The 72,089-nt window shown below is 39.6% G+C and overlaps 1 protein-coding gene across 2 annotated transcripts; it reads left to right on the top strand.

Annotated features, from left to right (window-relative positions):
- The first annotated feature begins 39,668 nt into the window (after positions 1 to 39,668).
- On the top strand, positions 39,669 to 51,346 carry LOC122027587 (disease resistance protein RPM1-like). 2 transcript variants are annotated; one of them, XM_042586572.1, is made up of 3 exons: positions 39,669 to 39,945; positions 40,041 to 40,186; positions 47,899 to 51,346. In XM_042586572.1, the coding sequence occupies exon 3, from the start codon at positions 48,218 to 48,220 to the stop codon at positions 50,975 to 50,977; it is 2,760 nt and encodes a 919-aa protein (XP_042442506.1). In that variant the 5' UTR covers positions 39,669 to 39,945; positions 40,041 to 40,186; positions 47,899 to 48,217; the 3' UTR covers positions 50,978 to 51,346. The 2 variants fall into 2 exon arrangements, with proteins under 2 accessions (XP_042442506.1, XP_042442508.1); XM_042586574.1 differs by lacking the exon at positions 39,669 to 39,945 and having other exon boundaries at positions 39,954 to 40,186.
- Positions 51,347 to 72,089: the final 20,743 nt, after the last annotated feature.

Below are 72,089 nucleotides of genomic sequence, written 5' to 3'. Positions count from 1 at the left end.
AACCATAATAGCCAATAATCAGATCCACTAAATTAGGTTAGACAAAGAAAGAGATGTAGATCGAAAGCTTGCATGCCGTAAACAAAAGGCAAAATATTCTAATAATAAAATTAACTTAAATGCTTTCATGACATAAATGTAACAGTTCTAGTAGAGTTCAGTTCAATAAAAGTGGCCACGTAACATAACTATTTGATCAAACATTTATCCTAGCGCTAGGTTGATAGGGATCCGAACCTCGGAACGAAACCACTATTCATAATGTGGCAAGCTCACCATGCGTAGGTCCCCGGTTCCTAACTTGACCCATACATAATCTGGCAAACTACCGGGCTTAGGTCCTCGGTTCATAATTTGACCCATACTCCCCGGGCTTAGGTCCCCGGTTCATAATTTGACCCATACATAATTTGGCAAGCTCCCCGGGCTTAAGTCCCCGATTCATAACTCGATCCATACATAATTTGATAAATTCCCCGGGCTTAAATCCCCGGTTCATAACTTTCCTCATACATAAACATAAGCCACAGATAAATCACATTCCTCATAAAAAGATATGTTTTTAACCTCATACATATATGCATGCCACATTTTCAAAATTCCATAACATTCTTGATTATTATAAACATGGTTACCCACTTCCAGATAATTAATGTGTTAAAATTTATAAACAAGAATTTAATCGTGCATGTCATCGGTGAATTTTCTGGTTAGTGCTAAAGTAGAAAATAAGTGGGCTGACTAATTTCCATTACAAGAATAGTTATAAAGTATTCCTTAAACAAAAGACTCCCTCATGAATGGGGTCAACTACTAGAGATAAATCCGAAGACTTGATGTTGATAGATAACGTATTAAGATAGATAATAATGAAGTTGAGAATTGGTGTTGACAGATGAAGCAATCATACTATACCAGTTATTTTACTTTTACAAAATAATACATTATATTCTAATCACCATTATCTTAAGTACTCCATGTGGTAGGGGCTCTTTGAATCAAGGGCAAACGTAAACAATTCTTGTTAATAATTCCTATTTGGACATTAAATACTCAACTTTATCACTTCTCAGGAAAGACACTTGAATTCAAAAAGAGACTAAAATCATAAGAAAAAAAATACGGAAGATTAAAGGCACTCCAAATCAATATACTAAACATCATAAATTAATTACAGAAAATTAAAGGAACTCGAAATTAAAATTTTAAAAAAACAAAATATATGTTTTGGTTAAAGTATCAAGGAAAAATAATAAAAATAATAAAAAGATATTGAACTTGCTCTGACTAAGGCATAAACAACATGAAAGGAAAATAATACATACACATACTATAATATGAATTCGGCATAATCCGTAATCTATTTGGTGCATAAAAAGAAACGATCAATCGCGGAGAAGAAACAAAGCATAACCCTTCTTTTCAAACTAGTATCGAACCACCCTAACCTATATCTTCATCCAACAATCAATCAATCTAGAACTCTCTTTTGAACAACCTATTTTAATAGATTAATTGTTGAACTAAGTGGTAGGAACGTACCCCTTTCTTTTGTGACTAAACTCCACGACACCCGGCGGCTCTTCTCTCCCAACGACGACTATCTCACCCTCTTCCTCTGTCAGGTTCTTTCTTTTATAATTGTTACCTATGACTTGGTCCAACCACTAAACCATTTATTTCCAAATCAACTAATTCATTACCATACTTATTAAATATATTTATGGCTCAAAATATTCGTCAATTAATTCTACTTTTTATTTATCTCATGAATCAATTAATCCATTACCATATTTATTAAATCTATTTATGGTTCAAAATATTTATTCACAAATTAAATATTTTATCATCATATGTATACTAATTCTAATCCGTGCACTTCCTTAGCCATGTCATGTATATAATTAAATTGATTGCACATGCATATATTAATTAAATTTTATTCATGAAATTAATTTATCATGATATGAGTGTATTCAATTTAATTAATTTTTTTATTTACTACCCTACCTTAACTGAATTATTAATCCCTTCCTTATCTATGTCATTAATTATTTTTACTTATAAATAGTGGATGAATTTTAGGTGCTACACTCTCTTTGGGTAATCTTATCCCTACGGATAAAAGTATTAAGGTCAAGGTGAAAGCTAGATATTTTTTTAGTATGTGAGACTCTTGAGATTATAAGTTAATCTTAAGTTTACGCTAAGTGACTATTTAGTTATCTATTTCAAGTTTTAATCTATGTCTGCTACTTTAGTATGTATCCTATCGGCTATGGATGATTCATTCTATAGAGTATAATTAGGAAAGTGACTGATTATAATGAATAGATTCTAGCTAAAAAGGTAGATTAAAATTGATTTACATCTTTACCATTTATTCACTCGTCGACCAGTTATATATTTTTTTGTTGAATACTTAAAATATGATTGTGAATAATTATATTAATTGGAGATGTTGAAAATACTCTCGATATAATAGTCATTATGAGGGATTAGCGATATTCATATGGATGTAAATAATTTAATATGGGATAAAGGTAAGATATTGATGTCTCTAATTCGTTCGATAGAGTAGCTAAGTTAAATGTAACAACTTTCTTGGCAGTAATTTGTCAGTGTGCTTGTTGTCGTATGAAACATTTTTTCTGAAGTATGAATTGAATGTTCTTACATGATCTTTGTAACTATATGACCTTTATGGATTGACTTGGACGAGTGAGAGATGTTGGACATGTGCAGTACCTGCACACATTGAGAAGAAGAAAGGGCGCCCATTCCCATTCCTCTTCTTGCCCATTCATCTTTCTCTTCTCCTCCTATATATGCATCTAAGGCAATCAGAATAAGGTGTTGGAAGAGAACATCAAGAAGATAAGAGGAATTTGGTTCGTGGATGACGAAGGGTTGTTCGTTAATTCGTGATCGCTCTTCCGACGCAAGTTCTTCTCTGATTTCTTCTCCAAGTGCACTATAAGTTTTTGTTTCGTATAAATTTCTTACAGCAATAGAGATTACCTTTGAGACTTTTTTATATCAAGTCTGATCGACCTTAACCTAGCGACACTTGTCATATCTACCAAGAGACTCACCTCTAGGTCTTCCTGATCTGCATGGTATAAATCTACCTTAACCTACTAAAACTTTTTATTTACCAAAAGGCCTCACTTTTGAATCTTCCTTATTTGCAAGTGCCAAACTATCTTGATTTACCAAGACCTACGAGACTTCTTCTTTATTAAGTGTTCAGTTAACTTCAACCTATTTGGACTTCTTCCATTACTTTGCAATGTAAATGTCAAGTGTCGTACACCTATAGACTTGACATACATATGCGGGATCACAATATCTCCTAACTTAAACTTTTGTTCAAATATCAAAAGCACATGTTGAAAGAACTTGTAAAATCTAAGCCACATATATAGATTCTAAGAATTATAAGAATTTGCATATAGAAAATACAAGAACATATAAGCATGGATCTAGTTTCAACAATTAATCATGACACAATAACATAAAGAATAACCAAAGATAAAGAAATCTAATTGAAGAGATATCCTTGTCTTTTGTGTCGTCCAGAAATAAACCCTAAGGAAGAAGAAGAAGAAGAAGAAGAAGAAGAAGAGAAGTGGAAGCAAAAGGAGGGCCAAAGGGTTTAGAGTTGACGACGCCGAAAAACTCTAGGTCTAATGGGGAACCATGAGTTGTGTCAAAATGATACCCTAAACCTTGGGGACTAATCCTATATATAGTGGGCATCTATTATCAGTTCATACATGATAATAGACACTGGACTATAGGTTCTACACATACAAGGCCTACATTCAATAATCAAAATCAAATAAGCCTTAGTTAGATCACTTGAATAGATTTGGTTTGTACTCATATGCACAACTTACAATTAAGCCCACCAATTAGAAATAATAACCAACAATCTTCCACTTGGGCTACTTGTGAGTTATATATGAAATACAAGAAAAATTTTAGTTGATATCAAACTTTATGGGTACAAAATACCCTTGTAAACAATCTGGTCAATTAACTTCATTGGTATAGGACAAAAAAAGTCATAACTACTATATATGATTGTAACAAGCCCTAATAGTAATCAAATATCAATGTCATTAATGACATAGATCAAGATGTAGATGTGTAGAATGAAAATTACATGAAATATAATCAGTATATTTCAATTTTCAACTAGTCCTAAGATGACCTCAAAAGAGGTTAGATCATATTTGCCAAATACTTTATGCCAAACTATAATAGCAAATCATAATTAACTTTACGATTCCAAAAGGAATCTGTTTCAAATACTAAACAGCAGTAGTAAATAATGATATCATAGTCAGAGTGTCAAACAAACATAAATTTTCATTAATGTTTTAAGCTTTAAGTATGTACAATAATCAAAACAAATGTTTGCCTTTATTATCAAATATAGAGTAATAAATGCAGACTCCCACTAAATGAGTTATTCTTCCATAATAAAGACTCTCATATCCACAACATGCGCAAGAAACACGTTAGATACTAAGCCTTTGGTGAGTGGATCCACCAACATAGGATATGTGCTGATGTGCTCTACTATGATCTGACAACTCTGAAATCTTTCTTTAACCGTTAGAAACTTGATGTCGATGTACTTAGACGTCGATGAACTGCAGTTGTTCTTGACATAAAATTCTATGACTTTATTATCACAGTAGATCCTCAGTGGCTTGTCAGTGCCATCAATGATCTATAGTGTTGTGATGAAATTTCACAGCTAAATTCCATGATTGGATGCTTCATAGCATGCTACCAACTCTGCCTCCATAGTAGAAGTGGCTACTAGTGTCTGCTTGACGCTCTTTCAAGATATAATCCCTCTAGAAAGTATGAAGATATAGCCCAAAATAGATCTCCTGCTATCCAAGCATCCAACAAAATTGGAGTCTGAATATCCAATCACCTCAAGGTGATCTGATCTCCATTACGTGAGAGCATATGTCCTTTAGTTCTTTACAAATACTGAATCACTCTCTTAACCGCTTTCCAATGTGATGGTCCTGTGTTACTAATATATCTGTCTAACATCCCCACTATAAATATTATATCTGGTCGAGTACAAACTTGTGCATATATGAGACTTCCCATTGCTAACGCATATGAGAATTATTCCATCTCCTTTATTTCAAACTCAAGCTGTAGACACTGCTGCAGGCTAAACTTATCATCTCTTAACACAGGTGTGTCACCAGATATATAGTTTTACATACCATATCTTATAAGCACCTTTTCAATATAAGCTTGTTGTGAAAGTCCAAGAATCCCTCTTGAACGATCATGACAGATCTGTATGTATAAAACAAAGGATGCTTCACCAAGATCTTTCATTTCAAAATTATTAGATAGAAATAACTTGGTTTGATGCAACATACCTTATTATTGCTCATAAGTAATATATCGTCCATGTACAAAATAAGTATAATGAACTTGCTCCCACTAAACTTGACATATATGCACTAATCAGCAGGGTTCTCTTTAAATCTTAATGAGATAATTACTTGATCAAATTTTTAGTACCACTGATGAGACGCTTGTTTTAAATCATAAATGGACTTCTTTAATCTACATACTAGGTGCTTTGAGTTCTTAGACTTAAAGTTATCTGGTTGCACCATATATATAGACTCTTGTATATCTCCATCGAGGAATGCAATTTTTACGTCTATTTGATGTAGCTCCAAATCATAATGAGTTACAAGTGTCATGATTACCCTAAGGGAGTCTTTTGTCAACACAGGTGAGAAAGTCTCCTTGTAATCAATGTCTCCTTTTTAAGTGAATCCCTTCGCAACAAGATGAGCCTTATACTTTTTAGCGTTGCCTCTTGAATCCTGTTTGGTTTTAAATATCCATTTACAACCAACAGGTTTCTTACCTTCAGGCAATTTGACAAGTTTCTAAACTTCATTGTTTGCCATAGATTTCAACTCTTCTTGCATGACATTAATCCACCTTTTAGGGTTAGAGCATTGTTTAACTTCTTGAAAAGATATAGGATCACTTTCCAACCCTATGTCAAAATCATGCTCGTGGAAATAAACATAATCATGAGAATTCGTTGTTCTCCATTCCTTTGTGGATCACCTTAAAGGCACTTGTGTTTGAGGTGGTTGGGATACTTGCTCATCAATTTGAGGCAATACTTCAATTTTAGTTGTAGACTCCTCCAATTACATTGGAGATGTCATGGGAATATCTTAGTTCACTACACTCACTAGATGTGTGATACTCATAATGTATGGTATAGTAACCATACCGTTACTAATCGCACTAGTAGTGACCACAAGAGGATCACCAACATATTCCTCAAAAGATACTTCCCTGCCCTTATCACTCTCACTGTCCTTAATGAACTTAGCATTTCCTGTTTCGAAGAAGGATCTATTAGAGAGATCATAAAATTTATACCCTCTTGAGTTCTCAGAGTAACCTACAAAATTACAGCTAACTAATCTTAAGTTTAATTTCCTTTCATTAGGCCTATAAGGCCTAGCTTCAGCTGGACAACCATAGACGTGTAAATATCTGATGATAGGCTTCCTACCCATCCAAATCTTTAATGGAGTTTTAGTTACTAATTTACTAGATACTTTATTGAGTAGGTAAACTGCAGTCTTTAGTGCTTCACCCTATAAAGACTCTGGTAGAGAAGTGAAAGTCGTCATACTTCTTACCATGTCTTTTAGAGTACAATTGCGACGTTCAGCTACACTATTCTGACTGGGAGTACCAGGCATAGTATACTGAGGCAAAATCCTATACTCAGTAAGGTAATTCACAAAAGGTCCTGGACATTGTTCTCCTGATTCATCATATCGACCGTAATATTCACCTCCACGGTCCGATCGGACGACTTTAATTTTCTTACCTCATTGAAGTTTAACTTCGACTTTGAAAATTTTAAACATGTCTAAAGATTGCGACTTCTCATAATAAGATACAGATAGCTAAATCTGAAATAGTCATCTATGAAGCTAATAAAATATATGTGTCCGTTCTAAGATGCTTTAGAGAATGATCCATAAATGTCCATACGTATTAGCTCCAAAATGTCACTACAACGGCTAGCCCCTTGTTCCTTTTGTTAGCGGTCTTCCCCTTAACACACTCTATGCAGACATCGAAGTCTGACGTGTCAAGGGAATCGAGAATTCCATATGACATTAACCTTTCTAGGCATTATTTGGATATATGTCCCAAACGCCTATGCCACAACATGGAAGAATTCTCGTTGGTCAATTTGTGTTTCATACCTACAATATGTATTATTTCGTTGTCAACTGTAGGAGTAAAAGTATTTAATTTATAAAACTTATCAACCAAGGAACCATTGTCCACCAATACTAAATTAAAGAAATACTAAAAATTATATTTCTAAATTAACAAGAATAACCTGATTTGTTCCTAAACAAAGCCTAAAAACACCAATCGACTCTACTTTAGCCTTCTTTTTATTTCCTATATAGATGTATTTTCCACCATTAAGAAGAAGTCATCTTCTGAAACAAGCCTATATAGTGACACTTATGTGAGTAGCTACACAGATATCTATCCACCAAGTGTCAATGGGTACAATAGCTAAATTGAGTTTCGAACTAACAAAGTTGAGAAGTTTACCCTTCTTTACACACCAATTGGCGTACTTGAGGTAGTCTATCTTCATATGACCTTTCTTCTTGCAAAAGAAACAAGTGAATTCCTTATCCTACTTCTTGTGCTCCTTATAGCCATTACCTCTAGAATCTGTAGCTTGTTTTCCTTTTCCTTTGTTATTGATCCTCTTTTGCTTCTTGCTCACACTTTGAGAACTAGATACTAAGTGAGCACTCTCAGATGTTTCAATCTTTAGTCTCCCCTCCTCTTGCACACATTGAGCAATGAGCTCATTTAATGTCCACTTTTCTTTTGAGTATTATACGATATCTTAAAAGGAGTGAATCGTGCAGGCAGAGACATCAAGATGAAATGTACTAACATACCCTCAGACATATCAAGTTTTAGTCCTTTCAAACTTATCGCTATATTTGATATCTCCATAATGTACTCTCTTATGTTTTATTTACTATTGTACCACATAGTTACTAACTTCATAAGAAGTGTGGTAGTCTCGACCTTTTCATTTGAGGTGAATCGGTTTGCTAGTTGGTCCAGGGAACTCCTAGCATCTCCTCCCTCTATTATTGAGCTCTTTATTGGTGTCGGTATAGAAAGTCTTATGATACTTAGACACATGCGATTTTGATTTTTCCCACAATTGAAATTCATCCTTCTGCTCTATAGTGCTAGCACTGGTTAGAGGTGAGGGACAATTATTTCTTAATGCATAGTCTAAGTCCATGCAACCTAAGATTACGATCACATATTTTTTTCATTCAGCAAAATTTGAACTAGTTAATATTGGGATATTATTAATACTGGCAGTTACAGATTATACTAAAATTAAAGAGAGAAGTTTATTTAAGTTCACGATTTAACTAAAGTCAAGAACATGTATAATATAAAAATTATGCAAATAAAATAAAATTTTAAATGCATATAAATGGGCTCTTTATGAGATACCAAATACAACATTGTATTTTACTGTATGGATTAAATATAATTTGTTAGTGGTACTCTCTGGTATAACTCAAACTTTAATTGGCCACGCAATGTGTCTTCCTTTGGGCCGACTCATTATGTGCATAATATGATAATTTATATGAGTTATATTTTAGTCCATAACTCACAACAACCTTAATCTCACATAATATGTCTTCCTTTAGGTTGACATATTTTGTGCATAATCTGAACAAAATAATATTTTATTCCATAGTTGTAAGCTACCTTGTGTATATATCTGGCATAAAAGTAATATTCCTTTGGGCAGATTACTTTTAGCATAGATATATATCTACCAACAAAAATACACTAAACCTACCTAAGGTGCTTTCCTTTGGGCTGACACATTAGTTCAACTTAGTAGCACGTTATGTAGATACACTCAAAAAAATCCTAAGGGTGTGTTTGGTTCAAGTTATCATGTATAACCTTAGTTATGTGATTATCATGTAATCACATAACCAAGGTTATGAGGAATAAAATATAACCAAATGTTGTTTGGTTCAACCTAGCTAATGTAACAAAAACTTGTTTGTTTGAAGGTTTTAATGAATAACCTAGTTTAATATTTTACTATATTACTCTTAGTTACAAAACCAACCATTATTATTATTATTATTATTATTATTATTCTATATTTTTTATTTTTCACATTTTTCTTTATTTTTATGTATAATTTTTAAAGTTTTTTTAACGTTTTTTTAATTTTTTTGTTTTTTAAATGTTTTTTTAATGTTTTTTTATTTTTTTAATTTATATATATATATTTTTTTAATTTTTTAATGTCTTTTTATTTTTTTAAAATTTTTTATTATTTTTTACTTTTAAAAAAAAAATTATGTTTTTTCTCTTTTAAATTTTTTTTTAATGTTTTTTACATTTTTTTTAAAGTTTTTTATTTTATTTTATTTTTTTTACATTTTTCTTTTTTATCATATTTTTATCTTATTCGAGGATATTTTGGATAAAAAAATTTCGTTAACTCCGGAATTAAGAAAAACCTCAGTTTTTCGAGGTTTTCTGATTCCGGGTTGCATGCCCCTTTTGCTGACGTGTCGGATATTGAACATTACTCGAGAATCATTGATTATCTAAACCAAACATGGTTTTCATTGATAACCTTGGATGGATAACCAAGGTTATCAAGGATAACCCCCAACCAAACACATCCTGAGAACTTAATTCAAACAGAAATTACTTAATCAATCTTAACAATATGAAATTAGACTTATTAATTGATTGATACCTTATGATAATTGATTGGTATAATCTAATTAATTATCTCAATTGATCTAAAAGTCTAATATATGTGACTATATGTATTATATATTGAATTGTCCGCTAAAAGTTTACTTAAGTTCTATAATTGAAACGATTTGAGCCATTGTAAATCCATTGAGGCTACATTAAATCAATTGCTTGCATACATGCATGTATGGTAATCGATTTGGCTAGCGCATGAGGTGTTGTCACAATGAGGTCTGGAGTTCAAATCTTGGCAAAGTTGAGATAAATACTTCCCTTATGTGCTAGTCATTATTCCAAAGGCTAGTAGTCGTCCGTGATTTACCTTCTCCATGTTGACCTTGGGACAGGTTGCCGGGAGCGCTGGGTGAGCGTATTCATCTTTTTTTTGCCACAATGTATGGTAATCGATTTAAGTCTATTCGAAAACGATTCATGTTATGCAAGTAATTGATTAACATGCATGCATTATTTAATCAATTCACAAAATCCATGAATCGATTCACATGCACGCCATTGCCACTGTTGCACATAAAATAATGGCATTTAATCGATTCAGAAAATCCATGAATCGATTCAGATGCACGCCATTGCCACTGTAGCACATAAAACAATGACATTTAATCGATTCAGAAAATCCATGAATAGATTCATGCATGTATTTCACATAGAAAAGTCAATTTAATCGATTAAGAAATGTCTTTAATCAATTGAATTCGTTTTAATAAAAGCATTTTAATCGATTGAAAATTGATAGTTTAAGATCATTAATTGATCATTCGATTGATTGATCGATTTCAATAAAGTCCGCCATGATTTCAACTATTAATTGATTGACACAATCAATTAGTAGTATTGAATCAATTGATTTGATCGATTAAAATCGATCCCACATTTGATTCGTCGTCCCAATGGATTACCAAACTAACGGAATCGATTAGGGCTAACTAATCAATTGTGTCAATCGATTAAAGATGATTTTATTCGTAATTTTAGGCTTGGTAATCGATTGGCTGATAAAGTCAATCGATTAAGCCATCACGATTTAACCTAAAATTAGATCAAACGCGGCGATTTTTGACGAAGAAGTGGCAGTTCACTTGCTGTTCTTCATGTTCTTCACGAAAATGCAAAAAACTCAAAACCCAAGCCTTTCCTAGATTTTTTTATAGTAAATCGATGATCAAATTACTAAAACAAAAGATTTATAAAAAAAACCTAACCCTAATTTTAATCCAGGAAATTCGAAGAAACAGAGTCGTGACTCTGATACTAATTGAAAGAATTTGTAAAACCTAAGCCACATGGATTCTCAAAATCGTATAAGAATTCACATGTAGAAAATACAAGAACATATGAGCATAGATCTAGTTTCAACAATTAATCATGATATAATAACATAAAGAATAACTAAAGACAGAGAAACGAAACCTAATTGAAAAAATAATTGGAAACAAGAATTATGGGAGAAGAAAAAAGAGTTATGAGAGAAAAATACACTCTATGTGGAAGAGAATGAGAATCTCTATGTGGAAGAGGAGGAGAATAAAAAATAACAACTCAACTTGCTTCATTCATTGAAAAAATATACATATTTATATGCTTATTGGATAAGCACTAATTTCAGATATATTGAATCTGGTTTTTTTTTCCCCTTTATTCTATCTCCACGAAACTCTTATTCTTATCATGATTGTCACCTCATCCATTCTATCTCTATCCATGATATTTTATCTTTATCCACTGCCACCTCATTTATTCTATTTCTATCCACTAACTCCATATTAATTTATTTTTATCCAAAATAAAATTTAATTTCAACACCTCCTCTTAAATTTGATTTGGTAGCTCCAAGCAAATTTCCTATCTTATTGAAGTCCTCAACTTTGAGTGGCTTGGTAAAACTTGATTTTGAGACTTTATGTATTCCACTTACACCTCTTTTCTTGTAATGCACTCTCTTATATATTGATAGAGCATATTGATGTGCTTGCTTCTATCATGGAAGACCGAATTTTTTGCTAGTGTTATTGCAGACTTGTTATCAACTCAAATCTTGGTTGCCTCTTCTTGTGGTAAACTTAACTCATTCAACAAATTTCCGAGCCAAATAGCATGAAAAATACATGAAGTTGCAACTATGTACTCCGCTTCACAAGTAGAAAGTGTGACAATAGGCTATTTCTTCAACATCCAAGTGAAAGTTGTATTTCCCATAAAGAACACAAATCCTATAGTGCTCTTTCTATCATTCATATCTCCACCACAATCACTATCGCTATATCCTTCAAGTTTGAAATAGTTAGATGTTAAATAAAGTAATCCAAAATCTGTCGTACCTTTGATATAGCGCAAAATTCTCTTAGCGATCTTAAGGCGTGTGGTAGTTGGAGCTTCCATGTAGCGGCTAACAAGTCCAACAACATAAAGGATATAGGCCTTGTGCATGTCAAGTACCGTAAACTTCCAACCAAGCTTTTGAAAAATGTTGGATCAACTTTTCCTCCTTCATCATGCTTTGATAGCTTGACTCCACATTATACTGGGATATTTATGGACTTACTGTTATTCATCTTGAACTTCTTTAATATCTCTTTTGCATAACCTTCATGTGAAATAAAGATTTCATCTTTCTTTTGTTTTACTTCAATGCCCAGATAGTATGCCATGAGCCCAATATCAGTCATCTCAAACTCCTTAGTCATTGCTTCTTTGAATTCTTCAAACATACTTGGATTGTTTCCTGTGAAGATCAAGTCATCCACATATAGGCATAGAATTAAAACATCTTTATCCTTACTCTGAATGTATAGTACATGTTCATAAGGGCATTTGATGAAGTCTTTCTCTTGCAAGTACTTGTCTATTCGGCCATTCCATGACCTTAGTGCTTGTTTTAGCTCGTAGAGAGCCTTTTTCAATTTTAGAACTTTGTCTTCTTGTCCTTTGAGTTCATAACTTGATGGCTGCCGAATATAGACTTCTTTTTCAAGAATTCCATTAAAAAAAAGTAGATTTTATATCTATTTGATATATTCTCCACTTATTTTTGGGATGCTAAAGCAATTATTAGTCTGACAATTTCTAATCAAGCAACAGGAGCAAATACTTCATCATAGTCAATGCCAGATCTTTGACTATAGCCTTTTACCACCAATCTTGCTTTGTATCTTTCAACTTCTCCTTTGGTATTCTTTTTTATTTTGTACACCCGCTCCGCACCAATCACCTTATGCCCTTCAGGAAGTGGAGTTAACTTCCATGTATCATTCTTCTTGATCGCATTGATTTCTTCATCCAGCACATCTTTCCACCTTTTGTTCTTTATAACTTCTTGAAAACTATAATCTCATAATCGGCAAAGAAACAAAATAGAGTAATATTATCTTGATTTCAGTTACCTCATAAATATCCCGTAAGCTTCTAAAGTGTGGTACTCTTTCACTTGAAGTTGATGCAGATGAATTTCCTTGAGTACTTGATGTTCGTGTTACCAATGTAGTAGTAGGCTCTTCTCTTGTTTGCTCCACCCTTGGTTGCTCCACATCTTCTTCTTCAAAGTATGGAAAGAAGTTGTAATCTTCATTTTGAGATTTCTAAATCTAGTCTTCTTCTTCATTAAATACAACATCATGACTAATAATTGTCTTCCCAATATCTGGATTGTATAGCTTATACCCTTTTGAATTAGTATCATAACCAATAAAAATAAACTTCTTGCTTTTACCATTCAATTTGCTTCTTGCTTCATCGGGCGCATGAATGTGGGCTATACTCCCAAAAACTCTTAGATGAGAAATCCCAAGATTCCTTCTACTCCATGCTTCTTGTGGCGTCTTGCCCCACACACTCTATGTTGGTGATCGGTTGGATAAGTATGTGTTGCGATACCGCAAGTGTACAGATTCATCGTTAGTAATATATAAGATTGTCGAACCACAGAGACTGTTGATTAAGCACTAGAGATGTCACAAAGTAAGTTATCTAGACGGTTGAAAGTTGACTTTGGCGCATACAAACTAACGAGAGTGATTGAAGAGAGAAAGAGAAGGATGAGAGAATTTATCTTGGAGGGATTTGAGCTTTGGGAAATGGATTCTAGGATTTTGGTTTCGTTGTGGTGGAACCTGATGCATCATGTTCTATCTTTTACTCATTGTCAATCAACATACCTTCGCCGAAAGTTAAAGCAACTATCCTTAAGTACTAATCAGAGAAGACCCCTGTGAAATCATGTTACGGTTAACCCCTGCCATTAGGGCGCCTCGATAGATCACAAGAATACAAATCTAATCAGTATCATTAGGGATAGAGATAGGGGTTTGGTTTGGTCTTTTACTTCCTTGTGGAGAAGTTGCCTCTCCTTTCAAGGGAATATCCTAGACGTCTGTGAACAGGTTACCCCTGTCACTAGGGCCCCTCGGGTATACGATCTAAGATCCTCTCTTTAGGAAATTAACGATTCCTACACAATCAATTAACATGACAAGGCAACAAGTCTCATGCATATCAAATAGAAACGAAGCAAGAGAAATCATCCAACGAGTAAAGGTACAAACATGACTCTTACATCAAACCTTATCCAAAACTACTCCCTACATCCATAGAAAAGGAGATCTACTCCATTGCGAGAGAGGAACAACCCCAAAACATAAAGTAAAGCACACTTACAACCCTTGATGTGAGAAGAAGGGGAAGAAGAGATGCTTGCTGAGGTTTTCGATGTCTTGGTGATGCCTCCTTGCTCTGGAAATGGATGGAAAGTCAAGAGATGGCGGCGGATGAAGCTCTAGGGTTTCCCCCGAAGGGGAGAACCCTTTCCCAAGGAGAGGGGGTGAAATCCCAAAACCAAAGATGATCCAAGAATAGGGTTATTGACCCTTTTATACCTCCTCCAAGCTGTCCAAGAAAACCAGGATTACAGGGGTCCGGTAAACCAAGTTTTTCACCCATTAAATCAGGTTTTCTCGTGATTTACCCTGAACCAAAGTTGTATCTCTTGAAATTATCTTTAATTTGATACTTGGATTAAGCCCTGTCTCCAACCGATTTGAAAGTTATGGCGGTTCAAAGTTTGGTCTGCTGTCTGGGCGGAGGTCCAGTTGAACCCGCAGTTGGGAGGCAAGGCCATGCCATTTAGCACGGGCAGACAATGCTTTCTCTCTGTTGGATCTGAAGCAAAATTGTAAATCTTGAAGTCAGCTATGTTTCGGTATGAAGAACATCCCAAAACTCTAACGTAGCGCAAAGTTATGGCCAAATTACGAACAGTGTGCAATCTGCCCAGAATTCAGAACAACCCTGTTTTGACGTGGCACGTCCCGTGTTCTTCGTCATACGACCATGTGGAATCCACACGGCCTCACACGGCTTCTTCTCGGGTTGAGTCACATGGCCGTGTGGCTCACACGGCCGTGACCTTTTTCTTCTCTGCCGAGGTCACACGGCCGTGACCTTTCTCTCCACTGGAATGTTGGCATGGCCGTGCCATTTGGCACGACCGTGTGCTGCTTGGCCACAGGGATAATGGCACGGTTGTGTGGGGGCACACGACCATGGCTTTCTTCGCATCGGGTGCTGGCACGGCCGTGCCATTCGGCACGGCCAAGGCATGATAATGGCCACACGGCCATGTGGCCTGCACGACCCAAGCTCCTGTGTGTGTTTTTGCTCCATTTTCACTCCAAATAGTGTCCTATCAATCAAAACAAGCAAAGAGTAGATCTCCGAACCAAATATAATGGAAATATGACATTATAATGAAATAGGGTGCAATAAACATAGATTATGCTAATGAAATACAAGTAGATGTGCGTCAAAGCATGCATAAAAGTGCATATAATCTACGCACATCACACCCCAAGACTTAAACCTTTGCTTGTCCTCAAGCAAAACCCGCAATCTAGATTCATGTGGTTAAATAGTACATCATAATATCTAGCAAATCAATCTAATCCTATCAGATGATTTCATTGGTGAGCAAGATACAAAAGTAGTTTGAGTATGACCTAAATAGTAGTCCTCCGTGCTCAGTGCGAAAGTGACCTAAATTTATTAAGTTTCAATCCCTAAGTCTAGTTAAGTCATAAAATTCCTTATGCTTCCGGCGATAGGCACTTACCTGCCACACGCAAGGTTCGTTCCTCACAAAAATACTATGCATCGTCTACACAAGGTCTCAAAGGAATACTCAGTATCAAGAGAAACATAGCATTCATTTCCCCAGTAACCTAACTCGGTCTCAAAGGGGTGAATTGCTAGTTTCACTCACGATAACTATTTTTTTATCCCTTATTTTTTCCTTTGAATGTTTGCAAAGTATCAAACTTGAACAAACCTTCATTTTTTTTTAATTATTGGGATTGATTTTTTCAAATGAGCTTACATGATCTGAGTTTATCCAGTAACCAAAATGTAGTTGAGAGGTCACCATAGAAGCACAAGTACTAGTCCAATTCAATGAATCATGATTATTTTAGAGTTATCAACCATCAAAAATAGGCATAGTGTATAGAGATCCTAAAATAAAGCCAATACTTAAACTCTTGTTGTAAAAACATTGCTCACTTCATGCTATCATAGATAGAAAAAGATATATCACTAAACATAATAGCACCATAAGTAGCCAATAAACCACATGGAATCTAGAATAAACATGCTAATTTTTTACAATAAGGAACAAACAATCATGATGTGATGTAAGATGCAACTAGCAAAAATTTTATTAAGCAAAAAGAAATTAGCAAAAACTAAACTAAACTAAATGCATAAAAAGAAATAAGCAAAAACTAAACCAAACTAAATGCATCCCCCCAGACTTAAGCTTTTCATTGTCCCAATCAAAACTAAAAACAATGTGGAGGAGATAAAAAGCAAGAGAAGTTACCAAATGATGCGTGTCAAATGCCCATGTCATTAACTTCTCCACCATGTAGTTGCCCTCCTCCTAATCTTTGAATCCTATAAAAGAAAGTGGACAACAAAAATTAAGTAGAGGATACATGTTTGTTATAAAGAAATGAAACTAGAAAGAACTAAAGACATGAATAAAAATGAAGAAAATGAACTTGGGTTGCCTCCTAAGAAGCGCTTGTTTAAGGTCATTAGCTCGACCACCTCATTAGATTCATCGAAATCTCGCTCTAGGAGGGGTAAGATATTTCAACACCCTCCTACCAAGGGTTCTTATTATGGAGAGAGCTTTCATCAAAGTAGCTACAGAGTAAAGTATAACTCTCTCCATCTTCGTCTTCTTTGAAGTTCTTTCAGGTGGTCAAAGACGGTTCAGATCGAGCTTCCAATTATAGACTCCATGAAAATCTGCACACCCAAAAGAAAAACATACCTCTCCCAAGCATGCTATATTAGATAGAACTAGAACTTTATTAAGATGAATTGAGTATGTATCACAAATTGAATCACATCCAACAAAATCAATTATAGGTACATCTATAAAATTTTCCAAAAGATCACTAGAAATACTAACCTTGCATTGCTAAGAGATACCTAAAAGTTCTAAACATGTGGATGTGACTTCTGAATCTTGTATTGACTCTAGCTCTGGCTCAAGTAGTGGTGCCTCCAAAAGTGGTGATTCTTGGGGCTTTGCTTCTATTGCACAAGTCCCTACACATTTATCATCAACCAATTCCATTCTTACAACTTCCATAGCATCAATTGGTTGTGTGATCAAAGGAGGTGATCCTTGGGACATTTTCTCCATAGTACATGTCCCTACACTTTTATCCACCACATCATCATCATAAGTAGTGAAGAGTCCACTAGCATCAATAGCATCAACAGAGGAATCAACAACTTTATTAGAATTATGTAGTAATAGTTGTAAAGCTAGGATCCCCCGTTGCACCATTAGCTCTTCAGAATCATGTGTTGTGGTCTTCATCTGACTTGGAGCAGGAATATTTAGATTTTGAGAGTCCTCCAAGTCAATCAGCTCATCTGGTTGTGAATGATGTGGTCTGTCCAATGAAAAATCATCCTGAAACTCTGACGAACTCTGATACATATGGGAAGAATGCTCAACATTTTATATGTATTTGTAGCTCAAATCTTGATGGTTCATCCAAAATTGATTGTAATGTTGAGACGGGCCAGAGATCTGCTGCTGGAATAATAACTGCTCACTCTTCTCTTGAATTAGCTGGGGTTGAAGGTTCTAGATTTGATAATCTCCCCAGTCATAATCATAAGTATCAGGAGCTTGCTCATATGTATCTTGATGTTGAGGTTGGAATAAGTGGTGAAGTTCCGTGGAAGAGCTAGCAGTATTTTGGAAGAAGTGACATAAAGCAGGTGGATGGAATGGATTGCCACAAGCCGACAGATATCATCAGTTGGTTATGTGGGAGGGTCATCTTCCTTTTGAAAGAGGTGACATATGGCAGACGGATGAGATGTGCTACCACATACTCCACAAAGGAACTCAAGTTGTTCATCTGGATTATAGCCTTTATCAATGGGAGATCTGGGTCTTACACTCATGGGTGTGAAAAATTCTCTCAAAGACCTACTTGACATGTTAGTGCTCAAGATATCTAAAAGAAAATTATGAGAAAAAAAAATTAAAATGAAAAATTAAAGACAAGAAATAAAATGCTATATGAAAAATAAGAAAGACAATGCAGAATTTAAATTGCAAGAAAGAAAGTGCATAAAGAAAACAAGGAAGAAAAAGCAAAAGGAAAAAAAATGTCTAGAGTAACTCATATGCTAATCAACTAATGTTAATGTAAACAATTCTCGGCAACGACGCTAAAAACTTGTTACGATTCCATAAGTGTACGGATTCGTCGTCAGTAATATATAAGATTATCGAACCACAGGGACTGTTGATTAAGCACTAGAGATGTCGCAAAGTAAGTTATCTAGACAGTCGAAAGTTGACTTTGGCGCTTGCAAACTAACAAGAGTGATTGAAGAGAGAAAAAGAAGGATGAGAGAATTTATCTTGGAGGGATTTGAGCTTTGGGAAATGGATTCTAGGATTTTGGTTTCGTTGTGGTGGAACATGATGCATCATGTTCTATCTTTTACTCATTGTCAATCAACATACCTTCGCTGGAAGTTAAAGTAACTATCCTTAAGTACTAATCAGAGAAGACCTCTGTGAAATCCTGTTACGGTTAACCCCTGTCATTAGGGCGCCTCGGTAGATCACAAGAATACAAATCTAATCAGTATCATTAGGTATAGAGACAGGGGTTTGGTTTGGTCTTTTACTTCCTTGTGGAGAAGTTGCCTCTCCTTTCAAGGGAATATCCTAGACGTCCGTGAACAGGTTACCCCTGTCACTAGGGCCCCTCGGGTATACGATCTAAGATCCTCTCTTTAGGAAATTAACGATTCCTACACAATCAATTAACATGACAAGACAACAAGTCTCATGCATATCAAATAGAAACGAAGTAAGAGAAATCATCCAATGAGTAAAGGTACAAACATGACTCTTACATCAAGCCCTATCTAAAACTACTCCCTACATCCATAGAAAAGGAGATCTACTCCATTGCGAGAGAGGAAAAACCCCAAAACATAAAGTAAAGCACACTTACAACCCTTGATGTGAGAAGAAGGGGAAGAAGAGATGCTTGCCGAGGTTTTCGATGTCTTGGTGATGCCTCCTTGATCTGGAGATGGATGGAACATCAAGAGATGGCGGCGGATGAAGCTCTAGGGTTTCCCCTGAAGGGGAGAACCCTTTCCCAAGGAGAGGGGGCGAAATCCCAAAACCCAAGATGATCCAAGAATAGGGTTCTTGACCCTTTTATACCTCCTCCAAGCTGTCCAAGAAAACCAGGATTGCAGGGGTCCGATAAACCGAGTTTTTTCACCCATTAAATCAGATTTTCTCATTATTTATCCTGAACCAAAGTTGTATCTCTTGAAATTATCTTCAATCTGATACTTGGATCGAGCCCTGTCTCCAACTAAACCGAAAGTTATGGCGGTTCGAAGTTTGGTTTGCGGTCTGGGCGGAGGTCCAGTTGAACCCGCGGTTGGGAGGCACGGCTGTGCCATTTAGCACGGGCAGACAACACTTTCTCTCTATTGAATCTGAATCAAAGTTGTAAATCTTGAAGTCATCTACGTTTTGGTATAAATAACATCCCAAAACTCCAACGTAGCTCAAAGTTATGGCCAAATTATGAACTGTCTGCAATCTGCCCAGAATTCAGCACAACCCTGTTTTGACGTGTCACGACCCGTGTTCTTCGTCACACGGTCGTGTGGAATCCACACAGCCTCACACAGCTTCTTCTCGGGTTGAGTCACACGGCCGTGTGGCTCACACGACCGTGGCCTTTTTCTTCTCTGCCGAGGTCACACGCCCGTGTGGATTCGCACGACCGTGACCTTTCTCTCCACTGGAATGTTGGCACGGTCGTGTGCTGCTTGGCCACAGGGATAATGACACGACCGTGTGGTGGCACACGGCCGTGGCTTTCTTCGCATCGGGTGCTGGCACGGTCGTGCCATTCGGCACGACCAAGGCTTGATAATGGCTACACGACCGTGTGGCCTGCACGACCCAAGCTCCTGTGTGTGTTTTTGCTCTATTTGCGCTCCAAATAGTGTCCTATCAATCAAAACAAGAAAAGAGTAGATCTCCGAACCAAATATAATGGAAATATGACATTATAATGAAATATGGTGCAATAAACATGGATTATGCTAATGAAATACAAGTAGATGTGCGTCAAAGCATGCATAAAAGTGCATATAATCTACACACATCAGTATGCTACACATGCAACCACTTTTACCCAAAGTTACTTTGGTAGCCCCTTTCTTTTGAGAATGCTTCTTGCCATGTCAAAGATAGTCCTATTTTTTTTTTCCATGACTCCATTTTGTTGAGGGGATCTTGGAACCGTCAAGGGTCGTCGTATTCCGTTGACTTCACAAAATTCTTGAAACTCCTTTGAGGCAAATTCTCCTCCTCGATCAGAACGTATAGCTTTGATCACGAGATCACTCTCCTTTTCTACGGTAGCTTTAAATTTCTTGAATATGTCGAAGACCTCCAATTTTTTCTTTAAGAAGTATACCCAAGCTTTTCAAGAAAAGTCATCTATGAAAAGAATGAAATAATTACTCTTACCAAGTGAACTTGGTTTTATCGGGCCGCAAACATCTGTATGTATAAGTTCAAGCAGCTTTTGAGCTTTTGAACTTGACTCTTTTAGAAAACCTCTTCTAAATTGTTTTCCACATAAACATACTTCACATAATTAATTAGGATGTTTGATGCAAGATAGTCCTCTTACCATCTCCTTCTTTGAAAGTAATTCTAGTCCTCCGAAATTGAGATGCTCAAATCGAAGATGTCATAGCTAAGTGATGTCTTTATAACAAACTTTGAGACAATTGACAACATCATTTTGAATATTAAGCAAAAACATTTTATTTCTTGACATAGGCACCTTAGCAATTAAGTAACCAATATCATCTTTCAAGATAAGCATATTATCTTTTAGATGAATATCATATCCTTTTTCCAAGAGTTATCCTAAGTTCAAAATGTTGCTCTTCATATTTGACACAAAGAAAACATTTGACATAAATTCATGTTTTCCATTCTTCAAATGGATGAGAATATTATCTTTGCCTTTCACCTCGATCTTTAATTGATCTCTGAAGGATATATTACCACCAACTGATTCATCATGCTCTATGAACATGTTTCTTTTCCCACACATATAATTGCTTGCACCAGTATCGAGATACCAGATTGTATCTTCACCTCTTTCATTATCTTTATATGCTAGCAGTAGGGTGTCATCTTCTTCTTTCCTTTCTTCCATATAGTTTGCTCTTTCGTATACTTTATTCTTGGAGGATCTACATTCTTTAGCATAATATTCAAATTTATCACAATTGTAGCACTTAACTTGAGATTTATCGTATCTTGAGTTTGTGTGCCCTCTTCCACGTTGACTTCTATTGTTACTGAAGCTTTCATCTTTCTTTGTCGGTTGAAGAGTCGTTTTTAGGAGTTGTTGAGTAATTTCTTCATTTATCTTCTTCTTTTCTTTATGGGCTCGTAATGAACCTAGGAGTTACTCTATTGTCATGGCTTGTAGATCCTTGATCTCTTCGATGATGGTTGTATTGCTATCAAATTTTGAATTCACTGATCGAAGAATTTTCTCAATGATAGTTACTTCTTCTAGTCTCTCACCATTTCGCTTTAGTTGATTGGAAATAGTAGAGACTAGAAAAAATCAGATACCAATTCACTTTCTTTCATACTGATCCGGTGGTAAGAGCCCGGGACCCCCTAACGAGGGGTCAACGCCACGTGGAGGTCAAATGGCCAAGTAGTCCGCCGGAGAAGGGTGAGCCGACCGGACTTGGAAGAAATGGATAAAACCGATCGGTCGACCAAAGGACATTCGGTAGTAAAAGGCGCCCCGACCGGGTCGGGGTTCCGACGCTCTGTCGAAACAGTAGTTAAGAGCCGAGCAGAAGAACCAGGAGAAAATGACACTGCTAACAGTCTCTACATAGCGCCTACTGGAAATTTCCCCAGCACACCAATGTCAACGGTAGGCCGGCCGCGAGGGGCCGGCCGGACGGACTCCCTGTCCAGCCGGTCGGACGCCCCGGATTATGAGCAGTAAAGAAGGGGGAACATCTTCTGACAGCCGTCAAGTCATATGGCTAGGCCACACTCCTAGTCTGACAACGGGGTGTCCTGTTGTCCCATCGAAGGCGCAATGGGACTGTTGCAGTATGGCGTCAGGTAAGCTCTCTGACAGGTGCATACCAGGATATGAGCTGCAGACACGTATGCACCTCGGTGGACGTGCATTAGTTCTTTCACCGCTCTAAATAAAGAACCTCTTACTTCGCAGGAGGTACGCACGCTACGAGTTTTGGAGCCCCTTTCTCTCTATTGAGCTTTGCCTGACTTGAGCGTCGGAGGGTCGCCGCCGGGAACCCCTTCCCGACCCGCCTTCTGTGCAGGATCGCCGGAGCTTCGGAGGCCTGCGCCATCGACTAGGAAAGAGTCACGTGCCTAGCGTCCTTTGGTTCGGCGATTCGGACAGGATCAATTTGGCGCCGTCTGTGGGAACGCTCCTGCATCCGAACGGAAACAATGGACGAGGCTGGACAACAACACGCGGTGACACTTTCGACGGAGGAACTCGACGCTCTGATCGAGATAAGGGCCGCCAAGCTTGTGGAGCAAAAACAGAAGGTAGCAGCCGAGCGGCCAGAGCAGCAAGCAACGTCAGCGTCTGGCGGCCGAGCGGAAGCACCACCTGCCACCGTCGCATTTCATCGGGCTCTGTTCCGCACCCCGGAAGCTGTGGCAGCCCACCGGGATAGGGGATCTTCTTCGGATGAAATACCTAGACGAGATGACAGAAAGGGGAAAGCCCCCCGAGCGGACGCATCGCCCGAGCGGACGCATCGCCCGAGCGGATCAATCGCCAATTTTCAGAGGCTATTCTACGAGACCCTCTGCCAAAGCACTACGCGCCTCCGACGATCGGCGAGTACAATGGGACAACCGACCCAGATGATCATCTGGGTAAGTTCAATAACACAGCTACTCTCCATCAATACACAGATGGAGTAAAATGTCGAGTTTTTCTTACCACTCTCTCGGGATCGGCTCAACGGTGGTTCCGGAGATTGCCGGACGGATCCATCACGAGCTTCAAAGATTTCCGAACGGCCTTCCTCCACCATTTTGCGAGCAGTCGACGCTACCAGAAAACGAGCGTGAGCCTGTTCGCCATCAAGCAAGAAGCCCGTGAATCGCTTCGAGCTTACATCCAGCGGTTCAACCAAGTGGCGATGGACATTCCAACAGCCACCTCGGAAACCATGATGAATGCCTTCACACAAGGTCTGGTGGATGGGGATTTCTTCCGATCGCTTATCCGAAAGCCGCCCCGAGATTATGATCACATGCTACACCGGGCGAACGAATACATCAACGTGTAAGAGGCACAAGTGGCTAGGAAAAAAGAAACTCCAACCGAGCGGGCTCCTCCAGCCGAGCGGAAACAACACGCCACTCATCAGCCGCCCAGAGGACCAAGGGCCGAAGCAATCCGATCCCCCCATGCCAGGTCCCACGTGCAAGAGGTAGCCGCCGCCCGGCCAAAGCCAAAGAAGAAATGGACCCCGATGTTCTGCTCCTTCCACCGGACGGATACGCACAACACAAGGGATTGTCGAAGTTTTCCCTTCGTGGCTCATCCCGTGCCCCGGAATGCCGGACGACGGTCTCCCTCAGTCGACAGGCGGCAGAGAACTCATGACGCCGAGCGGACAAGAACCAATATGCCACAGCAATAGGCTCCCGATCGACATCATTCTCCAAGGCAGGAGAATCGCCGAGCGTCCAAAGAACGGTCCCGACCGTCCGCTCGGGAAGAGGAAAATAGAAGCAATACTTCCCGAGGCGAGATCAACGTTATTGCTGGCGGGCCGACCGGAGGAGACTCCAATTGAGCTAGAAAGGCAAGCGTACGGCAGCTCCAAATTCATACCGTCGGTGCAGCCAAGAACGGGCGAACGGACCGGAAATCAGTTTCGGGTCAGGGGACTTGGAAGGAGTTGAAGTACCCCACGACGATGCTCTGCTCATCAAAGCGGTAATAGCCAATTACACAATTCACCGCGTATTTGTTGACACAGGGAGCTCAGTCAACATCTTATTCAAGAAGGCGTTCGATCAGCTGCAAATTGATCGAGCCGAGATGTTACCCATGACAACTCCGCTCTACGGGTTTACGGGTAACGAAGTTCAGCCGGTCGGACAGATCCGGCTGGCTACCTCGTTGGGAGAAGAGCCGCTCAGGAGGACAAGGACAACAAACTTTGTGGTGGTCGACTCTCCCTCGTCCTACAATGTCATTCTGGGACGACCGGCGCTCAGCGAATTCCGAGCGGTCGTCTCAACCTTCCATCAGAAGATCAAGTTCCCCGTGGAGGACAAAGTGGGAGAAGTACGGGGAGATCAGCTAGCAGCTCGGCGATGTTACATCGAGATGGTCCGAGCAGAAGCCAATTCCGCTCGGAAGACGCCCCGGATCGAGGTAAACGCCATCACTGAAAAGCCATCCTCTTTAATTTATAAAGAGAAAGAGGAAGTGCAGATTCACTCAACCCGATCGGAGGCCACGACTTTTATTGCATCCGATCTGGAGGAGAAGCAGAAAGAGGAGCTGACCCAATGCCTCCGAAGAAATCATGATGTCTTCGTCTGGGCGACGCATGAGCTGCCTGGAATTTCGCCTAGCATAGCGCAGCATGAGCTACATGTCCGACCGGACGCACGGCCGGTGAAGCAAAGAAAAAGGGACTTCAGCGCCGAGCAGAATTCCATCATCCGAGCGGAGGTGGAAAAACTTCTGGAGGCCGGCCATATACGCGAGGTGCAGTTCCCGAGCTGGTTGGCTAACGTTGTATTAGTCTCCAAGCCAGGCAACAAGTGGAGAGTGTGCATAGATTTTCGGGATCTCAACAAAGCTTGCCCGAAAGATTTTTATCCTCTGCCCCGGATAGATCAGCTGGTGGACTCTACGGTCGGCTGCGAATTAATCTGTATGCTTGACGCCTACCAGGGCTATCACCAAGTGTCGTCGCCCGTGAAGATCAAGAAAAAGTCAGCTTCGTGACGGCCGACGGCACTTATTGCTATAATGTGATGTCGTTCGGACTGAAGAATGTGGGGGTCACATATCAGCATTTGATGAATAAAGTATTCAGAGAGCAGATCGGGCGGAATCTAGAAGTTTATGTGGACGACATTCTCATTAAGTCCGTCCAAGCGGCCGATCTCTTCAAGGACCTGGAAGAAACCTTCCGAACGCTACGCAAATATGGAGTCAAGCTTAATCCCCAGAAGTGCCTATTCGGAGCAAAAGGAGGGCGTTTCTTGGGGTACATAGTGACCGAACGGGGCATCGAAGCAAATCCCAGCAAGGTGAAAGCTCTGCAAGATATGCCACCTCCAAGAAATACAAGGGAAGTGCAGCGTTTGACCGGTCGGATAACCGCTCTGTCCAGGTTCATCTCCAAAACCGCCGACCGGAGTCTTCCTTTTTTTAAGATCTTACGCAAGGCTACAAAGTTTCACTGGGGCGAAGAATGCGACCGGGCGTTCGAAGATTTAAAGGCATATCTGAATTCGCTCCTAGTATTAGCCAAGCCGACTATTGGTGAGCCACTTTGTATTTACCTATCCTCGACCGAGCATGCAATCGGCTCAGCATTGGTGAGGGCGAGCGGAGAGGAGCCTGTGTATTTCCTTAGTCACATTTTAAAAGATGCTGAATCTCGCTACACTGGGCTCGAAAAGCTAGCCTTCGCTCTGGTCCTCGCCGCTCGGCGCCTTCGTCCATATTTCCTGGCGCATACCATCATTGTCAAAACCAATAGTCCACTCGGACGTGTTCTACTAAATCCAGAGGCATCCGGACGGCTCATCAAATGAACGACGGAGCTAAGTGAATTCGACATCCAATACCAGCCTCGCTCGGCGATCAAAGCGCAATCCTTGGCCGATTTTGTGACTGAGGTGCAAAGGCCGGAGCCGGAAGCTATGTGGAGAATATATGTGGATGGGTCGTCGACTCGGCTCGGAAGCGGGATTGGAATATTGTTGCTTTCCCCTCAAGAAGAAAAGATGCACTTATCCGTCCGGCTGGATTATAAAGCTACCAACAATGAAGCAGAATATGAGGCCCTCATAGCTGGCTTGCAGGCCGCCCGGCATGTGGGAGCCGGTCGGGTAACGCTTCATTCAGATTCGCAGTTGGCCGCTCAGCAGCTAGCTGGTACATTCGAAATCAATAGTGTTCGGCTCAAGCTCTACGCTGAAGCCTTTGAGAAGCTCAAAGCAGATTTTAGAGAAGTTATTGTCCAGAAGATACCTAGAGCAGAAAATCAAGCAGCTGATGAGTTAGCCAAACTCGCGAGCTCAATAACGTCGGTCGCCATTCAGCAGCCAATCGAAAAAGTACTGTTGGTGGCGCACGTCGACCGGATGGAAGGCCTCACATTTCCAAGCGACTGGCGGACGCCCATCATAGAGTTCCTCCGCTCGGGCGCCACACCATCCAATGAGTATGAAGCCCAGCTGCTAAGGAGGAGAGCCGGTCGGTTCACACTCATCGGCGATCAGCTTTATAAAAAGGCTTTCTCACACCCATTGTTGAAATGCGTGAGCTCGGAGGACTCGGCTTACATCCTCCAAGAAGTACATCAAGGATCGTGCGGAGGACATCCGGGCGGACGAGCACTAGCTAAGAATATCCTGCTAGCTGGATACTTTTGGCCGACTTTACAAGCAGATGCCGCTCGGACAGTGTCGACGTGCCTTTCATGCCAAAAGTACCATAACTTCAACCACCGACCGGCAGAAGAAATGAAGGCATCAACAGTTTCATGTCCGTTCGATCAATGGGGAATGGATATTGTTGGTCCATTCCCGATGGCGACCGGGCAGCGGAAATTTTTGCTAGTGGCGATTGATTATTTTTCCAAATGGGTGGAGGCCGAGCCGCTAGCCAAGATCACCGAACAGATGGTCAAAAAATTTATTTGGCAACACATCATCTGTCGGTTCGGCATCCCTCGCCGATTGGTCTCAGACAATGGGCGGCAATTCACAGGGAATATGCTAGAGGATTGGTGCAAAAGCTACGGCATCGAGCAACACTTCACGTCCGTAGCTTATCCCCAAAGCAACGGTCAAGCCGAAGTGGCCAATCGGGAAATTCTTCGTATTCTGCGCGCTCGGCTCGACCATTTGGGAGGAAGTTGGCCAGATGAAGTGCCGAGCGTCTTATGGGCCATCCGAACGGCTCAAAAGGAAGGGACGGGCGCCACGCCTTTCCACCTGGTGTATGGCGGCGAAGCGGTCATTCCTGTTGAAGTCGGAGTCGAATCCGCTAGGATCCAAAGCTATGATGAGGGCAACGCCGAGCGGAGGAACACAGAGCTGGATCTGGTCGAAGAGGAAAGAGCCAAGGCGTCCGTCCGGCTGATGGCGTACCGGAAACGGATGAAGCAAAATTACAACCGCCGCGTAATCCCCAGATCATTCCAGATCGACGATCTTGTCTGGAAGAAAGTCAAGCCGGTCGGCGACATCGGCAAATTGGAGGCACCGTGGGCGGGCCCCTTCAAAGTTATTGAAAAGCTCCGCTCGGGCGCATATTATTTGGAGGATGAAGCCGGGCGGCAGCTGGATCGACCGTGGAGTGCAAATCATCTCCAGCCTTATCGAGCTGGATGAAAGGTGCATGAATGTAATTCCTTTTTGTGTATATACTAGTCGCCTATGTCCTTGTAATGCAGGAAGCAAAAAGATGAAAACGCATTGAGCATTATCCGCCGAACGACTTACTGCGTAAGGACCCCGTGCCGTTCGGCCGGGGCATATAAATATACAAGCCAAATGCTCGAAGGTGAAGACCCCGCGCCGTTCAGCCTGGCGTATAGTATCCAAGCCGAACGCTCGACGACGAAGACCCCGCGCCGTTCAGCAGGGGGAATTGTACCCGAGCCAAAGGCTCAATATCGAAGGCCCCGGACCGTTAGGCCGGAGATATATTGTACGAGCCGCACGCTCGATAACGAAGACCCCTCGCCCCTCAGCAGGGCGTATATAATCAGTTAAAAGTTAGCCGTAAAGGCCGTCGAGCTCCGACGTTAAATATCGAGAGACGAGCCGGCGTCTATAAACGTCCGAGCGGAAGACCGTCGAGCTCCGACGTTAAATATCGAGAGACGAGCCGGCGTCTATAAACGTCCGAGCGGAAGACCGTCGAGCTCCGACGTTAAATATCGAGAGACGAGCCGGCGTCTATAAACGTCCGAGCGGAAGACCGTCGAGCTCCGACGTTAAATATCGAGAGACGAGCCGGCGTCTATAAACGTCCGAGCGGAAGACCGTCGAGCTCCGACGTTAAATATCGAGAGACGAGCCGGCGTCTATAAACGTCCGAGCGGAAGACCGTCGAGCTCCGACGTTAAATATCGAGAGACGAGCCGGCGTCTATAAACGTCCGAGCGGAAGACCGTCGAGCTCCGACGTTAAATATCGAGAGACGAGCCGGCGTCTATAAACGTCCGAGCGGATAGCCATTCACATGATACGATCAGCGATAGCCTGGTCGTTAAGACCAACATACGGCTGAGCGGCTCGCTTATCAAATATGTACGGAAAACCCCTTTGGGGGTAAGGCACGAAGCAAAAGTTGGTCAGTAGAAGTTAGATATTAGCGTGTAAACGCCGAGCGGCTTCGTTAGAACGCCGACCGGCTGCTCAGTCGCATGATAAAAGACATTAAAGACAATCGACTTGTCTGGTAGAGCGTGGTGCCGAGCGGAAGAGTTTTAAAGAACACTCACAGTCGTGACGAGAGAAAAATTTCTTGCCAAAACAGAAGTTGAAGGAACAGAAAAGATTATCTATTATGCACTGGGTGAACCAAAAAAGTTACTACAAAAATAAGTTGGGCCGAACGGCTGGAATACAAAAAAGTTCATAAAAAGAAAAAACGCATATCACGCGTCAAAGTCAAAAAGAGTGTCTGGGATGGCGCCCATCACTGTCGCGAGGTCCTCGGGGGGGATGGCCAGCTCGGCCGGCAGGTGGCCCTTGGTCTTCAGATAATCCACCGCCGCCTTGATTGCTTCTTCGAAAGTGAGGGATATCTTGTCGGTAAACTTCTCTCCGAAATCTTCCGAGCGGAGATACGCCTTCCTCACTTCGTCAGAACGGGCCGACTCCCCCTCTTGATATTCTTTGAGCGCGGCGTGGGCAGCGTCGCTGGCGGCTTGGAGATCCTTCAAGTCTCCATCAAATCTTTGGAGATCGGCCGAGCGGCTCTCCTTCTCGGTAGCCAGCAGAGCATCCAGATCCTTGATGCGTTGCTCCAGCCCTCGGATCTCCACCTTCATTCGGTCCATATCATCGATGGCCTGGAGCTTCCGGGTGGTCGCCGTCTTGATCTCCTTATCTCGTTGCTTGATCATCGCCTCAAGCCGAACGACCTTGCTTGCCAGATCGGAAGCCCTTTTCCGTTCGGCATCCAGTAGTTTTTTGGCCTTCTCCAGAGCGGCCGTCGACTGCCCGGTGCCCCCCGCAGCTTTTTGTTTTTTCAACTCGTCCTCCAGTTCGGCCAATCGATCGCTAATGGCGATCTGCTCCACCCAGTTCTGCTAGCAAATGTGAACAGGTTAAAAACATAATTCAAATACGCAAACAAAGAAAAAGAGCATACCCCAGTGGCCTGTTGTAGGTTGCTGTCACCGAGCTGCCCGGGAGTCATCTTGGCTATTCGACGTCGAGCGTCCACCCAAGCTTGGGCAAGAGGGCCCCGTCAAGGTGATCTGCTGCTCAGGGACCATTGGCCGATCAGCAGCAGCCATGTACGCCTCCGAAGGAAGGCGTAGAACGGTTTTAATTAAATTCTGGCCGCTCGGCTCGCTCTGAGAAGCGTCGGCCTTACCGGACGGCCCACCGGTGGACGAGGAGGGAAGCTCGCCCAAACGCCTGATACGGCGCAAAGTCCTGGAAGGGCCGGACGACGGCACCTCAAAGCTGGCCCTCGGAGAGTCATGTGGGGTCGGTGTACTCTCTAAGGAAACCGTCCCCGACAGCACTGGAGCATCCGCGCCCCGCTTGGGCTGTGGCTCATCAGGTGGAGTTGAGGTAGAGGCGGATTCCGGTCGTCGCCGCTTCCGTGTAAGTAGCGGAGCATCATCGGCTGAACGACCCTCTACCTCGGCTTGCGCCGAGGGTTCTATGTCACCCGCGGCCTCGTCGTGAGAGGCAGGGGCGTCTAAGGCTTCGGGGACAGTTGGAGTCCCCTCACCTTCTTCGCCGGCCGGATCAGCTGGAGCAAGACCCCGCTCGGCGACCTCCTTGTTCTTCACCGCCTCAATCTGAGCGGCTTTCAGCTTGAGCTTTTCGGTTGCCTTGGCGCGCCACATGACTTCAGCTGTAGAAGCAAAAAATAAATCAGTTAGAACAAAACAAATGGGAAGATAAGGGAACTTACTCATGCTGCAGGGCAGATCGGCCGGGGTAGAAGACAAGCCAAATATGTACATTACTCCCGGGAGAAGTAGCTTGTCGATGTGATATCGTTGGCCGACCAGCCGTTCGGCTGCATGAAGGTAGGTCGCGTCGCCTCTAAACTTGCCGAGCTCCGGTTGCGCCGGCATCGCCGTCTGCCACTTGGTACGAAAAGTTGGCTGCTCGGGAAAACGTATATAGAAAAAATGCTCCTTCTAGTGTTTGTTGGAGCTCGGCATGTTATCGAAGAGGACGAAACATATCCTAGACTGGAAAATAAAGGTGCCCCACTCGGCTTGCTTGGGATAAAAAAGTAATGGAAAATCTTAGGGTCGAGGGGGATGCCGTTCAGTTTAAAGAGAACTATCACCCCGCTCAGCAGCCTAATGGAGTTGGGAACTATCTGGCCGAGCGGGATGCGGAAATAATTGCAGACTTGGAAGATGAACTTGTGGGGTGGGAAGCGTAGCCCGGCCAAAAATTGGTCTCGGAAAAAAAGAACTGTGCCGAGCGGCGGTTCATGAGGCCGATCGGTCGGTGTGGCTAATACTAGTTGGTGGTCAAAAGGAAGGTCGTAAGTCCGAGCGAGACGCAATGCGTCTTCCTCATCAAAACGGCTCTCCATGGTCGTATACCATAGACCCGGAGCGCCGCCGGTCGACTGCGAGGTACTAGTCATGGTCGAAGGACAAGAATGCGGGACCAAAAGGGAAGGTTCAAGCGAGGAATGGAAGAAAACCTACTTAAGGAAATGATTAACAGAAGGAAGAAAGCGTTGGGAGCGAGAAAGAGGGTCTTACAAGCAAAGGAGATGATCGACGGGAGCCTGGGGGTTGCCGGAGAGTTGGGGGGCAAGATCGCCGGAGAAGAAAACGAGCAGAGGGGTGCCGGAGGAGGATGAAGTAACAAGGCGGCGGAAACGAAGTCGGGGGCTTTATAACGCCGCCCGGGAACAACCTCCGCCGTTCGATCCAGGTCGCCGATATCGAGGGTGTCATCTAGCCGTCCATTTCAAACGGCAGCTGTCCCATCTGAAGTGACGCCACCGCCATACGCTGACAAACGCACGATCACCACGTGTCAGCAGAATACTGGCCGCATTTAATGAGCTCCCCTTACCGTGCGCAGCGCACGTGATGGATAGTAGGGGAGAGCATCGGACATGGATTCCAAGAAAACACAAGGCACAGACAAGATGCCGCCGAATGGACGAGCATCCTTATGCCTGGCCGAGCGGCCTAATGCAGAGATCATTGCTCAGTCAGATCGGCAGTCCAGTCAGTCGGACTTCGCCTCCTTCGACTAGACTCGAGGGGAAGGCAAGTGATCCGGTGGTAAGAGCCCGGGACCCCCTAACGAGGGGTCAACGCCACGTGGAGGTCAAATGGCCAAGTAGCCCGCCGGAGAAGGGTGAGCCGACCGGACTTGGAAGAAATGGATAAGACCGATCGGCCGACCAAAGGACATTCGGTAGTAAAAGGCGCCCCGACCGGGTCGGGGTTTCGACGCTCTGTCGAAACAGTAGTTAAGAGCCGAGCGGAAGAACCAGGAGAAAATGACACTGCTAACAGTCTCTACATAGCGCCTACTGGAAATTTCCCCAGCACACCAATGTCAACGGCAGGCCGGCCGCGAGATGAGTGTCGTCCGGCCAACGCGTAAAAGGAGGAGGGGCCGGCCGGACGGACTCCCTGTCCAGCCGGTCGGACACCCCGGATTATGAGCAGTAAAGAAGGGGGAACATCTTCTGACAGCCGTCAAGTCATATGGCTAGGCCGCACTCCTAGTCTGACAACGGGGTGTCCTGTTGTCCCATTGAAGGCGCAATGGGACTGTTGCAGTATGGCGTCAGGTAAGCTCTCTGACAGGTGCATACCGGGGTATGGGCTGCAGACACGTATGCACCTCGGTGAACGTGCATTAGTTCTTTCACCGCTCTATATAAAGAACCTCTTACTTCGCCGGAGGTACGCATGCTACGAGTTTTGGAGCCCCTTTCTCTCTATTGAGCTTTGCCTGACTTGAGCGTCGGAGGGTCGCCGCCGGGAACCCCTTCCCGGCCCGACTTCTGTGCAGGATCGTCGGAGCTTCGGAGGCCTGCGCCATCGACTAGGAAAGCGTCACGTGCCCAGCGTCCTTTGGTTCGGCGATTCGGACAGGATCACATACGAAGAGCATCAAATTGACTTTTTAATGTCTGAAGTCATACCTTTTTTACCTTTTCTTCTCCTTGATATGAGATTTGGAGCTTTTCCCATGCTTGCTTGGCCGAAGTAGCACTTGAGACTTTCTCAAAAATCAAAATCATCCTCATCTAAAACTTGATAAATGAAGAAGAGAGCTTTTTTGTCTCTCTTTCTTAAATCTCCCAGACCGTCTTTTTCAGTTGGTCGAGTCATCATGCGCCTCAACGTAGCCTTTTTCTATAACCTCCCAAATATCATGAGCTCTAAGAAGCGCCTTCATCTTGATACTCCAATTATCATAATTACTCGCCTTGAGTAATGGAACTTAGAAGAGAGTCACACCTCCATTAGCTATAACTCTGATACCACTTTATTGGAAAAAAGAATTGTGGGAGAAGAAAAAAAGAGTTATGGGAGAAAAATACACTTTATGTGGAAGAGGAGGAGAATCTCTACATAGAAGAGGAGGAGAATAAAAAATAACAACTTAACTTACTTCATTCAGTGGAAAAATGTATAATTTATAGGCTTATTAGATAAATACTAATTTCAGATATGTTGAATCTAGATTTTTTTTTTCTTTATTCTATCTCCACAAAACTCTTATTCTTATCATGATTGTCACCTCATTCATTCTATCTTTATCCATGATATTTTATCTTTATTCACTGCTACCTTATTTATTCTATCTCTATCTACTAACTCTATATTAATTTATTTTTATCCAAAATCAAATTTAATTTCAACAAAGACATCTTTTTTTTTATGTCGTCCAGAAATAAACCCTAAGGAGGAAGAAGAAGAGAAACGAAAGCAAAAGGAAGGTCTTCCAAGGAGCTTAGGGTTGACGGCGCTAAAAGACTCTAGGCCTAATGGGTAACCATGAGTTGTGTCAAGATAATACCATAAACCCTTAGAGACCAATCTTATATATAGTGGACATCTATTTCAGCCCATAGATGATAATAAATGCAGAACTATAGGTTCTACACATACAAGATCTACATCCAACAATTGAAATCTAATAAACCTAAGTTAGATCACTTTAATGAGTTTGATTTGTACTCATATGTACAACTTATAATTAAACCCACTAATTAAAGATAATAACCAACACATGTAAACTACATGCTCAGGGCATGATTACTCCATCATGCTCATTCAATAAGTTAATGAGGATATTATATCATCTTCATTTCATGAGTTAAGTGGAAACTATCAAAGTAGAAGCAATGAAGAAGAAGAACCATATTATTTACTTCACATGCCAAGACAGAGGCCATTTCCACACTCAATGCCTAAGGTGGAAGGTGGTAAATGAGAAGAAGCCAAGAAGGTGTCTGTCTGGAAGGTCTTCTACTAAGTCGGTGCTGGCTCGACGTTTAGTCCATTTAGCTCTTCTGCAAGCTATTAGTAACTCTTCTCTTTATTTGCATATTTCTTTGAAAGAAAAAAACTCCACCTATGAAGCAATCTCCATCTCTTATAAAGAAGATTTTCTTAATGGATTGCAAAGTGACTCACCTAGCAAAATCGATAGTTGCAGAAAATTGTGTAAAATTCAATGGGTTAGCATTGCCTTATTGTTTATTATTTTAATTTAGTTCCACTACGATATTGACAATGATCAATCAAAGTGACACACATAAGCGCCCTAAGCTACAGGCAATTTTTATTGTTTGAGTTTTGCAATATTTTTTTAAGTCGTCATTTTAATGGTGGTAACAGATGAATACATTCGTCTCTAATACTCTCGTCAATTCATCCTAGGACTAACACGAAGGAGGTAAATCACGGACGACTATTAATCTTTGGAATAGTTGTTAGCACATAAGTAAATCAACATCTTAATGATCCTACAAATAATCAATAGTGCATCCTAACAAATAATGCCAGAGAGATCACTAACTAGATGGTGTCCAAGACACTTAAAATTTGATATTGATGGATTGAGTATAAACCAAGATAGTGCAAGTGAAATAGATTTGTTTAGACGGAATTAAAATCTGTTTTAGATTTAAGTAGATGAGAGAGATTTATTTTAAAATTACTATTCTATTTCATTTTAATGAAATATAATATTTTTTAAAAATTGAGACTAAATTTAAAATGAATTTGAAATATAATTCCAAATAAATGTTAGGTACCTTGGCATCATAATTCAACAAAATTCAATGAAAATTTTTATAGTATAAACACATGCCTAGAATGAATCTTCGCTACTTTGACCTTAGTTAGCTTATTCGACCATCTCACTTAATAATCAAATGAGAAGTCTCATTTAATATATATATATATATTAAATTCATTTTTATTAAAAGCAAGTCTTTTGAATTATTTTTATGAAACATTGACTAAAGTGTCTCTGAAGTCAAGTCAAATAGTTTGTGATGCCTTAAATGTCAAATATTTCATCCAAAAAAAAAAATTAATATGATAATTTAAAGGAAATACTACAAAAAAATTAGTGTGCATCAAAATGATATATCTTACTTGCAAGATGATAATTCGTATTAGATATATTAGGTGACATCAAATTTGGGACCATCGATTTAGTTTTATAAAAAAATTTCATTGATATCTAGTGATATGGATATAGCTATGCTAAAGGTGGAGTGTTGGAGTATTTTTATCGATCGGTCATGTTATATAGACTCGATCAGACATCAAATTATTTCGATTTGAATTATCCGAAGTATATATATATATATATATATATATATATATATATATATATATATATATATATAAAAGATATATAATCAAACATATTTCTCAATTCAATAGAAGCCTTCAAAAGAAAAGAAATGAATATGGTACATAGTATTTATTCCAGTTAATAAGAGAGATCTTGAACTCAGAAATATACCTAGAAGCTAAAAGGGGCTAGGAGGAATTAAGAGAAAAAGGAGCGGTATTTTTTATCAAATCATGGTTTAGGGTATTAAGAGGGGGAGAAGGCATTGTTCACAGGGGGCTTCTTCTTGGGATTTTTACGCCGCCACCATGGGAGCACGTGAGGGGGAGGGCTGCCCACATCGCCTCCAGTGTCACCCCGGTAGCCTAATCCCCTCACACTGGCAAAAGCTATGAGGCGTCACTTCTTTCGTCGCCACACTCTGACGCCAACGTCGGCGCCTCTTCTTCCTCTCCACACTGATGCTACCGACTCCTCCTCCCCCTTTCTCCTCTCCACACCGCCTTTGGCGGCACCCCCAGTGCTGTCGCCTCACGCTAGGAAAAGCACCCCACTATCGCGAATGCCGCCTCCAATGCTGCCTGCTATCGATGCTTGTTGCGTCCTTGATCGGACCCCCTCTCCTCTCTTCCTCTCTCCCTCTCTCCTTAGACGCTGATTTACCGGAGTCGAGCTGTCTCCTCCTTCGGTCTCCCTGCGGATGGCGACGAGGAGCACCGCCACCGCTGCCGCTAGCGTGCGCCGCCGTCCTCAGCGGTCGGCAATCATCTGCTTCCGCCTCCCTCTTTTCCAGCGTTAATAGTCGCCCCCAGCTTCCTCCTCCAGGACGCCATAGCATCGCCTCTCTTGCCGCCTCATCGGAGGTCATTTCCAGGCTATTCGCATTATCACACGCCTCTGATGTTGTTCGGGCCTCTGAGCCCTCGCTGTCATTGTGCTCTGATCTGATCTATTCTTGGCCTTCGTGTCGTTATTGTATCCCGACCTTCGTGTCGTTATTGTATCCCGGCTTTCGTGCTGTTATTATATCCCAACCTGTTTGCCAATGTCATATCCAAGCCTGCGTGCCTTTGTCATATCCCGGTTTACGTGTCGCTACTAGGTCCCGACCTGCATGTCATCTTCTGGATCTAAGTCACGCTCGACTAAGTATCGTCATATCTAGCTCTTCATCTTCTTAGAGTCATGTACTCTTTCGGGTCATGGTAACTCGAGCAGCGTTCGACCAACTCACCGATCCACTAGAGGGCGCTCCCCTGGGTCAGGGTACGTTTTCTATTCTGATTCTATACTCATTTTATTACTTGAATATTTGTTTTGTTCCTTATATATCATTGGATCTACCTCGAGCATCAGGGTACCAGGGACCGGGGTAATCCCGTCGCTGGCTGCAGGTAGCGTTGACCAGAAGACTTCTGACGATTTGATCAACATAGAAGACAGCTCAATATATCCATCTCCGGACCATAATGATTCAGACAATATTCTAATTATATCATCTTAATAATTCGTCCGACTCAACTTTTAGACACGATCATTTAGAATGAATCAAGAAAACACTCATGATAATTCATATTATATATTATATCAAAATAGTCGTCTTACTTAGTATAATAAAAAAATTATATTATTTTGTCAACTTTACTTACTCGTTAATTAACATTATTAAAAATGAAATGATTAACGCCAGCCAGGTAGCTTCCAATACAGTTTGAAATATGCCTGATTAAAAAAATGTAGTTCATATGCTTTGAACGTAATTTTTTTATAAGGTTGAACTTTGGTGGCTAAATTATAGTTTTTAATGAAGTTCAATTTTATTTTATTTGGAGTAGATTATGAAAAATTGACTGAGAAGGGTACCTAAAGTCAAGTCAAATCGTTTGTGCATTAAATGTCAACTGTTTCATCCAATACGAAACCTTCTACGCTATGATGCCAGGGATCTTCACATGGAGATTTTTCTAAGGCGGTCTATGAATTAAATATTGATGAATAAATTTATATGTAAATAGATAATTATTTATTTATATTTATTTAATATATAATAAGATTAATTAAATAAAAATTTAAATAATTTATTAAATTAAAATAAATAATATTTATGAAAATATTTATAAAAAAACTTTATGAATAATATTTATGAATAATGTTCATGAATAACGTTCATGAATCATGTTTATTAATAAAACTCTTATCAATATACTAAATAAACAAAGAAACTATTATATGAATAAATAAATTTGAATTATCAAACTCAATAATTAATCAAATAAATAAAAGTTTCAAACAAGTTTGAATTATGAGCTCAATAACATCTAAATGAACCGAGCTCAAGTCAAATTTAACTAAACTCAAGCTCATACAAAATAAACAAGTCAAGCTTAAACAATTATTTCAATGACTTAATTACATTTTAGATTTAATTTGACTTATCTTAATTACCTTATTAAATAAGTTTGGACATCCCAAAGTCTTAGCTCGGCTTGATTTATTTATCGTCCTAGCTTTTTGGGAGCTCCTTAACTTTCATTGTAGTAATTTGTCAATGAAAAATAAGAAGCAAGCTCTCTATTTAGGACATATCTTTAAGATATTTTTTTTTATACTCTTTAATATACCATCTCAATGGCACAACAAAAATATAAAAACTTATCACTCTCTCTCTCCAACTAAAATACCTTCCAATAAATAATACCTTTCAATAACTTTTTTTTATGGACTCTATATTATCAAATTTTTTTATGCGTCAATAATTACTGTCCTATCCATATTATTAATTTTAATTTTGAGATGGAAGAGATTTAAAATTTAATTATCACTCTTAAACTATAAATCTCAAATCTTACCTCTATAATCTCCATAATGCTTAAAATTGTTTTCTTCATTTTTTTTTATTTTATAAATATTTTTAAAAATCTACCATTTCAGATGCCCCTTTCACTTCTTACTCTCTCTTTAATTTCATGGTGGGGTCAAAAAAACAGCTGCATTTGAGATGCCCTGAGTCCGTGGCAATGTAATAATAATATCCACATCAACGAGTCAAGTAGCTTTCATTACATAATTTCATATTTATCATTTATATTCAATACTATAATTCAAAGGAAATGAAAAAAAAAATGCATGAAGATGATCGCAAGATGATAATTCATATTATATATTATATAGGATTAGTCATCTTACTTACTTGTTAATTAACATTATTAAAAAAAATTGTCGCCGCCAGTCAGGTAGCATTCAATACAGTATTATCTGTTATTATATGCATGATTAAAAAAATGTAACTCAGATACTTTGAACATAATTTATTATAAGGTTGAATAACTTTGGTGGCTAATGAATGTTTAGTTTTATTTTGACCTTATACATATATATATTTTTATATCTTTTGTTAATTTAAGCCCCAAATTTATTTTTGTGAATCTTATAACATTCAATGAAAAATAGCATAAATGGTATCATTAAAGATTAGAATAAAAATAAGGAAGGGGTTTTTTGTCTTATTTTTTATTTAAAAATATCCTTATTCTCATACTATTTTAATAGTTTTATTCAAATTTATGACTTAATAAGAATAATTTTAATCAAACTACTAAAATGTGAAATAATTTTCTAAACAATTTCAATGTCTACTAATTTTAATCAAAACTATAGAAAGGTTGAACACTTTCCAATGCAATGTTAATTAAAATAAGATATTTTTAAATATTTTTTATCAAATAAAAATTAAGAAAAGATTGAATTACTCGACAACGACTGATTGGTTTTCACTAACCACGAAATAGGGAGACTCGACGACTTTAATCTCCCGTCCAAGAGAAAGCCCCGACTTTTGGAGAGATTTTGACTGTTCTCCGGTCGATTCAGCGATGTGGCCTTTGCTGATCTGAGCTTCGATTCAAAGTCTGATGGTGGCAGAAGGAATCTCCGCAGGAAATATCCAGGAAACAAGCCAAGGCACCATCTCCACTGGAGGACAAACTCGGATGTCAACAAATATGTGGCTGCTCTGCTCTTCTTTTTTCTTCCTACCTTTCCTTCTTATCTGATTTACTGGAGACTTCAATTGGCTTTCCACTTCCAAGGTGAGCATTTTAGCTTCAAGCCCGATCCCAGCTAAGGTAGATTGCCTTTTCTGTTTTTTATTGGTTTTAAAAAAATTGTTTGTTCTTTTTGTCAGTTGCTAAAAGTTATTGAGAGTCTGCTTCGGAGGGTTTTTCTTCTACTTTGAGCATCACAAGGGAAAAAGTTGATAGGAATGGATGTGTCACTCAAATGAAAAAGGTTGGATTGACTCTTTCTGAGAAGGAAAGTTAGAATCCAAAGGTAAAGTAAAGTATTTTAGATTGGCAGTCTTATCTCCTCCAAATACGTAGCTAGTATTCTTGGCTTGGCTTCTTGAAGTAGCAGTTTATTATGAAATATGTGATCTTGTGTTAGCTTTGTATTTGGAAGTACAATATATCATTATATTTTTTTTTAACCATTTGATGCTGGTGATGTTTCCTGCCCGTTCCTCGTGGATTCAAACCAGTAGAGTTTTTTCCTTTCACCTGAACGGCTCCTGTGCTTGCTCGTCAACATGGGTCAGGGGGCGCCGGTGTGGCCGGCGTGACTCCTTCGACGGTCAAGTTAACACTGGGCTGAGAAGAAGAAGGAAAGATGGGAAAGCATGAATGAGAGCTCGTGTGCTTGTGGAGGAACAAACTCACCTTCAACCACCTTTTTATACTGCTGAACCTCACCGTCCATGTGGGCCGCCATGTTCTCTCACAGACTACCGAGGGCATGCGATCGTATCGGATGTCAGAGGTATGACGTTGGCGTCGTACATCTGGCATCATCTAGATTGTTGCCACGAGTCCCATCTATCGTTGTTAGTAGCCGCTGCTGACAGTTTTATGTCGGAGTTGTAACTATAGGGAATAGTTGGATATTCAGATCGGAGGGGTCTGACTTGATACGGATATTCTCTGTCGGGGATGTTCTCGTGACCCGAGTGCACTGTCTTGAGGACGTTCCTTGTCGGAGATGCTTTTGTAGTATAATCTATTATGGGGATGTTCCTCGTCGGGAATGTTCACAAAGTGAGTGCATGGCTAGGGTTCTGTGTCACCTATTTCGGGGATGTTCCCAAAGTGAGTGCACGACTGAAGTCCTATGTAACTTGTTACAGGGATGTTCTTGATCGGGGATATTCTCAAAGTGAGTGCACGACTGATGTCCTATATAACCTGTTTCGAGGATGTTCTCAAAGTGAGTGCACGACTGGAGTCATATGTCATGCTAACACACCATCTCCTCTAGGCATCAACTCAAGCAGCCTATGCTTCCAAGCAGCAGAAGTCCTATGACATTGACTCAGGCGGGCTATGCTCCCGGGTGACTTGAGTCTTGTGATATGCTGACGCACCATCTCCTCGAGGCATTGACCCGAGCGGGTTTTGCTCCTAGGTGGCTGAAGTCTTATGATGTTGACCAGAGTAGGCTATGCTCTCGAGCGGCTAAAGTCCTAGAACCTGTCGGCGTACCAGGTGAACATTCTTGAGCAGTGCGCATTTTTTACATGGTTTATGTCCCGGATGGATATACTGACATATATCACCTGCTATAGAAATCGACTAATGAGTTCGATGTTGAGGTGGAGATGATGATGCAGAAGTTTGCTAGTGAGGCGGTGGCTATTGAAATGGGAGAGTCGTCTGACTTTCCCCGCATGGTTTGACTTGCACATATTAGAATAAACATCAGGGGGTGTCGGAGTTGTCTGACAAAATCCCTTCGATGCTTAAGTCATTAGATATGCAGTGAGCAATGAGTATAAAAGTGAAATTGAGAAAGAGAGAGGCCCTAAATATCAACATACCTTGGTATGTATATGTATGGGATGGGGAGTTTCCTACGGAGATTGTTACCACTAACTCTAAAAAATTGTTGAGTCATTTCTACCATTAATCCCGGGTTGATCATTAATTATAGTCATCTTTGTTAATGTCTTCACCTAGACCATTAATAGTCTTAACTCCAAAAATGGTGATCATGGTGGGACCATATGAGGATTGTGTACCACGTCTACTCATGGCCAATAACTGTGCGGGCGATAGTAGCTATCTTGACAAGATTTGTAGCCTACTGAACTTAAACGGGAGAGATCGGGGAGCTCAGAGGAGAGAGCTCGAGGAGTTGGGATTAAAGAGCTCAAAGGTATTGATGTGCCAACCTAGCCAAGAGGTCAACTCTTTAGTCCAAAGTCTTTGAACATGCAAGTGGTATGTCGACCTGAAGTACCAAATAGGCATGAGCTGCTGACTTGTGGTGAGATAATACTAGGGGCATCACCATTACTCTTTCATTTTTGTATTGGTAAAAATATCTCTAGCATTGAGACTTTTACAACAATTTTGTGTATAGATCAAATGACCTCATCGATTGAATTTCACATAATTGTTTATCATTATTAAGGTAGAAGTTTAGTATAATTGTAACACTACACTATTAATATTTTGATTTAAGTTAGGTGGAATAAAATAATTTAAATGTATGATTATACATTTGCCATGTGTTATCTGTCTCATGATAGGACCCTTCTATATTCTTCCTTCTCTGTTAATCTTATCAATTGTAACTGCGTATGTCATATTTTATATACGAAAATTAAAAGATAAGCCTAATCTAAGGCATACCTTGTTTAAATTCTAAGTTTAAGATAAGATTAATTATCTAGATAGAATTAGTGATAAGTAAAATCTTTAGGCCACTTCAAATCCTTTTTTCAAGAGAGGATTGCTTTCGTAGGGGAGGAACATCTCACCAAATACTAGCCACAACTTAGAACTGCTTTATTATTGCTTCACAGTTTCTGCATCGATCATATATTCCACAAAGAACCATGATCAACCCCCCTTCACCATGCATCTGGTAAAAGGAAGATCTAAACTGTGGCATATGGTCATTCAGACAGGGACAGATCTTTAAGCATGGGAATTCTAAAAGACACTAGAATAAAATCATGATACCTAGTAATACTAAACAATGGTAACTGGTTATACTTGGCCCCTGATGATATGAAACCACATCACTTGATCATTATTTGTCGAACACTATGCAACAAAACATACCACAAGTAGTGATCAACGAACCATGACACTTCATCACACCAAATTATGATACCTGATATTAATAAACCATGGTACTACTTAATCAATGTTGGTAAAGCACTAAAAAACAAATGGCACCTGGTAATGTTGAACCATAGCTAGAATACATTGTAAAGTCAACTCACAATTGGAAATAAAACTACTAGAACAAACTATAACACCTAGTAGCATCTAGTTATACTAAAGTGTGGATAATACTAAATCATGTTACCTATTCACTATTGAGAAAAGAAAAAAGAAAAAAAAACATCTACAAATAACAAAGGCACCAGTGCTAGGGAGAACCATGGCTAATATGTGCTCTAAGATCTATGTAGATCTAGTAACCATGTATAACAATTTAGAGCTCCCTTTGCTAGATGTGTGATGAAGGACTTTTATCCTTCCTTTAAAGCATTCTTCAATCACATTCTCTTTCTCATATGACTATGATTCCTTGCGAATCTTCTATTTGCAATACATGAAATATATGAATTTGATCTCCTCTTTGTTTTTTATAGTAGTCTTCCTCGTATTCATGTATTTCATGCCTCCTCACAAGGGGGAGTGTTTAAGCATTTTTTTCCTTTTCTTCTTTTTTTTTCTTTAACCAACTTTCGTTCTATGTTTTGCCCTTTTTTCCCATCTTCTTCTTCTTGAATCTACGTTTGCATGTTGCCAATGCACTACATTGACCCTATGTATGATCATCAAGTGATTTCCTTCTAATTGATTTAGCCCATCTATTGTTGCTTCTGTGTCATAAGGAGAAGCCTAATCCAAAGATTATGATGAACCACAAAGATTATCTTATTCTATTTTATTTGTGTTTTGCATATGCATCGCCTAAATACCTCTACGCTTATGTTTCTCATCAAAAGGGTTATCTTGCCTTGAACAAGTTCCATTTTGGGCAAGAAGATGCTGCAAAGAATAACCATCCACCTCTTACACGTTTCAATGAATCTAAAAATTCTAGATCACTTGTTTAAATGTTTCCTCTCAATTCGCCTTAAGAGGATGACAACCTTTAGATTAATGATTTCAGATCTATTAATTAAACTCAATGAATTACTACCTCTGAATCAATCTAATGAAGTATCATAAACTTTAGATTAACCTAGAGGATTACAACCTCTAAATTAACCTTTTAATATTTCAATTTTCCTTTTACAATTATATGAATTAATGTACAAAGCAAGAAATATACAAAGCTCCAATCCCACCTTAAATAATATAAAAGTAAAAACATGATAGCCAGGAAAAAATATTAAAAAAAGAACATAAGTCTTTTATAATTGTATGAATTAAAGTACAAAGAAACAAGTTTACAAAGCTCCAATCTCACCCTAAATAATATAAAAGAAAAAACATGGTGGTGAGAAGAAGTTGTTAAGAAAGAACAAAAGCTAAGGGTGCACAAAGAGCCCTTTAAAGAATGTTTACTCGATAATAATAATAAAAGGGCAGTCTGGTGCACGAATCTCCCGTTAATGCGGGTCTTGGAGAAGGGTCTATTGTATTATGCAACCTTACTCTGCATTGCAAGAGGTTGTTTCCGGGGTTTGAACTCGTGACCACCAGGTCATACAACAACAACTTTACCATTGCGCTAAGGCTTCCCTTCACTCGTGACAAGACTATCAAGTTATTTGTTGAGCAACACTCCACTAGAGACTATTTATAGATGATTTCCAATTGCTAAAATTCAAATTCAAGCTTATCCATGAACTTTGGTGGAGCAAAATTTAAGGTTGATCAACGAACAATCACTAGTAGTTGATGGTTAATGAATAAACATCGTACAACAGTTCTTTTTGATCGTTATCCATAAAGTTTGGTTGACAAAAGAAAAGTGTTTTGTTGACCAATGATGAATAATAACCATTGGAAATCTAATTTTGTTAAAGATTGAAAACTAGAACATTGGTCACTATCACTTCTCCTTCTCGGACCAAAACCGAAGGTGGAGAAACCTTTTTATAGCAAGATTACAAAGCTCCCTGATCTCGTTTAGAAGTGGTGAGCTATGGACTATCGACGAGCTGGCTGGAAATTTGATTGGAAGAAGACTCCAGTAGGGGGGCATCAGGGAACACCTGCGACCATCAACAGGAGGAAGGGAAAAACTCGTCAGTAGGCTAGGGGGTCCCTGACGCAGCTACTTCGATGATCAAGTTAGGATCAAGAAGAAGAAAAAGAACACTGGTGTAGCGAGAGAAAAATGGTGGACTTGTGTACCTGCGCCAGCGAAGGACCCCTTTTATAAGGCCTCCTGTAATCTCCGCATTTAATCAAGCATTATATCATTGCTTGATAACCTATTTAATCACCATGCTTCCACCGTATCGGGCAGTCCCATCTTAGGTATGGGGGAGTAATGCGCATCTATGCAAGGATATAATCTTCTAACAAATCCACGTGTTGCATTAATAGTGAGATGAGCTCATGGACCAGGGGGTCGCTGCTAGTTAAAAAATGGGCCATGCACAGGGACCCTAGCTTCTCATGGGAAGTGAATGAGCTATGATAGTACTCTAAGGGGGAGTTGAGCCTTATAGGCAACTAGCACACTGAGGCGTTGGGCCCTTGAGTGCAAGCCTGTTCGGCCTTAGCCGATTGGGCGATGGTGGGGAGCAAAGTCCCATAAGTGTTTGACAGAGTCGAGAAGCTAGGCCCTTGAGGGTCTGTTCGATCGACCTTAGCCGATCCGGAGATGATGGGAGCATAGCCCTATAAGTGTCCGACAGAACAGGGAAGTGGGGCCCTGAGGGCCTGTTCGATTGGCCTTAGCCGATCGGGACATGGTGAAGAGTAGAGCCCCATAAGTGTCCGTCAGAACTAGGAAGCTGGGCCCTTAAGGGCCTATCCAATCAGCTGTAGCCGATCGTGAGATGGTGGGGAGCAGAGTCCCATAAGTGTTCGGCGGAACCGGGAAGCGGGGCTCTTGAGGGCCTGTCCGATTGGCCTTAGCCGATCAGGAGGAGGTCTCGCGCCAGCTATACGGCTTGTTGACCTACCTTGGATTTTTTACTGTCTCCCACACCGTCTTGTTGACCCATGGACCCCACTTAGGGGCCCTTCCTTATTCACTGTATCACTCCCAAATGGAAATAGCAGCAAGAGAGAAAAAATAAATAGATTACAAGTTTGGAAACATTCTCCTCCTCTTGATTGATTAAAGATGATGCAGATGAGAGCTTGAGATCGAAGTTTATCGGAAAGAGCGCAATGGAACAATGTTTTTCTCTCGTTCCCTAATTTCCCTTTTTAAACACATCATAATCGGGTCGTTTCTCTACTTTTTGGTCATCATCAATCGATTGGCAAAAACCCCTAATCGATTATTGATAGTTGAACGGTCACTGACAATAGATCAGCGGATGAGATTATTCCATTTTGAATCCTAATTGATTGGTGAGAATTTCCAATCTATTGGTAATCTTAATCGATTTGCCAATTGATTCGGTAGCCTTCTTTCCTCGAGAAGAAAGTCTGCCAATCGATTGATACACCATTTGGCTAAAACTCGGAATTTCTAGTTTACACTAATTGATTGTGGCAATCGCCACGGAATTGAAACCAATTACCTCATGCTAGGTGAACCTCCTGTTCCTTGAACTTTGCGTCTAGAGCTTTCTCATCTCCGGGTCTTCATCTACCCTTGCATCTAATCTCTGCATGGGTCCTTGCATCTGGTCTTCTGACCTGCAAGAACTTCCTTTTGCCAAGAATCCAGTCCTCGACCTTCTTGGACTTCTCTTTGTTGGGTTCGTCGGGCCGCGAAAACCGCTTTTTCGCGTCGCGGAAACCCCGAGTGACCTTGGACTTCTCTTGTCCTGCAGTTGGTCTTCTGACTTGCAAGGACTTCTTCTTGCTAAGAATCCGGTCCTCAACCTTCTTGGAGGTCTCTTATCCTGCAAACTTGTAACTCAAGCTAAATGCAATGTATTAACCTAAACATAAATAATTGTCAATTATTGAAATTTCTCATCCAGGGCAAAAATCCATCAACTTTATGTGCAAGACACTATAGTAACTTGTTAAACACAATCCATTTACTTAAACATGTTTTTCAACATTAAAAACACAGGAGGGACTAACAACTCTCGTTCCCCTTCTATGTTGAAGCAAAGTGAGACACCTTGAACATCCCTCATATCAAAAGGGCCATTTCGAGCAAGTAAGATTTTGACGAAAGATAAACATCCACCTTGGAAAAGTAACTGCACCTTTGCCAGGCCAAGTCCACCTGAGACAAGACAACTACCCCAATTTGCCTCTAGTGAACACTCTAACATGTTCATCTTGACTGCCTAAACAAGTTCTAATTGGCCTCATTTGAAATCAGTATTGCTCTAGTACTCAGCCAACAAGAGTCCCAAATTGAGGTCCGAACCATATTAATATACAATTAGTAGGCTTATATAATCTTCTTATGAAATTAACTTCACAAGGAGAAGTCACTAGAGATTAATCCCTAGTACTCTCTTCATGTTTTCTCTCTCTCTCCACCCACTCTCTAATGGTTGTGTGCACTGATCTAAGGACAAAGGGATTTATAATTTACTTACTCCATCTTCTGATGAAGGTCAAACCAATCATTGGTTGCGTGGTTTATTAATTCTTTATGTTTTTTTTATTTAGCCTACATGCGATTTATCAAAGCAGTTGGACATAGATATCTATCTATTATAAGATATGACCTAGTCAAGCATATTAAGTCGTATACTTATGTTTCGGATAGAATCATAAAATTTTTATGTTGAGTTTATAAATACTTATAATTCTCCTTTCGTGCAATACAATATTTCTTTCATTAATTCTATAACATACAATAGCTAAACTTTTTCATTCAAAGTTGGGAACTAGAAATGTGTTTCACATTGTTTCCGGTAACAGAATGGGCAAAAAGAACATGTTCGGGAGGCCATAGGGTGATAGCAGCATGTGGTAAATGATCCTGACATTTGAAGCTTGTCAATTCGAAGTAGCAGAGCTGTTTGTTCCAAATCACAGAAAGTCTGGTTCAATCTTTCAGTTTATGCCTCACCATGTAGAGAATGAGTGGCATATATACCATGGTTCCAAGTTGTACAAGTCAAACAGATTTCTCCAGGACAAACAGGAATTTCCTGAAAATAATCCTATCGTGAATGAACTCAAATTGAAAGAGTTAGTTTCTTCTTGTCCTTCTACGATAGCACAAAGTTGAGCAAAGATGGCAGAGGCTGTCATCGCTTGCTTGATTGAGAAGATCATTACAGCTGTGGCCTCTGTATCTCATAGTTTCCTTGATAGGCCTGTGCAGAATATTCACATGAAAATGAACAACATAAGGAGGGTGCTAGAGCTTACAAAGGCGTTCCTGAAGCATACAAGAACATATACAGGCGAAAACGAACTAGTGGATGCTTGGGCAAAGCTGATTCAAGATGTGGCCTATGATATCAAGGACATTGTCGATGAATACATCTTTTTAATGACCAGTGGAAGATGGGCTGGCTTAATTACCCGTATCAACAATGATGTCAAGGCCAAATCTTTGCACGAATTAGGTAAGAAATTAGAGGAAAGAGAAGCCAGCCTTTGGAAGCTTGTAAGGATGAAAGATTCATATGGTATTAGAGTTCCAGAGAGGTTCTCCAGCTCACCCGAAGAGAATGATCTAATCTGCCATTTAGCTGAATCAGCACTCTCTGTCGAGGAAGATGATCTCGTGGGGATTGAGGAAATCAAGTACAAGCTCATCAGATTATTAATAGATGAAGAGCCCCAACGCACCATAATATCTGTTCTCGGGATGGGTGGTGTTGGCAAGACCACACTTGTGGCAAGAGTTTACATGAATCAAATGGTCATTAGCCATTTCAGCTGTTGTGCATGGATCTCTGTGTCTAAAAGCAATACTGTCGATGATCTCCTCAAGAAGATCCTGAAGGAACTGCACCGTGAGAGGAAGGAAGTGATCACTCTTGATTTTGATTCAATGGATTACAAAACTTTGGTGGAAAATCTCCGTTTGCATCTGGCTCACAGAAGGTACTTGATCATCTTAGATGATGTTTGGCAAGCAGATGTCTGGACTGATATTAGCTATGCTTTATTTGCTAATAATTGCCGAAGTAGAGTTGTTATTACCACAAGGGTGCAGGATGTGAGTTCATTAGCAGGCGAGGAAAGGATTGTGAGAGTAAACCCTCTACCAGATGCCATGGCATGGGATCTCTTCTGTAAGAAGGCATTTCCGACAGAGGTGGGAAATACTTGTCCACAGAATCTGATACAATGGGCTAGAAAAATGGTGGACGAGTGTGATGGCCTTCCTCTTGCTATTGCGGCGATTGCTAATCTTCTGTCTCACAAAGAAAGGGAGGAATTGACATGGAAGAAAATACATGATAGCTTGGCATTGTCGACTAATCAGGACAACCAAGAACTCCAAAAGGTGCCCAGAATTTTGAGCCTCAGCATCACAAACCTTCCACACCATCTCAAGAACTGCCTCATGCATTGCAGCTTGTTTCCAGAGGACTATCCCATTGCAAGAAACAGGCTCATTAGGCTATGGGTGGCAGAAGGATTTGTGAAGGAAAGAGGAGGAATGTCGATGGAAGATGTGGCTGAGGACTACCTCAACCAGTTGGTGGGAAGAAGCTTGCTCCAAGTCACTGATAGAAATGAACTCGGACGTGTTCGGTTCTGCCGAGTTCATGATCTTGTCAGAGAGCTTATCATCGAAAAATCAAGAGAAGAGCATTTTGTTGATGTTTTAGAAGGTGAATTTAAAGATGTAAGCGATCGGGTTCGAAGACTTTCTATCATTAAAGATTACCAAGGTGCCACTGTGAACCAAAGCATGGAGATATCCTCACTTCGATCTTTCCACACTTTTACACCGGTTCCCATTTCAGTGCTCTTGAAATGTAGGCTGCTTAGAGTCTTGGATCTTCATGCTGCCCCAGTTGAAGCCTTGCCGAATGCGATAGGCCACCTTGCCAACTTGCAATATTTGAGCATACGTAAAACCAATGTTAAAAGACTGCCAAATTCCTTAGGAGACCTTCAGAAGCTCGAAACCTTGGATGCAATATATACAAACATAGAGGAGTTACCTAGTGGGATAAAAAAACTGGGTAATCTGCGTCATCTGTTGGTGAAGAAGTTCCATCGGCAAACTTCCAAATACACAATTCTTGGAGGTGGAGTTGAAGTTCCTGGTGGTGTAGGCAATCTGAAGGGGTTACAGACACTGAAAGCTGTGGTTGCAAATGGTAAAATGGTGCTTCAGCTCGCAAAGCTCACACAGATAAGAAGTTTAGACGTTAGAGGAGTTACAACCCAACACAGCTTTGTCCTCTCATCATCACTCTCAAAGATGGATCGCCTCGCTCGCTTGGTAGTGATGGCAAAACACAAAGATGACACATTGCTATTAAGTGATATGAAACCACCACCCCAGCTGCGGAAGCTAAGCCTGTATGGTAACCTGGACAAGAGGATGCTGCCTTCGTGGTTTAGCACACTTGAAAATCTTACTCATTTGGTCTTAAAGATGTCCAGGCTCAAGGAAGATCCATTACCACAGCTCACTGCATTGCCTAATCTGGTTACACTCTTTCTCATGCAAGCATATAATGGAAGCAAACTGCAGTTTCATGCACAGTGTTTCTGTCGGCTCAGGTCACTGGGGTTGTGTGATATGAGCCACCTCAATTGCATTGAAATAGAAGAGAATGCTCTTGAATGCCTTCATGAGATGACTCTCGTAAGGTGCAGTCAGTTGAAGACAATTCCAGTTGGGTTGGAACACCTCACTAGGTTGCAGAAATTGGAAGTTGAAGGCATGCCAATAGAGCTGGTGACTAAGCTACAGAATGGGGGTGAAACTGAGGAGGATTCGAACAGGTTGAAACATATACCGATCATCAAGAACTGGTTGGGGAGAGATGGAATTTGGGTTGAAGACAGACTCAAGTAGCATTTGTAGTTTCAGAATTCTTTGCCACCAGAATTTCTTACCTTCACAGCGTAAATCAAGCCTATTTTTCACTAGTCAAAGGTGGAAGAATGGAAATTGGTTGATTACTTGTGTGCTTAAAATTCAGGAGGATTTTGTCTGTTCCAGGTACAATTTTTATGTAGCTTGTGTCTAATAATTCAATGTAGTATTTACCTTTTTCTTTTCCGATTCCGCTTTAGAACAATGGGATTAAGTGTGAAGCGTGCTGTAAATATTCTGCCCTTGGTATGGTTATGAACTAAGGCTATGTTTAGTTGGGTGTAATGTAATCGATCTTGTAATATAATCAAATTTATAATGTAATGTAATATAATCTTGATTACATTACTACGTTTGGTAATATAATGTATGTAATCTTTGATTATAAGGGTGATTATATTCTTTTGTTTGGTATTCATTATTTTTTATAAGGAATGTAATTCATATTATTATAAAATGATAAAATTATCCTACGACTTCTACCGACGGTCGCTGCACCTCTGTCGGAGCTTGCGCCCGGTGAACGGTGACGACCGGCCGGCGACCGGCGATCGGCGGCGGCGGCGACTGCCGACGACCGACGGCCGGCGGCAGGGCGATCGGCGGCGGCAGCGGGCGGCGATCGACGGATGGTCAGCTGACTAAGGGTATATTCAACATTCAAATTTTGGTTAAATAGTGACCTCGTAATGTAATCGGATTATATAGTATTTGCTTTGTAATCTAGATTACAAAACTTCACTACCTTTTGTAATCGAGATTATATTACATTACAGGTTTAAAGTTAAAATAAATAAAATAATCAACCTTGTAATGTAATCTTGATTACATTACAAGACATATTATACCTTACCAAATGTAGCCTAAGTGTTTGTCTGTTTCATGAAAAATAATTTACAGGAGTAAGGTATATTTTACATATTTTTATATGATTTTTTTTTACAAAAGTACAAAATTTACATACCACTAGCATTTATGTTTCCTATATGTCTCAGCCCTTTGTGAGTTCTAGTATAAATATATGTATTATTGTAATACTAGGATATGAAATACTTATCAAAGTTTTTAGGGTTCTCTTAAGTTGTGCGATGCAATCTCCCTATAGTGTGGTGCATAAGAATCCTTAGATGGCATACTTAGGTTCTACCATCTTTCTACAATCCCTTATCACTTCATTTCAGGTTTCTACTCTTCAAACCTCTCAACACTCAATCTCTTCTTATGCTACATTATATTTGATATCCGAGCCAAAGTTAATATGTTTACAAGATCTGGGAGGAGCTTTAGAGGAAGGTTAATTGATGGTCAACGTGATGAGATACCTATTCGCATGATGGAACAATTTGATGGGATGCAAATTAGTCTAAATGGTATTGAAGCCATTATTCCTCAATCTAAAGGTGGTAAGTCCAAGCAAAGCAAGCAAAAACATCTCAAGCTAATAACAACTTGATTGAAAAAGGGTTTCCAACACCTCAACGGTAACAACTTTTTTCTAAGTGGGCTAGAGGATTTCTTGACACATAAAATAATTACCAAGATGTTGTTGGAGATATCACAAAGAAAGTTCAAATTGAGGTGCTAGATTTTGAAGGGAAAATGAACCCCACTTTATTTGTTGATTAGTTTGCAACAATAGAAGAATATTTTGTTTAGTACAACATGTTTTGCTCAAATGAAGCTAGTGGGTTTAGCAAAAATATGGTAGATTGTGTTGGTGTAATATTCCCTAGGTCAAGGTTGACCTGATTGACTAAGCTTTGTTGGAGTGTATACTGAAAGCCTAAGCTTTGTAAACATTCATTATGAATAAAGAATCACATTTGGTCTAATTATCTACATTTGTTTGTAGTTGTTCATTTAATTTATATTGTAGATAACATAGTATGTGGTGTCACATACAGAAGATGATGTTATCAGTACCTTATAAATTATAAACAGTAGCTCACGACCAGAATGGAAAGGAACAAACCATTAGAAGGTCGTAGTGTAATTAGGTATTAGTTTATCTTGACTATATAATTACACTAGTACACTCAGAGTGTATTGAGTAGGACCATTTGAGGTCGTTCCTTTTATACTGACTTTATAAAGGAACAAAGACCTCAGTTATTATGGAAGTGTGTGCTCTTAATCCTAATATAATAACAAGCACATATGTTTGATATTTATTTCTTTAATTTATCAATGGGTGAGATTTAGTTCGATGAATCAATAAACCCGATAAATTGGGAAATGGTATCACTCATAGTGTGTGTTGTTGATTATAGAAGGAAACCGTGTCCTAGTGATACTAGGTTGATAATGTCCTCAAGAGGAGCTCATAAAGATTGTCATGTTAAACCTGCAGGTGGACTTAGTCCGACATGATAATAAGGTTGAGTGGTACTACTCTTGGACTTAGATATTAATTAAATGAGTTGTCAATAACTCACTTAATTAGTGGACATTCGATATCTTAAACACATGGAGACTAACACACTCATAATAAGAAGGAGCCCAAAATATAATTTGGGATTGGTGCGGTAGTTCAATGATAGTTCTCTAGTGGAATGAATTATCATTGATAAAATTAAGTTGTGTGTTCGGGCAACATGGGATGCTTAATTTTATCGGAGACCAAAACCAATTCCTCCTCTCGGTCCCTATCGTAGCCTCTTATTTATAGAGTACTATACCCACATATACCCATTCTATACCCACCTAAAGGGGGCCGGCCAAGCTAGCTTGGGAACCAAGCTAGGGTTTAAGGTGGCCGGCCCTAGCTTGAACCCAAGCTAGTAGGGCCGGCCATAATTAAATAAAAAGAAATTTAATTTTAGATTTTATTATTATGTGGAAGATATAATTTAAAGAGAATTAAAATTAAAATATCTCTCTTGTAAAAGATTTACAAAGATTAAAGAAAGAGATTAGATCTCTTTCCTTATTTGTAGATTGGAGAGTTTTTTATATTTTCTCTTTAAAATTATTCACATGTTAATAAAATTAAAATTATAGATATTTCCTTTTATTAACCATGAAGAGATTTTTAAAGAGAAATTTTATTTTTAAAATTTCCGAAACAAATAAGGAAAGTTTTAATTGTTGATTAAAACTTGTCCAATTTGCTTCCTCTTGATGTGGCCGGCCATTAGAGTTTATTTGGGAAATTTTATTTTATTTTTCTCAAATAAATCATGTCAAGGAAATTAAGGAAATTTTATTGTAATTAAATTTCCTAATTTGCTAGGCCAAGGAATATAAAAGAAGGGTGAGGTGCCTTCACAAGACACAACCTCTATTGTTTTCTCTCCCTTTCTCCTTGGTGTTGTGGCCGGCCATTACCCTCTCCCTCTCTTCCTCTTGTGGTGGCCGAACTTCATCTCTCTTGGAGTTCTTGTGGTGGCGGATACTACTTGGAGAAGAAGAAGAAGAAGGAGAGAAAGCTAGCATCTCTTGGAGCTTGGTTAGTATTTTGATTTTCTTCTTTGGTAAAGTTCTTCCTTTGTGGCCGAACCTTGCTTGGAGAAGAAGAAGGTGGTTGGTGGTTTCTCATCTTGGTAGATCGTTGCCCACACAACGTCCGAGGTTAGAAGAGGAATACGGTAGAAGATCAAGAGGTTTTTCTACAAGGTATAACTAGTAATTTCTATTTCCGCATCATGCTAGTTATTTATGGAAATAATACCAAATACAAGAGGCTTACGTTCTAGTATTTCGAATATGTTTTTTCGAAGTTGTATTCTTTTGTTTCTTTCTTTTCCTTGTGATTTGATTGTTCTCTTTGGTTAACCTAAAGTTACTTTAGGAAATTAAATATTAGCTTTCTATTAAAGGTTTTGTCTAGTCGGTGGTGGTTGCTCCCATATCCAAAAAGGCCATGTGCCTCTCCACGTCAGTACTGGGAACCTTTTATGGAAATTAATATTTAATGGAATTAATAACTTAAGGAGACTTGGGTCGAACGTGTTAAGTTCCGCAGGAGATCCAAGTCAAAACCTAAAAGAACAAATAGATTAAGTTTTGGATCAAACGTGTTAAGTTCCGCAGGAGATCCAAAATTTAATTTAAAAGAACACATGGTAGCTAGGAAAAGGTTCAGATCTTTGTACAAAATTTTTGTACAGTGGAACCTATAGGCTTTTCGAGTAGCAACCAACAATTGGTATCGAGCTAGGTTTGCCTCATGTATTTGGTATTAAGTTTAATTATGCACATGTCATACATAATTTAGGCAGGTTAATAGTAGGATGTGCTAACTCTATGGATGTAGGATCCAACTATTATGGCTTTTAGTTAATTATGTGTGTGATTGGACCCTTGGACATGTCAAGGGCAATTTATATGTGTGCGTGATTGTATTAAAATACAGCAGAAGTCGTATTTAGTTTTATTAGGATTTTATTTTGATCTAGATACATGTACATTCCTTTTATGGAATATAGGATCAAAATGTAAAATTCTATTTATGTCATGGATCGAATCTTGCAAAGCGTGGAACCTTCAAAGGACCAGAGGCGCAGCGGAACTCGGAGCAAGACCCGGTGGCGGTGGCCAAATATGGCAACAGCTTCGGATGACAACACACGGAGGACAATTAAAGATAAAAGCCATAATAGTTGAAAATTAGATTTTCTATTTATTGCTTTTATATTGTCTTGTGTGTGCATGTTAGTTTACAAGTTTAGTAGGCTAGCATAGTTAAAATTCCTCATTTATAAATAACTAAGTGGGAGAGGGATTTTAAGTAAATCCCATGGTCTCCATTATTGGTTTGTAAGTGATGCAAACAAGCTTGCGCGTTGGCTCAAGTGCCTTCCTCCATAACGGATGAGCTTGTTTGCGGATCACTAGAACAGACTTCCATTTTGGATGACTATAGGAAGTTAATTAAGAGCGTGTGATCTTCCCCAACGAAGGGGCATAATCTTATTAATGGACTTAGTGTCAAGTAATGGTGTACACTTAGACACATCTAATAGTATCCTCCCAACGGAGTCACTGCTATTATTTGTGTGACCAAATAATACCAACTATTAATTTTATTTGTCAAAAGTTAGGTTGACAAGATAATAAAATTAATGGGTTAAAACCCTCCTTTACAAATGTTGAATTTGTATAGTCCACACTAACGTGGCATACAAAATTCACGGTGTTTTAAGGTGTTGGTTAATTTAAAATAGTATTGTTTGAGGAATCAATATTATTCTAAATTTAGAGTTCGATCAAAAGTTATTTGTGATTCTTAGGATGACTTTCAACCCATTGTCCATCATACTTCAACAAAATAGACTTACTTGGACCAAATTACATAGATTAGAAAAGAAACTCGGATATTGTTCTTACTAAGCTATAAATTTGTCTTGATGAGCATTGCCCTGATGCACCCATCGGTGAATCTACCCAAGAGGAGATTGAATATCATAGGAAATGGGTAAAAGCTGATGAGATGACGGTGTTACATTTTGGCTTCAATGTCAAATGTATTGCAACATCGACATAAAGATTTACCAACGACTTATGATATTATGAACAATCTCAAGGAACTCTTTGTCATCAGGATAGGGCTTCTAGACAAGAAGCTATGAGAAAGATAATGACGACCACCATGCAAGAGGGTACTCCGTAAGGGATCATATCCTAAACATGATGGCTTATCCGAACGAAATGCATCCTTGGAGGAGAAATTGATGGGAAACCAGATCGATATGATCCTCCAAACCCTACCTAGAAGTTTTGAGCAGTTCCACTGAACTATAATATGAATAAAAGGATTTATTCATTAGGGAAACTCTTGACGAACTTCAAGAAGGGTTATTTCGTCACAATGCTCAAATTCACTATGCTGAAAATGGTTCTACTTCTAAACCGAAAGGTAAGAAGAAGAAGAAACAAACTGGTTCAAGAAAGAAAGTGAATAAATCTCGAGTACGGATTTAAAGTCGGAATGAAGAAGTCAAGGGCAAGTGCTTCATCTCGCAAGGTGCGGGACATTGAAGGCGGATCGTCTCGTAAGAACCAAAACAAAGGTATATCTCATACTCTAGTTGTTGAAACATGTTTAGCGGTGTTATCTACCAACACCTGGTGTGTAGATACGGGAGCCATTGATCATGTCTGCAATTCCTTGCAGGGGTTCCAGGAAACCCGACGACTATCCGAAGGGGAGATTACCGTCTACATGGGCAATGCTACTAAGGTGGCAGTGTTGCAGTGGGAGACGTCTACTTATCTTTTAGTAGAAATAGAAATTTGGTTTTAAGAAATTGTCTTTATGTACCCAGTTTTAGAAAGAATTTAATTTCAGTCTAAACTGCTTTTAGATGGATATTCGGTTTCTTTCAAGAACGATGTAGTTATTAAAAGAAATAAAGTGATTATCTGTTCCGGTGCATTAGTTGGCAATTTGTATATTTTAAATCCAAATTCTTCCACAAAGCAAAACATGGAAATTTATAATTCATCTTCTAATTCTAATAAGAGAAAAGAACCTTCGAAATGAACCAAGCATATCTTTGGCATCTAAGGCTTGGTCATATTAACTTAAGTAGGATTCAGAGGCTTATAGCCGATGGACTTTAAGTTCATTAGAGTTGGAAAATTTTCCAACTTGTGAATCTTGCTTAGAAGGTAAAATGACCAAGAGGTCGTTCAAGGCCAAGGGGTATAGAGCCAAAGAAGTGTTAGAGTTGGTTCACTCGATTTGTGTGGTCCTATGTCCGTCCGGGCAAGAGGAGGTTTTGAATATTTTGTCTCTTTCATGGACGATTATTCAAGATATGGATACATTTACCTAATGCGCCGAAAGTCCGAGTGCTTTGATAAGTTCAAAGAATACAAGGTCGATGTGGAGAAACGACTAGGTAAAAGTATCAAGACACTACTACGATCGTGGTGGCGAATACCTCTTAGGAGAGTTTAGGAATTACTTATCGAGGCCGGGATTCAATCCCAATTGTTCGCACCGGAACACCCCAATATGGTGTGGCAGAACAAAGGAATAGGACTCTTATGGAGATAGTTAGATCAATGATGAGTTATTCAGAATACCAAATTCGTTTTGGGGATATGCCTGGAAACAGAAGCGACGTTCCGAACTTAGTACCTTCTAAATCAGTTTCTTCTACTCCCATAGAATTGTGGAATGGGCGAAAACCCGGTCTAAGACATATTCGGATATGGGGTAGTCCAGCAACATGTCTGAAACCAGATCCTGATAAGTTAGAATCTCGTCAGAAGTTCGCGTGTTTGCAGGATATCCCAAAGGAACGAAGGTGGTTTATTTTATAGTCCTAAGACCGAAGGTCATTGTTAGCACCAATGCCCGATTTTTGAAGAAGACTATATAATGGATCACAAGCCCAGAGTAAAGTTGTTTTAGAAGAACTTAGAGAGGACATGTCTACTTCAGTACCAACAGTACAAGATGAAGTACCACAAAGACCGCAACACGTGTCACACATGATACACAACCACGGACAGTGCCTCGTCGGTGGGAGGGTTGTACACCTGAAAGATTCATGTTTTGGGAGAGTCTTCGGACTTGATCCGGGTAAACATGAACCTGATCCCATATGTCGAAGCACTCCAAGATATAGATGCAGATCTTGGCAAAAGGCAATGAATTCAAATAGAGTCCATGTACTCTAATAAGGTCAGAGAGCTAGAACCACCGATGGTGTAAAAGCCGTTGGATGCAAGTGGATCTACAAAAGGAAAAGAGGGATGACGGAAGGTAGAAACCTTCAAAGCTAGGCTTGTTGCGAAAGGGTACACTCGGAAAGAGGGAATCGATTATGAGAAACCTTTTCACCGTAGCCATGCTTAAGTCTATCCGGATACTCTTATCCATCACGCTCATATGGATTATGAGATTTGGCAAATGGATGTCAAGATGACTTTCCTTAATGGAAGTATTGAAGAGAACATCCATATGAAGCAACGGAAGGATTTATTGAAAAGGCAAAGAGCATCTAGTACGCAAGCTCAATCGGTCCATTTATGGACTAAAGCAAGCTTCAAGGTCTTGGAACATCCGGTTTAATGAAGTAATCCAGTCATATGGATTTATTCAAAGTCCGGATGAGTCTTGTGTATATAAGAAGTGTAACGGAAACGTGGTGGTATTTCTTGTACTATACGTAGATGATATTTTGTTAATTGGCAACAATGTCAAGGTATTATCATACGTAAGGTATGGTTGTCCAAACAATTTGATATGAAGGACTTAGGAGAATGTGCACACATTCTTGGGATCAAAGTTATAAGGATCGCAAGAAAAGAATGTTGTGTCTATCCCAAGCTTCATATAGATACAATCCTTGCTCGTTTTAGCATGCAAGACTCCAAGAAAGGTTTCTTACCTTTAGACATGGAGTAGCTCTATCTAAAGAGATGTCTCCAAAGACATCAAAAGAGATAGAGGACATGAAAGCAGTTCCTTATGCTTCGGTAGGAAGCCTAATGTATGCAATCTTATGTACGAGACCGATATCGTTGGCATGGTCAGCAGATATCGAGTAACCTCGACAAGGACATTGGACTGCAGTAAAGCATATATTAAAGTACCGAGAAGGACTAGGGATTATATGCTAGTTTACCAAGCGGATGATTTGCTCCCTGGGTACACGGATTTTGATTTTCAATCGATAGGGACAATAGTAAGTCTACATCGGGCTATGTGTTTACTTTAGGAGGTGGAGCCATTTCATGGAGGAGTGTTAAGCGAAATGCGTTTCGGACTCAACCATGGAAGTTGAGTATGTAGCAGCCTCTGAGGCGGCTAAAGAAGCGGTATGGCTCAGGAACTTTCTAATGGACTTAGATGTGATTCTGGTTTGCCCATCACAATTTATTGTGATAATAGCGATGCAGTTGCAAACTCGAAGGAACCACGAGCTCATAAGGCGAGTAAACATATAGAGCGCAAGTACCACCTGATACGAGATATCGTGAAGCGAGGAGAAGTTGTCATCGCCAAGATTGCATCAGCGGATAACCTGGCAGATCCTTTCACTAAGGCCCTTCCGGCGAAAGCTTTCGATCGACATGTGGAGGGAATGAGAATCAGATGTATGGTAGAAGATATGGCAGCTTAGTCATTAGTATAAGTGGGAGATTGTTGGAGTGTATACTGAAAGCCTAAGCTTTGTAAACATTCATTATGAATAAAGAATCACATTTGGTCTAATTATCTACATTTGTTTGTAGTTGTTCATTTAATTTATATTGTAGATAACATAGTATGTGGTGTCACATACAGAAGATGATGTTATCAGTACCTTATAAATTATAAACAGTAGCTCACGACCAGAATGGAAAGGAACAAACCATTAGAAGGTCGTAGTGTAATTAGGTATTAGTTTATCTTGACTATATAATTACACTAGTACACTCAGAGTGTATTGAGTAGGACCATTTGAGGTCGTTCCTTTTATACTTACTTTATAAAGGAACAAAGACCTCAGTTATTATGGAAGTGTGTGCTCTTAATCCTAATATAATAACAAGCACATATGTTTGATATTTATTTCTTTAATTTATCAATGGGTGAGATTTAGTTCGATGAATCAATAAACCCGATAAATTGGGAAATGGTATCACTCATAGTGTGTGTTGTTGATTATAGAAGGAAACTGTGTCCTAGTGATACTAGGTTGATAATGTCCTCAAGAGGAGCTCATAAAGATTGTCATGTTAAACCCTGCAGGTGGACTTAGTCCGACATGATAATAAGGTTGAGTGGTACTACTCTTGGATTTAGATATTAATTAAATGAGTTGTCAATAACTCACTTAATTAGTGGACATTCGATATCTTAAACACAGGGAGACTAACACACTCATAGTAAGAAGGAGCCCAAAATGTAATTTGGGATTGGTGCGGTAGTTCAATGATAGTTCTCTAGTGGAATGAATTATCATTGATAAAATTAAGTTGTGTGTTCGGGGCGAACATGGGATGCTTAATTTTATCGGGAGACCAAAACCAATTCCTCCTCTCGGTCCCTATCGTAGCCTCTTATTTATAGAGTACTATACCCACATATACCCACCTTCTATACACACCTAAAGGGGGCCGGCCAAGCTAGCCCGGCCTAGGTATAAATTGGGTGGCTGGCCCTAGCTTGAACCCAAGCTAGTAGGGCCGACCATAATTAAATAAAAAAGAAATTTAATTTTAATTTTTATTATTATGTGGAAGATATAATTTAAAGAGAATTAAAATTAAAATATCTCTCTTGTAAAAGATTTACAAAGATTAAAGAAAGAGATTAGATCTCTTTCCTTATTTGTAGATTGAGAGTTTTTTTATTTTCTCTTTAAAATTATTCACATGTTAATAAAATTAAAATTATAGATATTTCCTTTTATTAACCATGAAGAGATTTTTAAAGAGAAATTTTATTTTTAAAATTTTCGGAACAAATAAGGAAAGTTTTAATTGTTGATTAAAACTTGTCCAATTTGCTTCCTCTTGATGTGGCCGACCATTAGAGTTTATTTGGGAAATTTTATTTTATTTTTCTCAAATAAATCATGTCAAGGAAATTAAGGAAATTTTATTGTAATTAAATTTCCTAATTTGCCTAGGCCAAGGAATATAAAAGAAGGGGTGAGGGTGCCTCCACAAGACACAACCTCTATTGTTTTCTCTCCCTTTCTCCTTGGTGTGGCCGACCATTACCTCTCCCTCTCTTCCTCTTGTGGTGGCCGAACTTCTCTCTCTTGGAGTTCTTGTGGTGGCGGATACTACTTGGAGAAGAAGAAGAAGAAGGAGAGAAAGCTAGCATCTCTTGGAGCTTGGTTAGTATTTTGATTTTCTTCTTTGGTAAAGTTCTTCCTTTGTGGCGAACCTTGCTTGAGAAGAAGAAGGTGGTTGGTGGTTTCTCATCTTGGTAGATCGTTGCCCACACAACGTCCGAGGTTAGAAGAGGAATACGGTAGAAGATCAAGAGGTTTTTCTACAAGGTATAACTAGTAATTTCTATTTCCGCATCATACTAGTTATTTATGGAAATAATACCAAATACAAGAGGCTTACGATTCTAGTATTTCGAATATGTTTTTCGAAGTTGTGTTCTTTTGTTTTCTTTCTTTTCCTTGGGATTTGATTGTTCTCTTTGGTTAACCTAAAGTTATTTTAGGAAATTAAATATTAGCTTTCTATTAAAGGTTTTGTCTAGTCGGTGGTGGTTGCTCCCATATCCAAGAAGGCCATGTGCCTCGCCACGTCAGTACTGGGAACCTTTTATGGAAATTAATATTTAATGGAATTAATAACTTAAGGAGACTTGGGTCGAACGTGTTAAGTTCCGCAGGAGATCCAAGTCAAAACCTAAAAGAACAAATAGATTAAGTTTTGGATCAAACGTGTTAAGTTCCGCAGGAGATCCAAAATTTAATTTAAAAGAACACATGGTAGCTAGGAAAAGGTTCAGATCTTTGTACAAAATTTTTGTACAGTGGAACCTATAGGCTTTCCGAGTAGCAACCAACAAGCTTGAGAAGGCTCAAGCTTGAGTCTTGATGTTTGTGTTTCGATATTTGACAATACATAAAGACGGACAATACATGGAGATTGCAGGTGCAATCATTCATTTGGGGAGATTGTTGGTACAATTCTCCTCTGGTCAAGGTTGACTAGTTAGATGTGAAGAAGAGTCAAGTTGGTCAAGACTGACTGAATACTTGATTGGGAAGTCCTGGTGAGTGAAGTCAGGTAGTTGGAAAAATCCTGATAAGTGAAGCCAGGTGAAAACCCTAGTGAGTGAAGTTAGGTGAAAGTTCTGGTGAGTAAAGCCAGGTAGATGGGAAATCCTAGTGAGTGAAGCTACACAGAGTGAAAGTCCTGGTGAGTGAAGTCAGACAGGAAAAAGTCCTGAGTGAAGCCGGGCAGTGGAAAGATCTAGTGAGTAAAGTCAGGCACGAGGAAATCCAGATGGGTCAAGGGTGATCAGACATCTGGTGGAAGGAAGTCCAAGTGGATCATGGAGGATCAGACACTTGGCACGAGATGGTAAGTCCAAGTGGGTCAAGGTTGGCCAGACACTTGGCACGAGGAGAAAAAGTCCAGATGGATCAAAAGTTGATCGAACACTTAGTGGTCGTAAGTCCAATAGGGAGTTGACATGGAACTAGGAAGTTCGGACGTAGTGAACTTCTGAAGACCATAACTTTTGACTCGAATATCGGAATGAGGTGATCTCAGATGTGAAACGAAGCTTATTTCAAGTTCTATACAGTTTTCTGCTTGCCAATCGATTGACCAATTGATCGGGGGGTTCAATCGATTCGTTGACGCGATTTTGTGCACAAAATGTCTGGATCGATTGGGTAATCGATCAAAACTTCCCCAATCGATTGGGAGAGATTCTGAGCGAACAGTGAGCTTCTGAATCGATCAATTGATCGATTGAAACCTTCAATCGATCGGCCAATTGATTGGGAGGCTGGAAAATCGCACGATAGCCCTGGAAATCACGCGAGACATGTTGAATTGATTGGGCAATCAATTCAAGCAATTTCCAATAGCACAGAGGCACTCTGGATCGATCGACCGATCTATCCAAAGCCTCCCTAATCAATTGAGAGCAATTCAATCGATTGGGATCCGACCGTTGACACAGGTTATAGCCGTTGGCGAGCAATTTTCTGCACATGACTTTCATTCTCTTCTACGCACTATCACAGCAAAGACCACAACGATTTCTCCACTCTCACAGCCAGATCTTGAAGGCTCTTGGAGACAAGTGTAGGTACACTTCCAAGGTTCAAGAAGCAACAATAAGCAACAAGTAAGCAAGAAGAAGAAGCTCTTTACTTATATCTTTTGTATTTTTTTCTTGCGTGATTTGTATTTGTTGTGTGGGTTTGTACAAGGCTTCTCCGCCTTCGGTAGTTATCGTAAAGGAGTGTTTTCATAGTGGAGAGTGCTCGTGTGTATGGATCCTTGGATTAGTCACCTCTTCTTGAAGTGGATACCAAGTAAATCCTTGTGTTAGCGTTGTATTTTTGTTTCTTATACATTCCGCTGTATATCATCACCAAGAAGCAAGCTACAAGTGCGCGACGATCTATTCACCCCCCTCTAGCTACATTTAGATCCCAACAAGTGGTATCAGAGCGAGACCGCTCTTCACCAGAATCATCGCCGGAAGGGGCAACAAGGCTAGAGGGTGAAGAAATTGGAGCAAAATTCATCAAGTCAAAGAAGTCATCAAGAGCTCAATTTCAAGATGGAATTCTGAGATGGACTCGGATACGACACAAGGGTGTCTCCACCATTTTCAATGACGAGCTTCAATTTCTTGGAAATCAAGGATCAAAAGTTTTTTTATGATAGAGATAGAGCAATGGTTTGCTCTAATGGAAGGCTTCAAAGTTCTAAATAATTCAAAAGGCAAGATCCTCAAGAAAAGTAAATGGAGTCAAGAGCAAATCCAAAGGTGCAAGGCAAATGACAAGGTAACCAAATTATTGGTTAGTTTATTGCCTAGCACAATTCTATGCAAAATTGGAGAATTTGAAGATGCAAAAGAATTATGGAGAAAATTGACAAAGATTCATGAAGTCCCCTCTATTATACCAAATCAAGAAGAATTCAAAGAGGGTGATTCAGTGGATCAAGACCAAGAGGAAAAGGACTTGGAAGTTAAGAGATGCTCAATTTCCGAAGTAGAGGTCCAAGAAACTTCATCTTCAATGGAATGTAACGAAAAGGACAAAGAGGAAACATACTCTTTGTTTCATGTACAAGATGGAGATGAAGAAGTCTCCACCTCTAGAATTGAGGGGGAGCAACCCTTGTTGACATCGGATCAAGAAGAAGGAAAAGCTTCTACATCCGAGTCAAGTGGAGAAGAAGATGATGCATCCTCCAAAAATCAAGAGACATCAAATGGAGGATCAAGTGTCATCCCTACATGCGAAGATAAAAATATTTCAATTAAAAATAAAAAATCATATTATATGTTTTGAGTGTAGGGAACATGTGCACTATAAGAGTAAATGCCCTAAGTTGGCCAAGAAGAAGGGTCAAGTGGCACCTAAGGGCAAGGAGAAGCCCAAAGAGACCACCCCCACAACAAAGAAGAGCAAGGAGCACATTGTGTGCTTCTCGTGTCATTAAAAAGGACAATATCGAAGTCAATGTCCGAAGGGGAAGAAAGTGGTCAAAGCTAAAGGAGGAAGCACAAGTCAAGGGGGAGCTTCCAAGGTAAAACTGAAGGTATCATTTATTGAGCCTACCTCTTTAAATAATGGTAAAAAGTATGATAGCTCTAATTTATTTCATTTTAATGCTATTTACCATAAAAATAGAAAGCATAATAGCATTAAGAAAAAACATGTAGCTCTTCATGATAAAACTACTACACCTAAGATTAGGAAGGTAGATAAAAATTTAGGCAAGAAGTCTAAGGATTTTAGTTATAAGTCTAAAAATAAAAATGCTCAAGGACACAATGAAAAATCAAAATCTAGGGATTTATGAAAAGAAAATCAAGTCTTGAGATCAAGACTTGATAAAATGGAAAAGACCCTAAAAAGGATGAAAAATATCCTAAAAGGGTAAAATGAGCATAAACTAGGTCGAGGAAAACAACAAGGGTCATCCAATGGTCATAGGGGGTTGGGATACAAACCTAAAATAAGAAGGATGTGTCTTCTTATCATAGGGTTCCATATAACTATGGAACTAATCCTAGGTCTAGCAGTCAAGTTAAGGATACAAGGGAAGTTATCCCTAGGAGTATCTTTGCAATGACAATAGTGACTAAGACTTCTAAGAAGTCCAACAAAATCACTAAGAAAGTCACAAGGGAAGCTATCCCTAGAGTTAACCAAAAATTGTTACCAATATTGTAGTAGATAGGAATTTGAACAAGCTCATGTATTAGTGTTGGTTTGCTGGCAGCGGTCGGATGTTGCAGAGTAGTAGCACAACAGTAGTAGATCGTAGTTGAAGCAACACTAGAATCGTAGAAGCTTAATATGAAGTTGTGTCTCTGAAGCTTGCTCAACCCCTCCTTTTATAGCCCTTTGGAGGGGTCTCCAGAGCTTATCAGATCCCAAAAGTTTAGTTCAGATGAGGAGAATTTGGCCTTATCCTTGTCGAAGACTTTACTTTTCGAATATGGCTGATCCGAGGCGCCTCTGACTGCTAGTTTGACACATCAATCTTTCGGAGGCCATATCTTTTAACTTTGAACTCGAAATCAAGCTATGTTAGTTTCCACGCGTGCAAAATTCAAAGTTCTACATTGGTCTCTACAAGAGTTAGAAAAATATATGCATAAATAGTTTATATAGATTAATGAGTTAGATCCTGTCTTCTCGAGATCAGAATCTAGTCAGGATCTTAGTTTAGGGATCTAAAATGGACTTAAACTAAACCGACATCTACTGCCCCCTCAATCGGGATGCGTCCTCACTAAGTTACTCTCCTATAGTGACTTACCTTTACTTACCAATTTGCAGTTGTCCGATCCGCATACCCAACTATACTTCCTATCAGATATCTGGTCGGCCTGTTGACTTTATGGATTTCACACAAGCTATCCGGTCGACCCGTTGACCTAGCTAGACTTCCTTCCAGATATCTGATCGACCCGTTGACCTATCTGGACTTTGCACTAGCTATCTGATCGACCCGTTGACTTAGCTGGACTTCCCACCAGATATTTGATCGGCCCCTTGACCTATATGGACTTCCTGCCAGCTATTCGATCGGTTCGTTGACCTAGTTGGACTTCCTTAGACATGCCAACTCCTACACACTTGGTAAAGTAGTTAGATCATAACAACACCTAACTTAACTTACTTGTCATTTATCAAAACCTGAGTTAGACCGTCAGTGCAAACTACACGAACATAAATCTCAACTAATAAAACCTTCATTTCACTTGTAAGACAAAACAAAAAATAAAGCCAAAGCATGTTTCCAAAAGCTTATCTAACTAAGAAAGTAGGACAAAATAAATACTATATACCTAAAAATGAAATTCATTTAATAAATCCAAAACAAAGATTCTATGATTTAGGGGAAGACACTAAATTAGTTAGAACCTCAAAAACATGACCTATCCATTTGGATAATTAAGGCTAGAGAAATTAGGAATAATTCTAACTTGTTAAGACTAAAGTTTAGTACTAAGTCTCTTGAGCAAGAGTATTTGGAAAGGTTTGTCTAAGGCATGTGGTTACTCTAATGATGCATAAGTGACTCACCACAGTTGAGAAGCTTATTCAAGGAAGCACATTTGGTAGACCCCAAAGCTATGTTTAAATCTAACACAAGTCAAGATAACCCTTGTGATCATGCCCATGAACATTAAAGGATGATTCACCGATGAGCTGGCTAGATGGCCAACTTAATAGCCAATAGCTGGATGACAAGGAGGATGATGATACAATCTCCAACCTACACAAAGTACTATGATAACAAAAAAGACAGGGTTAGGGTGATGGCCAGGGGGTTCCCCAATGTAGCCATTCCGATACTCAAGCTAGGGGAGGAAGATGAATGTTAGGGTTTTTTGTATGTAGAGTGGCGTGAATGTATGCATACCTGAGAAGTTGTGAATGATCCTCTTTTATAGAGAAACCACATACCTTTATCCCCATTTTTCTTTTAAGTGGTCATTATTTAATTCCTTAAATAATGTAAGATTTAGTTAAGTCATTGCCTTTTTCCTAAAAAGATCATATTAACAGATTCTTTCCTTCTGTTCTAATTTTTATACTTGTTATTCCTTAAATAGTGCAAGATTTAGTCATGCTATCACCTTTCTCCTAAAATAATAAGATTAACATACTTTCTTCCCATTTTGATATATTGTCCCGTATTACTAAGAAAATGGGAAGTCAGAGAGGTTAGTGAGCCAAGAGTCCCAAGAGACTTGAGGCTCAGGAGTCCCGAGAAGGTAAAAAGTCGGGAGTCTTGAGTGGGTCAGTCCCAAGTGGGTAAAGAGTCGAGAGTCTCAAGTAGGTAAAGAGTCGGGAGTCCCGAGTGGGTCGGAAGCCAAGGGTCCTGAGAAGGTAAAGAGTCCGGTGTCTCGAGTAGGTCAAGAGCCCATAGTCAGGCCTTGGAATTGTCTTTGGAACCACTTTGGTGGCTTCCTCATCCTTTCATCTATGTGGCATCCTACTGATCCTTACCCGAATCATAAGTCTCCCCTTCAAGTCTAGTTGAAGGAGATGATAGTTTGATTGACTAGACAATTTTTTGTAATTAGAATAATTCCCACCAACTCTACTTTAGCCATGTAGTAGATCCCTTACACATTTTTGAGGGGAATGTGCATTAAATGACAATGTGCCCATGCCATCATTCTCTTAAATGCCATCACTCCTTTTAAGCACATCACCTACATCATCTATCTTGATTCAAGATCTTAGAATGTGCTAGTAATCCTCCGAGGTTACATTACATTAATGTGATGAGACCTATGTCAAAGAATCTTGCATGTATTTTTTAGTAAGTAATGATTATCTTGGAATTTTTCCTTTCGCCTGCGAGATCACATGGTCAAAAATTTATCCTTCCTTTTTATAGTAGAGATCCAACACTCTTTTTTGAACAAGCCAAGCTATATTAGGGTATCAATTTTCTTCAGTGCCACCTCTTCATCTTCGTCTTCCTTCTTTGAGTTTTCCTTCAGGTCTCCTACATTCAGTAAGTGACTTCATCCCATCTTTACAATATCCTCTCCTTTGAAATATTAGTAGCATTTTCCATGGCCAGTGAATCTTCCTTGGCTTCCTGGTATAGATCTAGGGAAGTTATCCCTAGTGAGTACCTAGAGCATCCAAGGAGTACCAATAAGTTTTGGGTTTCTAGGAGCATTTTATCTACCCCTTAGATGGGTTAGAGAGTGTTAACTCTAATTGGAAGGATAGTTAATCCAACTTTGATGAAGTTGACACTCGAAGAGCATTTTCAAGATTTTTATTAACCTTTGACAATGAAATAGATTACTTGTTTACTCTTTGGAAGAGTAAAATGTGCCAAGCTTTGAAGAAATATGCTTAATTTTAATTGACACAATTAATCAAGTACAAAAGAAATGCCAAGTTGGGTTCTGTCATCTTCTTGGGAAATCTAGGATTTAAAATTTCAAGTTAGCTAAGGTTTAAGGATACTTAGATAGGTAATTTAGGTATATTTTATTTATGCTGATTGTCATGCTTTGTTTGTCCATCACATGTCATGACATCATGTTTAGCATTTATGCTTATTATGAAAAACAAACAAAAATATCATGTCATGTCATACATGTATCATGTAGTTATAGCAAATTTTCTTTTGAAAATTATTCACTTTGATGTATGCCATAAATCATCATGCATTAATTTAATTTCCTTGCAATTAAGGACAAATGACATTTACTAACAAGTAACATCCTAGGTGGATGTTTAAAATCCTAAAATACCTAGATAGATATACATGATCCCTAGTTTAGGGAAAACCCCCAAATTTTACATCTCACAAAGATCTATAAGGTGACTTGTATGTGTTTTAGTGCACATTATATACAAGTGAGATGTTAGGATGATGAACAAAACTCAAGATGTTGATTTAGTGCATCTAGTTGAGTTTTGGTTTCATCAAAACATATAATTATGTGTTTTTCAATCATTGGGAAAGCTAATGTACAAGTCATGTGCATTGAGCCCAAAGAACATGATTGGATATTGGTTTTGAAAATGACTTTAAATATACTTTGGAAAACTTTGGTGAAAACTATCTTTTGATAGTAATCATTATTGAAAAGTTAGACATAAACTAGAATACAACATTAAAGATTTTACAAGTTTTTAAGTTTGTGTCAATCTTTGAAAATAGGAAGTATTTTCATAGAAAACTATTTTTCCTTGATAGAATATACCCTAAGTAATGTCTACATGAATTTTTATGATTTTTGAAATTTTGTAAAATATTTGGGAAGTTTATGAAATTCACTAAAATGAAATTTCAGAATTTCAATGCTCCAATCGATCACCCGATCGATTGGAGTGCCTCAATCGATCGGGGATCGATTGAGAAGGCTGGTATCGCGAGCAGAAGCTCGCTGGATCGATCCACCGATCGATCCACACCTATTGAATCGATCCATTAATCGATTGAAATGTTGATTTTGGCTGGGAAGGCTTAGTTTCAGTATTTTAAACCAATTTCAGTCTAGATAACCATTTCTAACCCCTCAAAACACATTTGTATATATTTAAGGGAAGTTTTCATGATGAAAACAAGATTGGATTGGTTAAGGAAGACTAAGTAGAATTTTAGGTTGAGGTTTGGTTTCATTATTGAATTTTTGAACCTCAAAACTTCTAAATTTGAGTTTCCTAAAGATTTAGGAATTCCAAGTCATTGTTGGTGCAATGATAGAAGTTGTGGGCATGTCTTTAGGGGGAGTTACTCTTTAAGGACATGAAAATTTATTTTCCAAAACCATTGAAGGTGGTCAAACCTTCGTTTAGATAAATAATGCTCAACGTTGAGCACTGAAACACAATAGAGAGTGGATATCTTCAGTGTGTCATTATGAGTGCTCTAGGATGAGCATCATAATGTGGAATAATGCTCCAGGGTGAGCATTTAATACAGTGAAGGGTATGAGACCTTCATTGTTGGATTGGTTAATGCTCAAGGGTGAACATTGGATACGATGAAGGGTATGAGACCTTCATTGTAATGTTGTGTCCAACGAGTGAAGTTGTGACCAACGGTGAGTAACTCTTCAGGGGGAGAGTTCTTTTTGATATGTGCCAATAGGGGAGAATGAAGGGTTTAAGTTAGGCTTTCATTACCTAAAGAGGGAGTTTGCTCTCTAAGAAAGGGGGAGAATGAAAGGAACCCTCATTCATATATTGACATAAAGAAAGTTGAGGCTATAGGATTAGCATAACTTAAAGGTATTGTCAAACATTAAAAAGGGAGAGATTGTTGGTGCAATATTCCCTAGGTCAAGGTTGACCTAGTTGACTAAGCTTGAGAAGGCTCAAGCTTGAGTCTTGATGTTTGGGTTTCGATATTTGACAATACATAGAGACTAACAATACATGGAGATTACATGTGCAATCGTTCATTTGGGGAGATTGTTGGTACAATTCTCCTCTGGTCAATGTTGACTAGTTAGATATGAAGAAGAGTCAAGTAGATCAAAACTGACTGGATACTTGATTGGGAAGTCCTGGTGAGTGAAGCCAGACAGTTAGAAAAATCCTGGTGAGTGAAGCTAGGTGAAAACCTTAGTGAGTAAAGCTAGGTGAAAGTCTTGGTGAGTGAAGCCAGGTAGATGGGAAGTCCTAGTGAGTGAAGCTAGGTAGAGTGAAAGTCCTGGTGAAAGAAGCCAAGCAGGGAAAAGTCCTGGTGAGTGAAGCCGGGCAGTGGAAAGACCTGGTGAGTAAAGTCAAGCACGAGGAAATCCAGATGGGTCAAGGGTGACCGGACATCTGGTGGAAGGAAGTCCAAGTGGGTCATGGAGGACCAGACACTTGGCATGAGATGGTAAGTCCAAGTGGGTCAAGGTTGACCGGACACTTAGCATGAGGAGAAAAAGTCCAGATGGATCAAAAGTTGATCGAACACTTAACGGTCGTAAGTCCAATAGGGAGTTGGCATGAAACTAGGAAGTTCGGACGTAGTGAACTTCCGAAGTCCATAACTTTTGACTCGGATATCGGAATGAGGTGATCTCGAATGAGAAACGAAACTCATTTCAAGGTCTACACAGTTTTCTACTTGCCAATTGATTGGGGGGGGGGGGGGTCAATCGATTGGTTGACGTGATTTTATGCAGAAATTGTCTCGATCGATTAGGTAATCGATCAAAACTTCCCCAATCGATTGGTCAATCGATTAGGAGAGTTTCTGAGCGAACAGTGAGCTTCTGAATCAATCAGTTGATTAATTGAAACCTTTAATCGATCGGCCAATTGATTGGGAGGCTGGAAAATCGCACGATAGCCCTGGAAATCACGCGAGACATGTAACAACCCAAATTTCCTCATTTCGAGTCCTAAAAGTAATTTAAAAATATTTAAAAATGCCTTAGAAATATTCTAGAGATTTTTAGAATTTTTTAGAGTATTTTTATGTAATT

The sequence above is a fragment of the Zingiber officinale genome, chromosome 10A (assembly GCF_018446385.1).
Source record: "Zingiber officinale cultivar Zhangliang chromosome 10A, Zo_v1.1, whole genome shotgun sequence".
In the NCBI taxonomy this organism is placed as follows: Eukaryota; Viridiplantae; Streptophyta; class Magnoliopsida; order Zingiberales; family Zingiberaceae; genus Zingiber; species Zingiber officinale.
Note: the sequence above shows the minus strand (reverse complement) of the source record. Positions and strands in the feature narration are given on the sequence as shown.

What these genes read in the sequence shown, in the direction of transcription:
- LOC122027587 (XM_042586572.1), top strand. Translation starts at nt 48,218, where the DNA reads ATGGCAGAGGCTGTCATCGCTTGCTTGATTGAGAAGATCATTACAGCT.